At 48.8% G+C, this 72,089-nt stretch overlaps 1 protein-coding gene across 1 annotated transcript; it reads left to right on the top strand.

The window, feature by feature from the left end:
- Positions 1-19,949: 19,949 nt before the first annotated feature.
- Positions 19,950-47,090, top strand: LOC132388075 (ribonuclease inhibitor-like). The gene is made up of 5 exons (XM_059960433.1): positions 19,950-19,972; positions 45,457-45,627; positions 45,784-45,954; positions 46,110-46,277; positions 46,442-47,090. Exons 1-5 carry the CDS (start codon positions 19,950-19,952, stop codon positions 46,623-46,625), a joined length of 717 nt encoding a protein of 238 aa, XP_059816416.1. The 3' UTR covers positions 46,626-47,090.
- The last annotated feature ends 24,999 nt before the right edge of the window (positions 47,091-72,089 follow it).

Below are 72,089 nucleotides of genomic sequence, written 5' to 3'. Positions count from 1 at the left end.
CATTGGCTGAGGATGTCTGACACTCTGAGGGAAGATTTGAAAAGTTTGATGGCCACAGGCAGGAATGACTTCCTATGACGCTCAGTGTTGCTTCTCGGTGGAATGAGTCTCTGGCTGAATGTACTCCTGTCCCTAACCAGTACATTGTGGAGTGGATAGGAGTCATTGTCCAAGATGGCATGCAACTTGGACAGCAAGCTCTTTTCAAGACACCACCGTCAGACAGTCCATTTCCACCCCACAACATCACTGGCCTTACGAATGAGTTTGTTGATTCTGTTGGTGTCTGCTACCCTCAACCTGCTGCCCCAGCACACAACAGCAAACATGATAGCACTGGTCACCACAGACTCGTAGAACATCATCAGCATCGTCTGGCAGAGGTTAAAAGACCTCAGTCTCCTCAGGAAATAGAGACGGCTCTGACCCTTCTTGTAGACAGCCTCAGTGTTCTTTGACCAGTCCAGTTTATTGTCAATTCGTATCCTCAGGTACTTGTAATCCTCCACTATGTCCACACTGACCCTTTGGATGGAAACAGGGCTCACCGGTGTTTTGGCCATTCTCAGGTCCACCACCAGCTCCTTAAATTTTTTCACATTAAGCTGCAGATGATTCTGCTTACACCAGGTGACAAAGTTTCCCACCGTAGCCTTGTACTCAGCCTCATCTCCCTTGCTGATGCATCCAACTATGGCAGAGTGATCAGAATACTTCTGAAGATGGCCAGGCTCTGTACAGTAGTTGAATTCCGAGGTGTAGATGGTGAAACTAAGGGAGAAAGGACCTGTATAGCCCCAATGCTGCTTACCACTCTGTCTGACACACAGTGTTGCAAGCGCATGTACTGTGGTCTGCCAGTCAGGTAATCAATAATCCATGACACCAGGGAAGCATCCACCTGCATCATTGTCAGCTTCTCCCCCAGCAGAGCAGGGCGGATGGTGTTGAACTCAGAGATACCATTGATTGGGTCAGCAGAAATTCTGGTGAGTCTCTTTTAGTCAAACACTGGTCCTTTAGACATTACATATCTATACAAAGGAAGGTAGGAAACAGTTGGAATGAGACTGAATGTGCCAGGTATGCCTATGTCAGACCGAGCTGCAATCACTCCAAGTCTGGTAATGTGTTGTCCGCAGCCCGGCTCTTTAAAGCCACTCACATTCCCTCAGTGTTTGCTCATTTCAAGCTTTTGCGCGTTTGGAAGTAGATTTTGGTCAGTTCTGAGTGGGGAGCGGGAATGAGAGGGGTTAGTGTATACTTACTGTCTTTCAGAAATGTAACTGCTTGAATTTAATTTGTGCCGACTTACTAACCATATCCTGTACCTTCTCAAATAAATTATCGATATACACGACAAGTTGGAATGGGTGAAACCCCGGGAACATCACTAAGCACGGAACTCAAGTCCAAGTAACAGCTTCTCACCGTGAACTTCTCTTTCCTAACAATCATCTGTTTGGAGACTCTGGGGCCCTGTAACAAACTCATTGTTCACAGCAAGATTAGACAGTAACTAATACAAAGAGGAACTTGCTGCTTCCTGTAAGGGCGCGTATCCTGTCCGATCCAAAGAGAAAATCCTCCGTCATTTACAACTTGATTTGCCTCGGGATCCATCCTTCCCGGTACGCTGCATCCGATAATCTGTAAGCCACCAGCCTCCCCCCCACCCCGCCAATAACCCCACATCCTTCCCATTGTTCACCCCACAATCGAACCCGTGGACAGATTCCCTTCTCCCACATCCACACTCGCAACTTGGGTATCATAACTAACTGATCGTACATTCCCGGCTCGGGCGCAAAACTGAAACCAGGCCTGCAGCACTGGCGACCCCGGACACCCCAGATGACTGGTTCAGTTTCGGCCCTTACCCATTGCAACCGACCTTCGTTTACACAAACCCGAAATAAGCCCCTTCCTCACTGCCGCCCGATCAGGAAAACCGCTGGATTCAGCTGGGTTCGGCACTGTGCCCTGACCTGCAGGAGGTCCCCACATCGCCAGCTGTGGCAGGATGTCGGACGGACAACACAGAGCGTTCGGGTGTCGGTTCTTTTACTGTGACATCCTCCAAACTTTACATTAACTCCATCCAACCGACTCTGGGCGAACTTCAACGAGCAAGAAATAAATCCCTGTCAGCGATCAGCTGTCTGAATGATTCGCTCACTGTCGGAGTGGTTTAGATTACCGGGAGACAGCAGGGACGAGAGGTCTTCTGTTAACTGATATGAATCTGTGTTTCCCCTGCTGGCAATTCCTGTTTACAGTAGTAAAACTGTTGTTTATGAAAATACTAAACAAAGAGACACTGCACTGACCGAACCACCTCAAATCAGATCACCCTGGACAATCTTCCCCAGAAACATTCTGGCTTTTGTGTCCCAACTCGAGACAGGCACCACACCGCCCACTCTACGGACAACATGGCAGAGCAAGGCACCTGGCAAGGGACTTTACATCACGCAACATCGGATTCAGTGCTGGAACCCGTTAAGTTACCTTCGTTCTCCCCCTGAAATCATTAAAACCTCCACTAAACAACTTTTGAATGCAAGCTCTCACCCACATGAGACGTCACTCTGGCGCCTCCAGATAAAACCATCAAATACTGGATCAGTATTAGGCCATTTGGCCCATCTGACGTCACGTGCGTCTGCGGGTTTGTTTCGCATGGTTGTGCAGTTCAATCTTTCTTCCGTTCAGATCAAGGAGTGACATCCGTATATGTCACGTCTTCTCATTGTGGATGGGCATTTATTTGTTCCTTGACTCCATGTCACTGTTACAGATTGCCGAAGTGCAGAAAACGTTTCCAGGTATATAACCCTATTAATGCAAAAAGGAAGCCTTTCCATTCTTTCGGGCTTCTCAAACATTTGTACACTTCAGTGAATTCTCTCGCCAGAAGTTCCAGAGCAGAAGCTCAGTCTGTCTCATATTGCCACACAATAAGTGGGGACTCATTTATTATTCTCATGTACGGAGGGACAGTGAAAATCTTGTCATGCATACATTCCAGCTGGAGAGGGTGCAGAGCAGATTGCTGAAGATGCTGGCTGCATTAGGAACGAAAAGTCGACTGTACTCATTTCCGTACAAGCTGCCTGGCCTGCTGAGTTCCTCTAGCTTTTTGTGTGTGTTCTTTTATATTCCATGTCCGGTTTTGTAAACTGTGCGGGACCGTTACAGATTTCATCACTCAGATCGTTATATCTGCGTTCAAGGTATAAATTGCAATGAATTTTGTTTTCAAGAGTATTCAACAGTATGTTTTGTTCTTCCTTATATTGCAAATGTGCTTCATTATCTCTCCGTTAGAAGTTAGATCTGCGCTGAGAGATTTGTTGCTTCCCACGACTGGAAGCAAAGAAAAACTGAAGACCAGGGAGCAGCAACATTTGAACGAGACGAAAACTGAGGACACCAGCTGGAGAGAACCATTCTGACTCAGGGTTTCCTTTCATTCAGTCAGGAGAAAGTTTGGTGAGTCTCATTTACTCAAACACTGGTCCTTTAGACATTACATACCTGTACAAAGGAAGGTAGGAAATAGTTGGAGTGAGACTCAATGTGCCCACAGGTACCAGTTATGCCTCTATTAGACCCAGTTGCAATCACTCCAGGTCTGATCATCTGCTGTCTGTAATCCCTGTTTTTTAAAGCCACTCCCATTCCCTCAGTGTTTGATCATCTCAAGCTCTTGCATCTTCTGAAATAGATTTAGATCACTTCTGATGTTTCCTTACTTGGTTGTGTTAAGTCACAATCATCTCAAAATGCTTTGACAATTCCCTGTCTTTACGAGACGCCGCAATTGCTTCGTTCTGTAGTGATCTCAGAAATGTAGAACTGCCACGACCTACAGTGACATGTAATTAATTCTTCCAGCTGTTGCAAGCAATAATGATATACTTCCTTCGAATATATGGTTGTGCAAGCCTCTGCTGAGAACCAACCCATCTGATGCCAAAAGTCCCAGCAGCACATTTCCTTCAGTCACAAAAAGCAAAAGCCAATCGATAATTTACATTTACATACCCTTATTCCATCAAATATTTCTACTAATAAATTCTCAGAACCCATGACCCTGTGATAAAGCAGAAAAAGGTTTTGCAGCGAAGTTATGATCCAATTTGACCCTGTACCAAAGGGACGGGTTGTACTGTACATTTGACTCTGTCCCTCATTCGTGGTTAACAAAACTTCCTAAAATATACACCGAATACTTCTGAAACATCTACAGCATCTGACGAAGCATTGACGTACAATAATCACCGACTAACAACTGCAAAGGAACAAAACTGTTATCAAAATAAACGTACGCATTTTCTTGAGCGAAACGCTAAGCCTGCTATGGTTTTGCCTGGCTTTAAACCCGCTCTCTAATTTACCGTATCGGAGAAAAACAGGAAAACATGCATTATAGCTTGACGCAACTGCTATAGAGAATGATTTGAAAATATTCATTTTTGCATCTGTAAAGCAACTAATTCAAATAACGGAACTAATTTCCAAAGATATAAACATTAGCTTTAGACGAGAGAAGTATTGAACAGAAACATTACGAAAGGTGCAGTGGAGTTAGTAGTATATGACAGATCATCATGAATCAATATAGCAGATACATAAATATGAAATATGTAAGTGTATATAGGATATCAACAAGCAAAGGAGATAGTTCACCGCGTGATAAAGAGACATCATTCAACAGAATTTACGTCAGGGCTAAAGAAAGTCTGCCAAACAGAGCTGAATAGTAACAATATAACAAGAGCAATAAACACGTTCGCTCTGCCTATATTAACGTATTCCTTTGGCATAACACCTCGGTCTGAAACTGATCTGGAAAGCTTATACATATGCTCCACTCCAGGACAGTACGTTTGTTGTTTTTAACCTCCTTCAGTATAGGTTTGGCTTTACACTTGGGGTCATTGTCTTGCTGCAAATCAAATATTTTCCCAAGTCGCAGTTCTCCTGCAGACTAAATCAGGTTTTCTTCCAGGATTTCCCTGTATTTTGCTGCATACTTTTTACCCTCCACCTTCACATGACTTCCAGGACCTGCTGTAGTGCAACGTCCCCAAAGCATGATGCTTCACGGTAAGGACAGTCTGATTTTGATGATGTGTAGTGTTAGGATTACATCAAATATAGCATTTAGTCTGATGGGCAGCGCTCAGTTTTGGCTTCATCGACCTGAGAACATTCCGGGTCTCCCACATGTCTTCTGGCAAACTCTGGCCGAGATTTCATGTGTTTTTTTTCTGTTTTTTTTTTCAACAGTGTCCTTCGCTTTGCGACTCTCCCATAAATCTGTGACTAGTGAAGCACCCAGGTAACAATTGTTGTCTGCGCAGTCACTGATGCTTGCAACTCCACCACAGTTGTCATAGGTCCCTTGGTGGCCTCCTTCACCAGTCTTCTTCTTGTAAGTTCACTCAGTTTTTGAGGACAGCTCCTCCAGACAGATCTAGGGCTGTACCATTTTCTTTCCATTTATTGATGACTGACTTAATTGTACTCCAAGGGATATTCAGTGACATGAAAATTTCTTGTATCAATCTCCTGACATGTACTTTACAATAACCCTTTAACGGAGTTCCTTGTAGTGTTCTTCTGTCTTCAGGGTGTGGTTTGACTCGCCAACAGTTGAAACTTCCTGGTACATTTGTAGACTTACTGCAATAAATTCAGACATCTTGACTGCACACTGGTGTCCAAAAACAGATCTCAATTTAAATAATAATGTGACTTCTAGAACCGATAGGCTGCACCAGTGCTGACTTGTTGTGTCATATTAAAGGAGGAGGAATGCTTACGCAATCAGTCATTTAGTGTTTTATATTCAGAATTAATTTTGATCACTTTACAGAGATTCTTCCACTTTGACACAAGTCTTTTTTGTCACCCGGTTCGGATATCGCCCAAGTGCGGAGTGAAAGACACAGACGCACGTCGATAGTTTACAGAATTTAATGCGAACAATATTACAGGGAAAAGAAGACAATAAACACTAGGCCAAACAGGGCGGTTGACTAAGACTTTCAAATGGAAAACGAAGCCTGCCCTGCGGCTGAAAAAAACAACTAAATATAAAACTAATACCGCTAGTCTTCAGACTCATTTGACTCGACAGTTCAATTTCTCAGGTCAAATGCAAGCAGGCAGCGAAGAATTGCTGTGTTCAACTCTCGACAAACGCTACGATGACAAGTATTGAGTTAAATACTATCAAAATGAAATAATAATTAACTGTCATGCGCATATTCACAAGCGCATGCCGTATCTACTGCGCTGCTGAATCCGTGTTCTGACACTTTTATGTTCATCAGCGTCAAAAAAGCCACATTAATGCCACTGTGATTGAATGTTGTAAAACAATAAAACATGAAAACATAAAATATAGAAATCTACAGGGCATTACAGGTCCTTCGGCCCACAATGTTGTGTTGACAATGTAACCTTCTCAAGAAACTGCCTAGAGTTGCCCTACAGCATAGCCCACTATTCTTCTAAGCTCCATGTACCTATCTATGAGTTCCTCAAAGGACCCTATTGTGTCCGCCTCTACCACCGTTGCTGGCAGTGCAATCCATGGTCCCACCAGTATCTGTGACATCTCCCGTACCTCCTACTTCCAAGCACCTAAAACTATGACCCCTCGTGTTAGCCATTTCAGCACGATCAAAGCCTCTCATCATCTTATGCACCTTTATCAGGTCACCTCATCCTCCGTGGCTGCAAAGGGAAAAGACCCAAGTTCACTCAACCTATTCCCATAAGACATGCTCTCCAATGCAGTCAAAATCCTGGTAAATCTCCCCTGCACTCTCTCTACAGTATCCACATCCTTCCTCTAGTGAGGTGACCAGAAATGAACACAGTACTCCAAGTGCGATCTAACTAAGGTCATATATAGCTTGGACTTTGTTTCACAGGTCTTGAACTCAATCCCACAGGTGATCAAGGCTGTCACACCATACGCCTTCTTAACAACACTGTTAATCTGCACAGCAGCTTTGAGTGTCTTATGGACACAAACTCCAAGATCTCTCTGACCCTCCACACTGCCAAGGGTCTTACCATTAATATTATATTCTGTCTTCAAATTTGACCTTCCGAAATGAACTACTTCACACTTATCTGGGTTTGAACTCCAAATGCCACTTTTTAACCCAGTTCTGCATCCTATCGCTGTCCTGCTGTGACCTCTGACAACTCTCCAGACTATCCACAACATCCCGAAATTTTGTGTCATCAGCAAACGTACAAACCCACCTTTCCACTTCCTCATCCAGGTCATTTATAAAAATCAGGAGGAGGGGTCCCAGAACAGAACCTTGCATAACACCAAGTGTCGCCATCTTCCATGCAGTATTCCAACCATCTGCAACTTCTGTGGGAAAGCTAATTCTGTATCCACAAAGCAATGCCCCCTTTGATCCCATGCCTCTTTAATTTCTGAACGAGCCTTGCAATGGAAACCTTATCAAACGCCTTACTGAAATTCATATACACTGCATTCACAGCTCCACCTTCATCAACATGTTTAGTTACATCCCTAAAGAATTCAATCAGGTTCATAAGGCATGACTTGCCGTTGACAAAGCCGTGCTGATTATCCCTAATCAGTTTATGTCTCTCCAAATACTCATAAATCCTGTCTCTATGAATCTTCCACAACAACACACTCACTCAACTTGCTGACTGGTCTATAATTTAGTGGGCTATCTCTACTAGCTTTCTTGAACAAGGAAACGATATTTGCAACCTTCTAAACCTCTGGTCCTTCTCAACACACGATTGACAATGGAAAGATCATCGCCAGAGGCTCAGCAATCTTCCCACAGTAGCCGGGGAGCAGATCTCAACCGGTCCCGGCAGCTTATCTAATTAATGCCTTTCAAATACTCCAGCACATCCTCTTTCTTAATGTCTATTCACTCAAGCATTTCAGTCCGCTGTAAGTCATCCCCACAATTGTGAAGGCCTGTGAATACTGAAGCAAAGTATTCTTGAAGTACCTCAGAATATTTAAAATGATCGGCAGATTGAGAAATGTCTGTCAATAATGTAGCGGTGAATTCTAACCAAACCAAGTTGACATTGCTGGCGACCCCTCACGGATTTGTTCTACTTTCCTGGCGCCCCGTCAGCTCCAATGATGATTGTTATCAAAGTCGCTAATAAGTATTCGATACTTTATTAGCAATCAGCAAACATACAATCTTGAAGCGATGAAACTGAAGTGTCCCCAAGTGTCAGTTCAGCTTATTTGAATCGATTATAATAAAATATATGACATCGGTCAGTTCCCAGCTGTGTACCGCATGGAGCAAAGCAGAAATATGTACCTGATTCCCTTTGTGTTTACCACACCCCGACTGATGTGACCAGTTGCCATAAAAAGCATCATAAAAAACAACATAGAATACAATGCAGGTAGAGAACAGATGCATGGTTCCTACACACTGGTTCAGCTCAAATATAGCGTCTTCCACCTGAAATGTTAACATACTGTCTGTCTTGTTGAATAATTCCAGTTTTATTTATGGTTGAAAATATCCCAACTTGTTTTGGATGTACGGGAGTCGACATTGTGTTCAGCAAGGTGCCAATTAACTATCTGATAATAGCCAGGTGACATGAAAGCTTGACCAGAGTTTAAATGCTAATGATTTTCTTAAAGTCGTACAGCAGAAAATGTAGTGGCTCAGGAGAAGATGTCGCGATGCTGTGTGTGTGTGTGTTTGGTGCGGGGGGGGGGGAAGGGGAGGAGGCACAGTGTTTCTCCATAGAATCAAACCACATATTGCCTGAAGCATCATTACCAGGCGATGTTAAAATGAAAGGAGACGGTGAGAACAGGTGTGACAGGGAAATCTATGTAATCCATTGATGAGAGGAAAAGATGTCCGATTGGTCAGCAGAAAAGCTTCAACCCACCCTGGTGTAACAGTTGTCCATTATTCACCATAGCGCCACCAGTGGTAGGAGGACAAAACAGTGGGAGCTGTCTGCTCAACCTGCCTCGCATTCCATTGACACATCATTCCCAGTCCAAGACACCAGATTCGCTCCTAAAAGGGAATTGTCTGCAATATAGCAGGCAGAGTAGATACTGCAGAGAATCCTGGTCCAGTGTACAATCCATGGAGCGATCAGAAATGGACATTGTCTGCCTGTGGGGGATGGACACAGGTGGAGCAGGTCATGTCAAGGCTTCAGTGGACAGGCCCAAGATATTTGGAAGTGTTTTCCTCAGTATAAAAGAAAAACAATGTTCTCCTTTACAGCACAATTAATGTCTGAACCTCCTGTTAATTTTGTTTGAACAGAGCATCAAAATCGGATCACACCCGTCCTCAAAATGGCTCAAGGAGCGGGCATCGGAAGAGTTCCAGTGCAGTCAACATCGGGAAAGGTCACGGGTATGTCGGCGAATTATTTTAATTTATAAATATTGTCTTGACTCTGTGTCTGGGTTTAATTCAATATCATCAATTCCCAAATTATTGGTGAGGGGACTGAGCAGAGACTGTTAACATTTCTGGGGGAAGCACAGTCACACGTGGACAGGGTACAATTACTGTTTTCTTCCTGCTCCTCTCGCAGATTGTGATGCATATTAAAACAGTGAGTATTCCAGAACACAAGACATTCTATAGATGCTGAAAGTTTTGAGCAACACAAAGGCACACAAAATATTGTTGGAATTCACTAGGTCAGGTAGCATCCATAGAGAGAAATAAACAGCTGACGTTTCGGATTGAGACAACAAGGAGTAGAAATGTGGCAATATCTTGAATTTCTGTCCCCTTCATTTCCAGTCCCGCTTAAGGGCCTTGGCCTGAATCGTCGATTGTTTATTCTTCTCCATAGATGCTGCCTGATCTGCTGAGTACCTGCAGCATTTTGTGAGAAATCCAGAGATTTGCTGAGGAAGGGGTTGACCAGGCAGGCAGACAGTAACCCAGAGCAAAGCGGTGGTGATGGGCAGTACCAGGAGAGTGATGGTGATGGGTTACTGTATTCTCAGGAAGAAGCAGAGCCTTTTCAAATAGAGAGGTATATACCCAGGGACACAAAGGGCAGCCTTCAATGGATGGAATTATGCCTCTTCAGCCCCGGCCGGCAGAAATTTTCTTCTGCTCTTCCCAGGCCCGCGCCCATTTCACCTCCCCTAACTCCCCTCCCATATATACATATTTATATTTCGGGCTGTTTGGTCACTTGGTGCATTATCTTTAGGTTCCAGAGAGAAAGTTCCTGCCCAATAATGCTCCTCATTTTCCTTCACAGGTCCGAGCTCAGTGATCACCGAGCTCCTGGCAAGCTGGGACGATTCCCAGCTGCTGCAGTTGACGGACTTCTACCGGGACAGGCTGGAGCAGGCGATGGAAGGAGGGGTGCACGGAGTAAGCCTGGCGTTAACGGCCGAGAATCAGTTCAGTGGAGAGGAACATCGGGTGAGTGGGAGGGAGAATGGGTTTGAATTTTCACACATCACAGGACTGATGGGTGTCGGAATTCTCACTCATCAGATATTATATTAGATAAAAGAACAACTGGGAAATAAATACTGTACCTGCAATCACAGACATGTGAATCTGAACCAGTGATAGGAAGGGGTTAAAAAACGCGGCAGACTGGTGGGTAGCTGCTGAATGTTAAGAGTGAGCAGCAGCTGTATGGACCGAGAATAGAGGAGATTGTGGAAATATGCCAGGATGTTTAGCTTTCGGAAGTCCGTGTAGCGTGACAGCAGGACGTCACTGAGAAATAGGGTATTATCTGTGTTCGCCACAGGAGCTCGAGTGTGTTCTGTTCTGGGTGGAGATGATTGTTTCACAATCTGTAACTGCAAACAGTTGTCATGTTGGACACTGGCGGACTGAGGAGATGAATCACATCATCTTTTCTGCAACATCTCAGAGACTGTTCATGCTGATACAAAAACCTTCCTGATTTCTTTCATCTGTGATCAATATTTTCTGATTTCTGTTTTACACCGTCAAATCCGGTGAGGAATTATTTATGGATTTGGAGCCACGTCAATGAAGCGGTCACAGACCAGCCAGGATCTCATTGACTGGTGGACCAGGTTCACGGTGAATGTCCTTCCGTGTGCTCTGCACTCAGAATGTCCAGTCCATGTCCAGACAGGATCAGCACCCGTCCGGGTGACTGCTCAGTGTGATCCCGTTGCAGGGCACATCATTTACTTCTCATTCTCTGTGTGAATCTGTCAGTCTCCAATATGTTCACTGTTACTCTTCACAGAAAATCTCTGATCTCGCTGATAAGGGAGAGCGGGCGGACAGTTCTAAACTCCTCCTGAGCCTGGTGATGGAGAAAGGCTCCCGCGCCCGGAGGGTGATGTGGGAAACCTTTGTGAAAATGAGGATTGATGTCCCAAATTTGGACAAAATACTTAAGGAAATGCAGACATATGGTGAGATTATATTAGAGATTAATTTAAATTTGGATCGCAACACAGCACACTTTACAATTTTACAAAAACAATTTCCTCAATTTGTTTAAATTCAAACAGGTTGTGACCCTTCCCATCGACCAATTCCCGCTCAACTTTTACTAAAGATTCTCAATGAGCTGAAAGGTAAGTGAACATGCATTGAACACTGAAGAGTATAATACAGGAATAAGCCATTAGGCAAATAATATTGTGCCGAAACAGCTATGAAATAAATCAAACAATCCTGAAGTCTAATCTCTCCGTTCTTCACCATGTCCACATGCCTCCATCTTCCTTACATCCATGTGACTGTCCAAAAGTCCTTTAAAAGCTTCTAATAATTTGCCTCGACCACCTTACCAGGCAGTGCATTCCAGGCAGCCACGATTGTCTGATTTAAAAAATAAGCTGTCCTTCACATCCCCCTTCATTCTACACCCTCTCACCTTCAATGTATTTCCTCTGGTAATATACATCTCAAACGCGGGAAGCCGATTTCTCGGTCCACTCTATCTAAGCATCTCATAAACTTGTCATTCTGTGTCAGAGCTCCCCAGAGCCTGCGATGATCCAGAGAAAACAATCTAATTTTATCCAGCCTCTCATGATGGCACATACCCTCTGAACCGGCAGCATCCTGGTAAACCTCTTCTGCCCCCTCTCTAAAGCCTCAAAATCCCTCCGGTGGTGGGGTGATCGGAACGGTACGCAATGGCCCAGGTGAGACTGAGGCAGAGTTTATAAAGTTCAAACTTGTCCTCTGTTTCCACCAACATTTGTAATTTGCGTCGGGCGGTTCAGTTGTTGAGCCAACAGGATCTGACCAGGTAAATGTTGGCACTGTGACAGAGAACACAGTGAGACGCAGGGAAACGTGTTTGCTAGAGGGAGAGTTTTCAAAGGACATTTTGAGGAAAGAGGCAGAGAGCTGGCGAGTTTGAGGAAGGTGGTCACACCGCTCTGGGGCCTGCAACTACAGATCCCCACCGGAGTCTGAGTGGAGAAGGGGCGATCTGGAGAATGGAAAAATAATCTTATATTTCTTCACACCAATAAGTCAAAACCTTCTCTTGCCAACCACTGCCCCTTCCTGAACAGCCTCATCCTGAACCATTTTCCAAACTCCCCCAGTTCCCGCAGATGATCTTTTCTTAGAGTTGGGCGTCACTGAAGTTCTAGTCACAGAACAGTAATAATAGCATCACTTTAATTAGAAAAGCAGGGAACATCCCAACTGGTCTGTTCAACCACAGAGCAGCTCTTAGAGAAATACAAGGAATCTTGGCCAGAACCCTGGTTCAGTCTCTCTCATTTACAAGAACAAATCCCAAAGATGATAATTTAAATATGGGACCAGAGATAGACGAATCAGGTACTTTACAAACTACTCACGTTTCAGGGAGCTCTGTAAATATTGCTCCAGTCCACACCCGGTCAATGAAACCCCTCAGTGTCCTTGAACACGGGTTTAGTAAATCGCTACAAGCTTGTTCCTCATTGACCTTCATCCTGTTTGCAGAGGGAACAGACACAACAGTGAAATTCCCACACCCATTTCTGAATATGAAAAAGATACAGTCCCTGATTATTGAAGAACACAATTTCTGCCACTGTCACATTCTCTAAAGTGAATATGTCCAGGATCAATGTTTTCCTACGCTCCGTATCACAGCTGAACACATTGAATAGAGACCCCACACACCCCTGACAGGATCCTGACTCACTGTGAGACCCCACACACCACTGACAGGGTCCTGACACTCTGTGAGACCCCACACACCCCTGACAGGGCCCTGTCACACTGTGAGACCCTACACACCCCTGACAGGGTCCTGACCGACTGTGAGACCCCACACACCCCTGACAGGGTCCTGAAACACTGTGAGACACTACACAACTCTGCAGGGTCCTGACACACTGTGAGACTCCACACACCCCTGAGAGGAACACAACATATTGCAAAACACTAACCACCCCTAGTAGGGTCCTGAGCCACTGTGAGACCCAACACACCCCTGGCACATTCAACGACACACTGTAGAAATAGCACACATCCCTGACAGGGTCGTGACACACTGTGAGACCCCACACACCCCTGACACTGTCCTGACGCACTGTGAGACCCCACACACCCCTGAGAGGAACACGACATACTGCAAAACACTAACCACCCCCAGTAGGGTCCTGAGCCACTGTGAGACCCAACATACACCTGGCAGGTTCCCGACACGCTGTAGAAATAGCACACATCACTGACAGGGTCCTGACACAATGTGAGACCCCACACACCCCTGACAGGGTCCTGACACAATGTGAGACACCACACATCCCTGACAGGGTCCTGACACAATGTGAGACCCCACACCCATGACAGGGTCCTGACACAGTGTGAGACCCCACATACCCCTGGCAGGTTCCCGACATGATGTAGAAATCGCACACATCCCTGACAGGGTCCTGACACACTGTGAGAACCCACACACCCCTGGCAGGTACCCGACCGACAGGGTCCAAACACACCGAGAGACACCACACAAAGCTAAGAGGATCCGGACAAACAGTGAGACCACCCACACACCCCTAACAGGGTCCTGACACACGGTGAGACCCCACACACCCCCAACAGGCTCCTGTCACACTGTGAGACAACACACACCCCTGGCAGGGTCCTGACACACTGTGAGACAACACACACCCCTGGCAGGGTCCTGACACACTGTGAGACCCCAGACGCCACTCACAGGGTCAGATACACTGTGAGACCCACCACGCTCCTGACAGTGTACTGACACTATGAGACTCCACACAACATTGACAGGGTCCAGACGCACTGTGAGATCCCAGACACCCCTGACAGGATCCTGTCAAACTGTGAGACCCAACACATCTCAGACAGGGGCCTGACACACTGGGAGACCCCACACACCATTGACAGGTTTGTAACACACTGTGAGACCCCACACACCGGACAGGGATCTGACACACTGTGATACCCCACACAACCCTGACAGGGTCCTGACACACTGCGAGACCCCACACACCCCTGACAAGGTCCCGACAAATTGTGAGACCCCACACACCCATGACAGGGTCCTGACACTCTGTGACACCCCACACACCCCTGACAGGGTCTTCACGCACTGTACAACCCCACAAACACCTCATTGATCCGGACACACTGTGAGACACCACACACCAAACAGGGTCCTGACATACTGTGAGACCCCCCACACACCTGACAGGGTACCAACACATTGTGAGATCCCACACACCCCTGACAGGGTCCCGACGCACTGTGAGACCCCACACACGCCTCAAAGGATTCCGACACACTGTGAAACCCCATACACCCCTGGCAGGGTCCTGAAACAATGTCAGACCCCAGAAACCCCTGACATGGTGGCGAAACACTGTGAGACCCCACACACCCCTGACAGGGTACCCACACACTGTGAGACCCCACACACCCCTGGCAGGTTCCCGACATGATGTAGAAATCGCACACATCCCTGACAGGGTCCTGACACACTGTGAGAGCCCACACACCCCTGGCAGGTACCCGACCGACAGTGAGACCACACACCCCTTACAGGGTCCAAACACACCGGGAGACACCACACAAAGCTAAGAGGATCCGGACAAACAGTGGGACCACCCACACACCCCTAACAGGGTCCTGACAAACAGTGAGACCACCCACACACCCCTAACAGGGTCCTGACAAACAGTGAGACCACCCACACACCCCTGACAGGGTCCTGACACACGGTGAGAACCCACACACCTCTGGCAGGCTCCTGGCACACTGAAAAACCACAGACACCCCCAACAGGCTCCTGTCACACTGTGAGACAACACACACCCCTGGCAGGGTCCTGACATACTGTGAGACCCCACACGTCTCTGACAGGGTCCTGACACATTGTGCTACCCCACAAACTCATTTTAGGTTCCTGACCCACTGTCAGACGCCACACACCCCTAACAGGGTCCTGACACACGGTGAGACCCCACACACCTCTGGCAGGGTCCTGGCACACTGAAAAACCACAGACACCCCCAACAGGCTCCTGTCACACTGTGAGACAACACACACCCCTGGCAGGGTCCTGACACACTGTGAGACAACACACACCCCTGGCAGGGTCCTGACACACTGTGAGACCCCAGACGCCACTCACAGGGTCAGATACACTGTGAGACCCACCACGCTCCTGACAGTGTACTGACACTATGAGACTCCACACAACATTGACAGGGTCCAGACGCTCTGTGAGATCCCAGACACCCCTGACAGGATCCTGTCAAACTGTGAGGCCCCACACATCCCACACAGCGTCCTGACACACTTTGAGACCCCACACACACCTGACAGGATACCCACACACTGTGAGACCCCACATATCCCTGACAGGGTACCATCACACTGTGAGACCCCACACACCCCTGACGGGGTCCTGACACACTGTGAGACCCACCACGCTCCTGACAGTGTACTGACACTATGAGACTCCACACAACATTGACAGGGTCCAGACGCACTGTGAGATCCCAGACACCCCTGACAGGATCCTGTCAAACTGTGAGACCCAACACATCTCAGACAGGGGCCTGACACACTGGGAGACCCCACACACCATTGACAGGTTTGTAACACACTGTGAGACCCCACACACCGGACAGGGACCTGACACACTGCGAGACCCCACACACCCTTGACAAGGTCCCGACAAATTGTGAGACCCCACACACCCATGACAGGGTCCTGGCACACTGTGAGACCCCACACACCCCTGACAGGGTCTTCACGCACTGTACAACCCCACAAACACCTCATTGATCCGGACACACTGTGAGACACCACACACCAAACAGGGTCCTGACATACTGTGAGACCCCCCACACACCTGACAGGGTACCAACACATTGTGAGATCCCACACACCCCTGACAGGGTCCCGACGCACTGTGAGACCCCACACACGCCTCAAAGGATTCCGACACACTGTGAAACCCCATACACCCCTGGCAGGGTCCTGAAACAATGTCAGACCCCAGAAACTCCTGACATGGTGGCGAAACACTGTGAGACCCCACACACCCCTGACAGGATACCCACACACTGTGAGACCCCACATATCCCTGACAGGGTACCGACACACTGTGAGACCCCGCCATCCCCTGTTAGGGTCCCGTCACACTGTGAGACCCGACACAACTCTGGCAGGATCCTGACAAACTGTGAGACCCGACACACCCCTGACAGGATTTTGAAAAACTGAGACCCCACACATCCCACACAGCATCTTGACACACTGTGACACTCCACATACCCCTGTCAGGGAGCTGACACACTTAGAGACCCCACAAAAACCTGACAGTGTCCTGACACTCTGTGAGACCCCACACACCCCTGAGAGGGTCTTGAAAAACTGTGAGAACCCACACATCCCACACAGCATCATGACACACTGCCAGATCCCACACACACCTGACACAGTCCCGACACATTTTGAGACCCCACACACCCATGACAGGATCCTGACACTCTGTGAGGCCCCACACATCCCACACAGCGTCCTGACACACTTTGAGACCCCACACACACCTGACAGGGTCCTTACACATTGTGAGACCCCGCACTCCCCTGTTAGGGTCCCATCACACTGTGAGACCCCACACACCCCTGACGGGGTCCTGACACACTGTCACACCCCACATACACCTGACAGAGTCACGAAACACTGTGAGACCTCACAGCCCTTCCAGAGTCTTGACACACTGTGAGACACCACATACCCCTGGTGTTTTCTAACACACTGTGATTACACAAACACAACCCTGACAGGTTCGTGACATACTGTGAGACCTCACACAACCATGTTAGGATTCTTACACACTGTGAAACGCCGCACTCCCCTGTTAGGGTCCTGTCACGCTGTGAGACCCCACACAACTCTGGCAGGATCCTGACAAACTGTGAGACCCCACACACACAGCTGATGGGGTCCTGACACTCTGTGAGACCCCACACACCCCTGACATGGTCCCGAAACATTGAGAGACCCCACACACCCATGACAGGATCCTGACACTCTGTGAGGCCCCACACACCCCTGAGAGGGTCTTGAGAAACTGTGAGACCCCACACATCCCACACAGCATCTTACACACTGCCAGACCCCACACACACCTGACAGGGTCCTGACACACTGTGAGACCCCACACACCTCTGAGAGGGTCCCGACATACCTCTGGCAGGATCCTGACAAACAGTGATACACCATTTACCCCTGACAGTGTCCTGATCCACTGTGAGATCCCACAAACCCCTGACAGGGTCATTGCACATGGTGCAACACAGAACACCTCTGACATGGTCCCGAAACTTTGAGATGTCCCACACGCCCATGACACGGCCCCAGACACACTGTGAGACCCCACACAACCCTGGTAGGGTCTTCTCCCACTGTGAGACCCCACACATCCCTGACAGGGTCCTGACACACTGTGAGACCCCACGCCCCTGCCATAGTCTTGTCAGACTGTGAGACCACACACACCCCTGGCAGGGTCCTTACACATTGTGAGACCGCGCTCTCTGCTGTTAGTGTCCTGACACACTGCCAGACCCCACATACCCCTGACAGGGTCCTGACACACTGTGAGAACCCACACACACCTGACAGGTTCCTTACACACTGTGATACCATACAAACACCTCACAGTTCCTGACACACTGTGAGACACCACACACCACTGGTGTTTCCTAACACACTGTGATTACACAAACACAAACCTGACAGGTTCCGGACACACTGTGAGACCTCACACAACCCTGTTATGGTCCTTACACATTGTGAGAGCCCACACACACAGCTGACGGGGTCCTGACACATTGTGAAACGCCATAATACCCTGACATGGTCCAGAAAAAAATTGAGAGACCTAACACACCCCTAATAGGGTTTTGAAAAACTGTGAGACCCCACACATCCCACACAGCGTCCTGACACACTGTGACACTCCACATACCCCTGTCAGGGTGCTGACACACATTGAGACCCAACAAAATCTTGACAGGGTCCTGACACTCTGTGAGATCCCAGACACCCCTGAGAGAATCTTGAAAAACTGTGAGACTCCACACATCCGACACAGCATCCTGACACACTGTGGGACCCCACACACCCCTGTCAGGGCACTGACAGACATTGAGACCCCAAACAAACCTGACCATGCCCTGACACACTGTGAGACACCACACACCCCTGGTGTTTCCTGACACACTGTGATTACACAAACACAACCCTGACAGGTTCGTGACATACTGTGAGATCTCACACAACCCTGTTAGGGTTCTTACACATTGTGAGACCCCGCACTCCCCTGACAGGGTCCTGACACACTGTGAGAACCCATACACCACTGACAGGGTCTTTACACATTGTCAGACCCCACAATCCCCTGTTAGGGTCCCGTCATACTGTGAGACCCCCACACAACTCTGGCTGGGTCTTGAAAAACTGTGAGACCCCACACATCCCACACAGCGTCCTGACACACTGTGAGACCCCGCATACCCCTGACAGGGTCCTTACACATTGTGCGATCCCCATACATCTCTGGCAGAGGCCAAACACAGTGCAAAACCCCACACACCCATGACAGGATTTGAACCCACTTTGAGATCCCACTACCCAACCAGCAACCTACAAAGGACGTGCTGATCAGCAAAGCTGCTTCTTTGCATTTTGAATCAGTGACAGTGGGCGGGGAGGGGGAGCTGTGATTCTCCGACTTGTTCCTTAAACAGAATGCCCTCTACCCTCTTCTCCAACTCTGTTTGCCACATCAACACTGGGGATTAAAAGTTTCTTCCACAGAAAAAAATGACAGCTGTGACAGTAGTGGGAGATTGTCCGGTACGGGACAGTTAGGGGTCAGTAAACTACCAGGGAAATACTCACCTTCACAGCACAGTTAATGAGGAAATGTGATGATCTGGTGTTTATCTGGAACAGGCCTCTTTGACCAGTCAGCGGTCTGTTAATTGAATTTGCTGTACGAACATCCATTGATGAATGCATCAATGCAATAGCTTTGCGCTAATTCTCAAGTGCTTAAATAATAAGTTCTGAGTTGAGGCATCTAACAGTTTGTCCACTGTCTGTACCCATGGAAGATGTTCAACAGAAACACAAGGAGACCCTGCGGACACAAACTGAAACACTGAGAGTGAACACGATCCTGATGAGGGAGAAGGTGAAGGTTTCCCAGCTGGTTGATCGATACGCTGAGCTCACGGTCATTTCTACTGTTCGAGATCGGAGAGTGGTGGAACATGAGCTGCTGGCAAGAGGCAGAGACCACGAGGAGTGGAGGGAGAAACATCTGCGGAGAGAGCTGGAGAAAATCAGCACCAGACATCTGTTTCAGAGAAATTACTCACATAGCAGATGGGGCCAAAAGATTCCCGGATGTAAGGCAACAGTGGCCGGAGTCCCGGGGATCGGGAAAACAACAATGGTACAAAAAATTGTTTACGACTGGGCCACAGGGAAAATATACCAACAATTCCAGTTTGTCTTCAGTTTTAAGTTCCGGGATTTAAACTCCATTAACGGCAGAATAAACCTGAGGGAACTGATTCTGGATCAGTATCCTTACTTCGGGAATATCCTGAGAGAGGTCTGGAAGAACCCAGAGGGATTGCTGTTTATATTCGATGGTTTGGATGAATTCAAACACACCATCGATTTTGCTGACAGTCGGAGAGATACAGAACCCAAGCACCAGTGTCCAGATCCCGAGTGGTGGTGTGAAGTGTCTGACATTGTGTACAGTTTAATCCAGGGCAAGCTGCTCCCAGGGTGTTCAGTGCTGGTGACCACCCGTCCCACTGCGTTACGTTTATTGGAAAAGGCAGAGATCAGTGTCTGGGCTGAAATCCTGGGATTTTCAGGTGAGGAACGGAAGGAATATTTCATCAGACATTTTGAAGATCAGACGGTGGCGGAAGCTGTTTTCAAACACGTGATGGAGAACGAGATCCTGTACACCATGAGCTACAACCCCTCCTACTGCTGGATCCTCGCTCTGGCACTGGGCCCCTTCTTCACACAAAGAGTCAGGGACCCTCAGCGAGTTCCCAAGACCATCACCCAACTGTACTCCTACTACATTTACAACATCCTGAAAAACCACAGCCGTGAGATTGAGAACCCCCGTGATGTGTTACTCAGGGTTGGTCAAATGGCCTTCAGAGGAGTGTCCGAGAAGAAGATTGTGTTTATAGATGCAGATTTGATCAAGTACAATCTGCAGCCTTCCCAGTTCTTGTCCGGGTTCCTGATGGAGCTTTTGGAGAGAGAGGATTCTGCCCGGAGCGTGGTCTACACATTCCCACACCTCACCATCCAAGAGTTTGTAGCTGCAGTCGCACAATTCCTGAATCCACATCCCGGGGATATCCTGAAATTCCTTACTGAAGCCCACAACACGACAGATGGGAGATTTGAGGTATTTCTCCGTTTTGTTGCTGGGCTCTCCAACCGAATGACAGCTCGGGGCCTGGAGGAGTTTCTGGGTCCATTTCCTCATCAAACAACCTGCTGGGTGATTGACTGGGTGAATGAGGAGGTTAAACGCCAGAGTAGAAACCTGAGGAGTGAAGCTGGTAAAAGGAGCCGCCTGAACACATTGCACTACCTGTTTGAGTCTCAGAATCGTGGACTGGTTCAAGAAACATTGGAGAGACTTTCATTCTGTGGAATGACACTGACCCCGATTGACTGCGCGGTCCTGTCTCATGTCATCGGACTCTGTGATACAATAAAACACCTCGACCTGGAGAACTGCCACATTCAGTGTGAAGGAATCCAGCAGCTGGGACCCGGGCTGCACAAGTGCCAGGAGTTGGGGTAACTTGATTTATCTCTCACTCTGAACTGTGAAACTGTCTCATTGTGTTGTTTCAATGTAAAGGAATTTCGGTGAATTTGTAGTAAATCAGATTGTGAAGAATTGTGACAAATGCCCAGGGGATCAGTCAGTAATTCCCCAAGGACGGGAGGGTTCTGTGGTTCCTTGTGGAGGGATGTTGGAGACTTCATCAGATCAGTGAACAACGGCCATTGGTTTAATGGTAATACATCACAGTAATGGCCGCGTTTCTCGCTGCCTGTGACTCGTCCATTGACAATGTTCCTTCTCACTGTTACTGACACCCAGACCGACACTGACTGCAGCAGTTGGGTCAGAGATTCACACCCCTTTCCCGGTGAGAGACAAGAGACCGTTAGCAGACTGTCCCAGTGAGAAGGAAAGAAATACCACTGTGAGATTGTCCTCCCACTGCCTTTCCCCTAGCGTGACTTTGCACACTTCCAGATACGCAAAAAGCGAGGGCGCATCTCCTCTGGGGCTCTGTTCAGAACCAACACACACGTCCAAAAAAAATTCTGCATCCTCTCGTCTTGTAGGATTACCGTTTACCCTTGGAATCCTCCTGTGGGACCTCTCATCCCAATCCCCCTTCCATTCTTTGGAATCTCGCCCCCATCCCCGTTCCTCCTGTGGGCTCTCTATTACTCTTTCCTCATCCTCCTGTGGAATGTCTTTTCCACACACCCCCACTTCCTGTGAGATCTTTCCTCCCCATCCCCCTTCCTCCTCTGAGATCTCCCCACCCTCTTCCTCCGGTGAATCTCTCTTCCCCATTCCTCTTCCTCCGGTGAGATCTCTCCTCCCCATCCCTCTTCCTCCTGTGAGATCTCTCTTCCCCATCTATCTTCCTCGTGTGGGATTTATCTTCCCCATAACCTTTCCTCCTGTGGGATCTCTCTCCCCCATTGACTTCTTCCTGTTGGATCTCTCTTTGGCATGCTCCATTGTCCTGTGCAATTTCTCTTCCCCAACACCCTTCCTCCTGTGAGATTTCTCTTCTCAATCCCACATCCTCCGGTGAGATCTCTCTTCCATATCTCTCCTCCTCCTGGCTGATCTCTTAACCCCTTCCCCCCTCATCCTGTTTAATCCCTCTCTCTCCCCACTTCCTCCATTAGGACCACTATTCCCCATCCCCCTTCCTCCTGTGGGTTCTCTCTTCCTCATCCCCCTTCCTCCTGTGAGATCTCTCTTCCCCATCCCTCATCCTGCTGTGGGATCTCTCATCTCCATCCCCCTTGCTCCTGTGCTATCTCTCTTCCCCATCCCCCTTCCTCCTGTGGGATCTCCCTTCCCCATCCCCTTCTTCCTGTGGGATCCCTTCCTCCTGTGGGTTCTCTCTTCCCCATCTCCTTCCTCCTGTGGGTTCTCTCTTCCCCATCTCCTTCCTCCTGTGGGTTCTCTCTTCCTCACCCCCATCCCCCTTTCGCCTGTGGAAACTCTTCTCCCCAAAGAATCATAAAATCATTTAACACAACAGCACAGAAAACAAGCCATCCGGTCCTTCTAATCTGTACCAAAATCTTATTCTGCGTCCCATTGACCTACACCCAGTCCATAACCCTCCGGTCCTCTCCCATCCATGTATCTATCCAATTTATTCTATTTTTAAAGCTTAAGCGTGAGTCCACATTTTGCGCATCAGATGGCAGCTCGTTCCACACTCTCACCACCCTCTGAGTGAAGAAGTTCCTCCTAATGCTCCCCCGAATCCTTTCCCCTTTCAGGCTGAAGCCATTTCTTCTCTTATTTATCTCTCCTAATCTATGTGGAAAGAGCCTATTCACATTTACCCTGTCTATACCCTCATAATTTTGTAAACTTCTATCAAATCTCCCCTCTTTCCTCTACGCTCCAAGCAATAAAGTCCTAACCTGTTTAATCTTTCCTTGTAACTTAACTCCTGAAGAGCCGGCAACATCCTAGTAAATCTTCTCTGCACTTTTTCAAACTTACTGATATCCTTTCTATCGTTAGGTGATCAGAACTGCACACAATATTCCCTATTTGACCTCACCAATGTCTTATACAACCTAACCATAATATTCCAACTACTAAACTCAACTTTGATTTATTAATGCCAGGGTGCCAAAAGCCTTCTTTACAACCCTGTCTCCCTGTGATGCCACTTTCAGGGAATTATGTATCTGAACCCCCGGATCCCTTTGTTTCTCCGCACTCTTCAGTGCCCTACCATTTACTGTGTACGTCCTACCTTGATTTGTCCTTCCAAAATGCAACACCTCACCCTTGTCTGCATTAAATTTCATCTGCCATTTTCTGGTCAATTCTTCCAGTTGGTCCAGATCCCTCTGCAAGCATTGAAAGCTATCCTCGCTGTCCACAACGCCTCCATCTTAGTTTCATCCACAAACCTGTTGATCCAATTTATCACATTATCATCTAGATCATTGATATACAGACAACAAACAACAATGGTCCCAGCACAGATCCCTGAGACACACCACTAGTCACAGGCCTCCAGTCTGAGAAGCAATCATCCACTAACACTCTCTGTCTTCTCCCACACAGACAATTCGAATCCAGTTTACAACCTCTCCATGGATACCTAGTGTCTGGACCTTTAGAACTAACCTCTTATGTGGGACCTTGTCAAAGCCCTTACAAAAGTCAATGTAGACAACATCCACAGCCTTTCCTTCATATGCATTCTTGGTAACCTCCTCGAAAAACACTACAAGATTCCTTAAAAATAATCTACCACATACAAAGCCATGGTGACTATCTTTTATCAGCCCTCGGCTGTTCAAATCCTTGTATATCCGATCTCTCAGAACACCTTCAGATAATTTACCTACTACTGATGTCAGGCTCACTGGTCTGTAATGACCTGGTGTACTTTTGGAGCCTTTTTCAAACAACGGAACTACAGGAGCTGCCCTCCAATCCTCCGGCAACACAGCGGTGGTGAAGGAAATTTTAAATCTTTCTGCCAGGGTCTCTGCAATTTCTACATTAGTCTCTCTCAAGGTCTGAGGAAATCTCATGTCAGGCCCGGGGGATTTATCTATCTTTAATTACTGTAAGGGAGCAAGCAGCTCCTCCTCTTTAATCTCTACACGTTCCATGTCACTACCGTTTGTTGCCCTTAATTCCATATCCGCTATGCCAGTTTCCTGAGTAAACACTGACGCAAAAAAACTGTTTAAGATCTCCCGCATCTCGTGATGCTCCACACATAGATGACCACTCTGATCTTCTAGGGGACCAATTTTGTCCTTTACTATCCTTTTACTCTTAATTTACATTGAAGAAAACCTTCAGGTTTACCTTCACATTATCTGTCAAAGCAACCTCATGTCTTCTTTTTGCCTTCCTGGTTTCCTTCTTTAGCATTCCCTTACATTTTCTATACTCTTCAAGTACCTCACTTGTCCCTTGTAGCCTATACCTGCTAAACACCTACTTAATCAGATCACTAATATCCCTTGAAAACCAAGGTTCCCTATCCCTGTTAACTTTGCCTTTAATCCTGGCAGGAACATGCAAACTCTGCTTTCTCAAAATTTCACCCTTGAAGGCGTTCCACTTACTGAACACATCCTTGCCAGAAAACAAATTATCCCAATCCACTCTTCCCAGATCCTCTCTCGTTTCCACAAAATTGGCCCTTCTCCAATTCAGAACCTTAACTGGTGGACCAGTCCTATCCTTATCCATAATTATCTTGAAACTAATGACATTATGGTGACTGGACACAGAATGTTTGCTTACGCATACTTCTGTCACCTGACCTGTTTGATTCCCTAATAGGAGATCAGGTACTGCACCCTCTCTCGTTGGTACCTCAATACATTGATTTAGAAAACTTTCCTGAACACATTTGACAAACTCCACGCCATCTAACCCTTTCTTAGAGTGGGCGTCCTCGTCAATATGTGGAAAGTTAAAATCCCCTACGATTACAGCTTCCTGTTTCTTACATTGGTGTGCTACCTCTCCACAGATTTGCTCCTCCGATTCTCACTGACTATTGGGCGGTCTATAATACAACCCTATTAGTGTGCTCACACCTTTCCCGTTCCTCAGCTCCACCCATATGGCCTCTGTAGACGAGCCCTCCGGGCTGTCCCGTCTACACACAGCTGTGAGATTCTCCCTGACTGGTAATGCCACTCCACCCCCTTCTATCCCTATCCCCTACCACGTCTGAAGCAATCGAAACGCGGAACATGAGGCTGCCAGTCCTGCCCCTCCTGCAAACCAAGTCTTACTAATAGCAATAATGTCGATATCACCATGCCAATCCACGCGCAAAACTCATCTGCCTTACCTACAATACTCGTTGCATTGAAATAGATGCACCTGCGAACATTCCTCTCACATACAAACCTTTGATATCTGTCTATACAAGCAGTCCTCGCATGACCCTTATCCTCCTCCACCTCACTATCTGCTCTAACACTCTGGTTCCACTCCCTTGCAATCTAGTTTAAAACCCCCGGAGCAGAGCTTGCTAACCTACCGACAAGGATGTTAGTCCCCTCCAGTTCAGATGCAAACTGTCCAATTCAAACTGGTCGCAACTCCCCTGGAAGAAAGGCCAATTGTCCAGAAACTTGAACACCTCCCTCACGCACCATCCCCTCAGCCACATATTTTGCTGCATTATCTTCCTATTTCTAGCCTCACTAGCACGTGGCATGGGTAGCAATCCTCCTGTGAGATCTCACGTTCCCATCCCCCTTTCATTCTCTGGGCTCTCTGTTCCCATTCCCACTTCCTTCCAACTGTTGGATCTCTCCTCAGCATCCACCGTCCTCCTGTGGGATCCCCCTTCCCCATCCCCCTTACTCCTGTGTGATCTCCATTCCCCATCCCCCTTCATCCTGTGGGATCTCTCATCCCCGTCCCCCTTTCTCCTGTGGGATTTCCCCTCCCCATCCCCCTTCATCCTGTGGGATCTCTTATCCCCATCCACCTTCCTACTGTGGGATCTCCCTTCCCCATCCCCCTTCCTCCTGTGGGAACTCTCACTCCCATCCCCATTCCTCCTGTGTGATCTCTCAATTCCATCCCCGTTCCTTCTGTGGGATATCTCTTCCCCATCCCCCTTCCCCCTGTGGGATTTCACTCACACCCCCCTTACTCCTGTGGGATCTCTACCCCATTCCGCTTCCTCCTGTGGGAATTCTCTTCCCATCCCCCTTCCTCCTGTGTGATCTCTCAATTCCATCCCCGTTCCTTCTGTGGGATATCTCTTCCCCATCCCCCTTCCCCCTGTGGGATCTCACTCACACCCCCCTTACTCCTGTGGGATCTCTACCCAATACCGCATCCCCCTTCCTCCTGTGGGATCTCTCACTCCCATTCCCATTCCTACTGTGAGATCTCTCTTCAACATCCCCTTTCCTCCTGTGTGATCTCTCTTCCCCATCCCTCTTCCTTCTCTGGGACTTCTGTCCCCAATCCCCTTTCCTCCTGTGGGATCTCTCTTCCCCATCCCCCTTTCTTCTGTGGGTTCTCTCTTCCTCGTCCCCCTTAATCCTGTGGGATCTCTCTTCCCCATCCCCCTTGCTCCGGTGGGATCGCTCTTCCACATCCCCCTTCCTCCTGTGGGACCCCTCTTCCCCATCCCCCTTCCTCCTGTGGGATCTCCCTTCCCCGTCCCCCTTCCTCCTGTTGGATCTCTCTTCCCCATCCCCCTTCCTCCGGTGGGGTCGCTCTTCCACGTCCCCCATCCTCCAGTGGGATCTCTCTTCCACATCCTTCTGTGGGATCTCTCTTCCCCTTCACCGATCATCCTGTGGGACCCCTCTTCCCCATCCCCCTTCCTCCTGTGGGACCTCCCTTCCCCATCCCCCTTCCTTCTGTGGGATCTCCCTTCCCCTTCCCCATTCCTCCTGTGTGATCTCTCAATCCCATCCCCCTTTCCTTCTGTGGGATCTCTCTTCCCCATTCCCCTTCCCCCTGTGGGATTTTACTCACATCCACCTTACTCCTGTGGGATCTCTACCCCATACCGCTTCCTCCTGTGGGTTCTCTCTTCCCCATCTCCTTCCTCCTGTGGGTTCTCTCTTCCTCACCCCCTTCCCCCTTTCGCCTGTGGGAACTCTCCTCCCCAAAGAATCATAAAATCATTTAACACAACAGCACAGAAAACAAGCCATCCGGTCCTTCTAATCTGTACCAAAATCTTATTCTGCGTCCCATTGACCTACACCCGGTCCATAACCCTCCGGTCCTCGGTCCTCTCCCATCCATGTATCTATCCAATTTATTCTATTTTTAAAGCTTAAGCGTGAGTCCACATTTTGCGCATCAGATGGCAGCTCGTTCCACACTCTCACCACCCTCTGAGTGAAGAAGTTCCTCCTAATGCTCCCCCGAATCCTTTCCCCTTTCAGGCTGAAGCCATTTCTTCTCATATTTATCTCTCCTAATCTATGTGGAAAGAGTCTATTCACATTTACCCTGTCTATACCCTCATAATTTTGTAAACTTCTATCAAATCTCCCCTCTTTCCTCTACGCTCCAAGGAATAAAGTCCTAACCTGTTTAATCTTTCCTTGTAACTTAACTCCTGAAGAGCCGGCAACATCCTAGTAAATCTTCTCTGCACTTTTTCAAACTTACTGATATCCTTTCTATCGTTAGGTGATCAGAACTGCACACAATACTCCCTATTTGACCTCACCAATGTCTTATACAACCTCACCATAATATTCCAACTTCTATACTCAGTACTTTGATTTATGAATGCCAGGATGCCAAAAGCCTTCTTTACAACCCTGTCTACCTGTGACGCCACTTTCAGGGAATTATGTATCTGAACCCCCGGATCCCTTTGTTTCTCCGCACTCTTCAGTGCCCTACCATTTACTGTGTACGTCCTACCTTGATTTGTCCTTCCAAAATGCAACACCTCACCCTTGTCTGCATTAAATTTCATCTGCCATTTTCTGGTCAATTCTTCCAGTTGGTCCAGATCCCTCTGCAAGCATTGAAAGCTATCCTCGCTGTCCACAACGCCTCCATCTTAGTGTCATCCACAAACCTGTTGATCCAATTTATCACATTATCATCTAGATCATTGATATACAGACAACAAACAACAATGGTCCCAGCACAGATCCCTGAGACACACCACTAGTCACAGGCCTCCAGTCTGAGAAGCGATCATCCTCTACCACTCTCTGTCTTCTCCCACACAGCCAATTCGAATCCAGTTTACAACCTCTCCATGGATACCTAGTGTCTGGACCTTTAGAACTAACCTCTTATGTGGGACCTTGTCAAAGCCCTTACAAAAGTCAATGTAGACAACATCCACAGCCTTTCCTTCATATGCATTCTTGGTAACCTCCTCGAAAAACACTACAAGATTCCTTAAAAATAATCTACCACATACAAAGCCATGGTGACTATCTTTTATCAGCCCTCGGCTGTTCAAATCCTTGTATATCCGATCTCTCAAAACACCTTCAGATAATTTACCTACTACTGATGTCAGGCTCACTGGTCTGTAATGACCTGGTGTACTTTTGGAGCTTTTTTCAAACAACGGAACTACAGGAGCTGCCCTCCAATCCTCCGGCAACACAGCGGTGGTGAAGGAAATTTTAAATCTTTCTGCCAGGGTCTCTGCAATTTCTACATTAGTCTCTCTCAAGGTCTGAGGAAATCTCATGTCAGGCCCGGGGGATTTATCTATCTTTAATTACTGTAAGGGAGCAAGCAGCTCCTCCTCTTTAATCTCTATACGTTCCATGACACTACCGTTTGTTGCCCTTAATTCCATATCCGCTATGCCAGTTTCCTGAGTAAACACTGACGCAAAAAAACTGTTTAAGATCTCCCGCATCTCGTGAGGCTCCACACATAGATGACCACTCTGATCTTCTAGGGGACCAATTTTGTCCTTTACTATCCTTTTACTCTTAATTTACATTGAAGAAAACCTTCAGGTTTACCTTCACATTATCTGTCAAAGCAACCTCATGTCTTCTTTTTGCCTTCCTGGTTTCCTTCTTTAGCATTCCCTTACATTTTCTATACTCTTCAAGTACCTCACTTGTCCCTTGTAGCCTATACCTGCTAAACACCTACTTAATCAGATCACTAATATCCCTTGAAAACCAAGGTTCCCTATCCCTGTTAACTTTGCCTTTAATCCTGGCAGGAACATGCAAACTCTGCTCTCTCAAAATTTCACCCTTGAAGGCGTTCCACTTACTGAACACATCCTTGCCAGAAAACAAATTATCCCAATCCACTCTTCCCAGATCCTCTCTCGTTTCCACAAAATTGGCCCTTCTCCAATTCAGAACCTTAACTGGTGGACCAGTCCTATCCTTATCCATAATTATCTTGAAACTAATGACATTATGGTGACTGGACACAGAATGTTTGCTTACGCATACTTCTGTCACCTGACCTGTTTGATTCCCTAATAGGAGATCAGGTACTGCACCCTCTCTCGTTGGTACCTCAATACATTGATTTAGAAAACTTTCCTGAACACATTTGACAAACTCCACGCCATCTAACCCTTTCTTAGAGTGGGCGTCCTCGTCAATATGTGGAAAGTTAAAATCCCCTACGATTACAGCTTCCTGTTTCTTACATTGGTGTGCTACCTCTCCACAGATTTGCTCCTCCGATTCTCACTGACTATTGGGCGGTCTATAATACAACCCTATTAGTGTGCTCACACCTTTCCCGTTCCTCAGCTCCACCCATATGGCCTCTGTAGACGAGCCCTCCGGGCTGTCCCGTCTACACACAGCTGTGAGATTCTCCCTGACTGGTAATGCCACTCCACCCCCTTCTATCCCTATCCCCTACCACGTCTGAAGCAATCGAAACGCGGAACATGAGGCTGCCAGTCCTGCCCCTCCTGCAAACCAAGTCTTACTAATAGCAATAATGTCGATATCACCGTGCCAATCCACGCGCAAAACTCATCTGCCTTACCTACAATACTCGTTGCATTGAAATAGATGCACCTGCGAACATTCCTCTCACATACAAACCTTTGATATCTGTCTATACAAGCAGTCCTCGCATGACCCTTATCCTCCTCCACCTCACTATCTGCTCTAACACTCTGGTTCCACTCCCTTGCAACCTAGTTTAAAACCCCCGGAGCAGAGCTTGCTAACCTACCGACAAGGATGTTAGTCCCCTCCAGTTCAGATGCAAACTGTCCAATTCAAACTGGTCGCAACTCCCCTGGAAGAAAGGCCAATTGTCCAGAAACTTGAACACCTCCCTCACGCACCATCCCCTCAGCCACATATTTTGCTGCATTATCTTCCTATTTCTAGCCTCACTAGCACGTGGCATGGGTAGCAATCCTCCTGTGAGATCTCACGTTCCCATCCCCCTTTCATTCTCTGGGCTCTCTGTTCCCATTCCCACTTCCTTCCAACTGTTGGATCTCTCCTCAGCATCCACCTTCCCCCTGTGGGATCCCCCTTCCCCATCCCCCTTACTCCTGTGGGATCTCCATTCCCCATCCCCCTTCCTCCTGTGGGATCTCTCAATTCCATCCCCGTTCCTTCTGTGGGATATCTCTTCCCCATCCCCCTTCCCCCTGTGGGATCTCACTCACACCCCGCTTACTCCTGTGGGATCTCTACCCCATACCGCATCCCCCTTCCTCCTGTGGGATCTCTCACTCCCATTCCCATTCCTACTGTGAGATCTCTCTTCAAAATCCCCCTTCCTCCTGTGTGATCTCTCTTCCCCATCCCTCTTCCTTCTCTGGGACTTCTGTCCCCAATCCCCTTTCCTCCTGTGGGATCTCTCTTCCCCATCCCCCTTTCTGCTGTGGGTTCTCTCTTCCTCGTCCCCCTTAATCCTGTGGGATCTCTCTTCCCCATCCCCCTTGCTCCGGTGGGATCGCTCTTCCACATCCCCCTTCCTCCAGTGGGATCACTCTTCCCCATCACCGATCATCCGGTGGGACCCCTCTTCCCCATCCCCCTTCCTCCTGTGGGATCTCTCTTCCCCGTCCCCCTTCCTCCTGTGGGATCTCTCTTCCCCATCCCCCTTCCTCCGGTGGGGTCGCTCTTCCACGTCCCCCATCCTCCAGTGGGATCTCTCTTCCACATCCTTCTGTGGGATCTCTCTTCCCCTTCACCGATCATCCTGTGGGACCCCTCTTCCCCATCCCTTCTGTGGGATCTCCCTTCCCCGTCCCCATTCCTCCTGTGGGATCTCGCACACCCATCCCCATTCCTCCTGCGTGATCTCTCAATCCCATCCCCCTTTCCTTCTGTGTGATCTCTCTTCCCCATTCCCCTTCCCCCTGTGGGATTTTACTCACATCCACCTTACTCCTGTGGGATCTCTACCCCATACCGCTTCCTCCTGAGGGATTTCTCTTCCCATCCCCCTTCCTCCTGTGCGATCTCTCTTCTCCATTCCCCATCCTCCTGTGCGATCTCTCTTCCCCAACCCCCTTCCTCCGGTGGAGTCGCTCTTCCCCGTCCCCCTCCTTCCTGTGGGATCATTCTTCCCCGTCCGCCATCCTCATGTGGGATCTCTCTTCCACATCCTCTTCTGGGATATCTCTTGCCCACCCCACCCCCTCCTCCTCTGGGTTATCTCTTCCGCACGCCCTTCCTCCTGTGCGATTTCTTCCCCATCTCCCTTCCTCCCCTGGGATCTCTCTTCTGCACCCACTTCCTCCTGAGGGATCCCTACCCCAGCCCACTTCCTCCTCTGGGATCTCTCTTCATAATCCCCCTTCCCACTGTGAGATCAATCTGCCGAAACCCAATTCCTCCTGTGGGATATCTCTTCCCAATCCCGCTTATTACTGTGGGATCTCTCTTCCCCATCCCGCATTCTCCTCTGGGATCACTCGTGCCCGCCCATCTTCTCCTGTGTGATCTCTTCCCAAATCCCCTTCCTCCTGTGGGGTTTCTCTTCCACATCCCCCTTCCTCCTGTGGGATCCCTCTTCCACGTCCCCCCTGCCTCCTGTGGGAACTCTCTTCCCCATCCCCCCTCCTCCTGTGGGATCCCTCTTCCCCATCACCCTTTCTCCTGTGGGAGATCTCTTCCTCATCAGTCTTAACGCAGCGGCACCCCTCTTCCCCGTCCCCCTGCCTCCTGTGGGATATCTCTTCCCTATCACCCTTCCTTCGGTGGGATCGCTCTTCCCCGTCCCCTTTCCTCCAGTGGGATCTCTCTACCACATCGTCCTGTGGGATCTCTCTTCCCCAGCCGCCTTCATCTGGGATCTCTCTTCACCATCCCCCTTCACACTGTGGGATCATATTCCACGTCCCCCTGCCTCCTGTGGGATCCATCTGCCCTGTACCCCTGCCTCCCGTGGAATCTCACTCCCCCATGCCCCTTCCTCCTTTGGGACCTCTCTTCCCCATCCCCCTTCCTCCTGTGGGATCTCTCTTCCCCATCTCCCTTCCTCCGGTGGGATCTCTCTTCCCATCCCCCTTCCAACTGTGGGATCTCTATTACCATCTCCCTTCCTTTGCTGGGATCTGTCCCCATCCGCCACTCGTCTCTGTGATCTCTCTTCCCCCTCCCTCCAACCTCCTGTGGGATATCTCTTCCCCATCCCCCTTCCGCCAGTGTGATAGCTCTTCACCGACCCCCTTCCTCCTGTGGGGTCACTCTTCCACGTCCCCCTGCCTCCTGTGGGTTCTCTCTTCCCCATCCCCCTTTCTCCTGTTGAATCTCACTTCCACATCCCCCTGCCTCCTGTGGGTTCTCTCTTCCCCATCCCCCTTTCTCCTGTGGGATCTCTCTTCACCATCCCTCCTCCTTCTCTGGGATCTCCCTTTCCCATCCCCCTTCCTCCTGTGGGACCTCCCTTCCCCATCCCCCTTCCTTCTGTGGGATCTCCCTTCCCCATCCCCATTCCTCCTGTGTGATCTCTCAATCCAATCCCCCTTTCCTTCTGTGGGATCTCTCTTACCCATCCCCCTTCCCCCTGTGGGATTTCACTCACATCCACCTTCCTCCTGTGGGATCTCTACCCCATTCCGCTTCCTCCTGTGGGAATTCTCTTCCCATCCCCCTTCCTCCTGTGGGATCTCTCAATTCCATCCCCGTTCCTTCTGTGGGATATCTCTTCCCCATCCCCCTTCCCCCTGTGGGATCTCACTCACACCCCGCTTACTCCTGTGGGATCTCTACCCCATACCGCATCCCCCTTCCTCCTGTGGGATCTCTCACTCCCATTCCCATTCCTACTGTGAGATCTCTCTTCAAAATCCCCCTTCCTCCTGTGTGATCTCTCTTCCCCATCCCTCTTCCTTCTCTGGGACTTCTGTCCCCAATCCCCTTTCCTCCTGTGGGATCTCTCTTCCCCATCCCCCTTTCTGCTGTGGGTTCTCTCTTCCTCGTCCCCCTTAATCCTGTGGGATCTCTCTTCCCCATCCCCCTTGCTCCGGTGGGATCGCTCTTCCACATCCCCCTTCCTCCAGTGGGATCACTCTTCCCCATCACCGATCATCCGGTGGGACCCCTCTTCCCCATCCCCCTTCCTCCTGTGGGATCTCTCTTCCCCGTCCCCCTTCCTCCTGTGGGATCTCTCTTCCCCATCCCCCTTCCTCCGGTGGGGTCGCTCTTCCACGTCCCCCATCCTCCAGTGGGATCTCTCTTCCACATCCTTCTGTGGGATCTCTCTTCCCCTTCACCGATCATCCTGTGGGACCCCTCTTCCCCATCCCTTCTGTGGGATCTCCCTTCCCCGTCCCCATTCCTCCTGTGGGATCTCGCACACCCATCCCCATTCCTCCTGCGTGATCTCTCAATCCCATCCCCCTTTCCTTCTGTGTGATCTCTCTTCCCCATTCCCCTTCCCCCTGTGGGATTTTACTCACATCCACCTTACTCCTGTGGGATCTCTACCCCATACCGCTTCCTCCTGAGGGATTTCTCTTCCCATCCCCCTTCCTCCTGTGCGATCTCTCTTCTCCATTCCCCATCCTCCTGTGCGATCTCTCTTCCCCAACCCCCTTCCTCCGGTGGAGTCGCTCTTCCCCGTCCCCCTCCTTCCTGTGGGATCATTCTTCCCCGTCCGCCATCCTCATGTGGGATCTCTCTTCCACATCCTCTTCTGGGATCTCTCTTGCCCACCCCACCCTCTCCTCCTCTGGGATATCTCTTCCGCACGCCCTTCCTCCTGTGCGATTTCTTCCCCATCTCCCTTCCTCCCCTGGGATCTCTCTTCTGCACCCACTTCCTCCTGAGGGATCCCTACCCCAGCCCACTTCCTCCTCTGGGATCTCTCTTCATAATCCCCCTTCCCACTGTGAGATCAATCTGCCGAAACCCAATTCCTCCTGTGGGATATCTCTTCCCAATCCCGCTTATTCCTGTGGGATCTCTCTTCCCCATCCCGCATTCTCCTCTGGGATCACTCGTGCCCGCCCATCTTCTCCTGTGTGATCTCTTCCCAAATCCCCTTCCTCCTGTGGGGTTTCTCTTCCACATCCCCCTTCCTCCTGTGGGATCCCTCTTCCACGTCCCCCCTGCCTCCTGTGGGAACTCTCTTCCCCATCCCCCCTCCTCCTGTGGGATCCCTCTTCCCCATCACCCTTTCTCCTGTGGGAGATCTCTTCCTCATCAGTCTTAACGCAGCGGCATCCCTCTTCCCCGTCCCCCTGCCTCCTGTGGGATATCTCTTCCCTATCACCCTTCCTTCGGTGGGATCGCTCTTCCCCGTCCCCTTTCCTCCAGTGGGATCTCTCTACCACATCGTCCTGTGGGATCTCTCTTCCCCAGCCGCCTTCATCTGGGATCTCTCTTCACCATCCCCCTTCACACTGTGGGATCATATTCCACGTCCCCCTGCCTCCTGTGGGATCCATCTGCCCTGTACCCCTGCCTCCCGTGGAATCTCACTCCCCCATGCCCCTTCCTCCTTTGGGACCTCTCTTCCCCATCCCCCTTCCTCCTGTGGGATCTCTCTTCCCCATCTCCCTTCCTCCGGTGGGATCTCTCTTCCCATCCCCCTTCCAACTGTGGGATCTCTATTACCATCTCCCTTCCTTTGCTGGGATCTGTCCCCATCCGCCACTCGTCTCTGTGATCTCTCTTCCCCCTCCCTCCAACCTCCTGTGGGATATCTCTTCCCCATCCCCCTTCCGCCAGTGTGATAGCTCTTCACCGACCCCCTTCCTCCTGTGGGGTCACTCTTCCACGTCCCCCTGCCTCCTGTGGGTTCTCTCATCCCCTTCCCCTTTCTCCTGTTGAATCTCACTTCCACATCCCCCTGCCTCCTGTGGGTTCTCTCTTCCCCATCCCCCTTTCTCCTGTTGAATCTCACTTCCACATCCCCCTGCCTCCTGTGGGTTCTCTCTTCCCCATCCCCCTTTCTCCTGTGGGATCTCTCTTCACCATCCCTCCTCCTTCTCTGGGATCTCCCTTTCCCATCCCCCTTCCTCCTGTGGGACCTCCCTTCCCCATCCCCCTTCCTTCTGTGGGATCTCCCTTCCCCATCCCCATTCCTCCTGTGTGATCTCTCAATCCAATCCCCCTTTCCTTCTGTGGGATCTCTCTTACCCATCCCCCTTCCCCCTGTGGGATTTCACTCACATCCACCTTCCTCCTGTGGGATCTCTACCCCATTCCGCTTCCTCCTGTGGGAATTCTCTTCCCATCCCCCATCCTCCTGTGAGATGTCTCTTCTCCATCCGCCATCCTCATGTGGGATCTCTCTTCCCCATCCGCCAGCCTCCTGTGGGATATCTCTTCCCCATCCCCCAGCCTCCTGTGGGATATCTCTTCCCCATCCCCCAACCTCCTGTGGGATATCTCTTCCCTATCACCCTTCCTGCGGTGGGATCACTCATTCCCGTCCCCTTTCCTCCAGTGGGATCTCTCTACCACATCCTCCTGTGGGATCTCCCTTCCCCATCCCCCTTCACACTGTGGGATCTATCTTCCCAAACCAACTTCCTACTGTGGGATCTCTCTTCCCCATCCCGCTTCCTCCTGTGGGATCCCTCTACCACATCCCCCTTCCTCCTTTGGCATCTCTCTTCCCCATCCCCCTTCCTCCTGTGCGATCTCTCTTCTCCATCCCCCATCCTCCTGTGGGATCTCTCTTCGCGATCCCCCTTCCTACGGTGGGATCGCTCTTCCACATCACCCTCCTTCCTGTAGGATCCCTCTTCCCTGTCCGCCATCCTCATGTGGGATCTCTCTTCCACATCCTCTTCTGGGATCTTTCTTCCCACCACCCCCCCTCCTCCTCTGGGATCTCTCTTCCGCACACCCTTCCTCCTGTGCGATTTCTTCCCCCTCTCCCTTACTCCTCTGGGATCTGTCTTCTGCACCCACTTCCTCCTGTGGGATCCCTACCACAGCCCCCTTCCTCCTCTGGGATCTCTCTTCTTAATCCCCCTTCCCACTGTGGGATCAATCTTCCCAAACCCACTTCCTCCTGTGGGATATCTCTTCCCAATCCCGCTTATTCCTGTGGGGTCTTTCTTCCCCATCCCGCATTCTCCTCTGGGAGCACCCTTGCCCGTCCCCCTTCTCCTCTGTGATCTCTTCCCAAATCCCCTTCCACCTGTGGGTTTTCTATTCCACATCCCCCTTCCTCCTGTGGGATCCCTCTTCTACGTCCCCCCTGCTCCTGTGGGAACTCTCTTCCCCATCCCCCCTCCTCCTGTGGGATCCCTCTTCCCCATCACCCTTTCTCCTGTGGGATATCTCTTCCTCATCGCCCTTAATCCTGCGGGATCCATCTTCCCCAGCCTCCTGCCTCCTGTGGGATCTCACTTCACCATCCCCCAACCTCCTGTGGGATATCTCTTCCCCATCACCCTTCCTGCGGTGGGATTGCTCTTCCCCGTCCACTTTCCTCCAGTGGGATCTCTCTACCACATTCTCCTGTGGGATCTCCCTTCCCCATCCCCCTTCACACTGTGTGATCTATCTTCCCAAACCAACTTCCTACTGTGGGATCTCTCTTCCCAATCGCCCTTCCTCCTGTGGGATCCCTCTTCCCCGTCCCCCTGCCTCCCGTGGAATCTCACTCCCCCATCCCCTTCCTCCTTTGGGACCTCTCTTCCCCATCCCCCTTCCTCCTGTGGGATCTCTCTTCCCCATCTCCCTTCCTCCGGTGGGATCTCTCTCCCCATCCCCCTTCCAACTGTGGGATCTCTATTACCATCTCCCTTCCTTTGCTGGGATCTGTCCCCATCCCCCACACGTCTCTGTGATTTCTCTTCCCCCTCCCCCCAACCTCCTGTGGGATCTCTCTTCCCCATCCCCCTTCACACTGTGGAATCTATCTTCCCAAACCAACATCCTACTGTGGGATCTCTCTTCCCAATCCCCCTTCCTCCTGTAGGATCCCTCTTCCACGTCCCCCCGCCTCCTGTGGGATCTCTCTTCCCCATCATCCTTCCTCCGGTGGGATCGCAATTCCCCATCCCCCTCCTTCCTGTGGGATCCCTCTTACCCGTCCGCCATCCTCATGTGGGATCTCTCTTCCACATCCTCTTCTGGGATCTCTCTTCCCACCACCCCCCTCCTCCTCTGGGATCTCTCTTCCGCACACCCTTCCTCCTGTGCGATTTCTTCCCCATCTCCCTTACTCCTCTGGGATCTGTCTTCTGCACCCACTTCCTCCTGTGGGATCCCTACCCCAGCCCCCTTCCTCCTCTGGGATCTCTCTTCTTAATCCCCCTTCCCACTGTGGGATCAATCTTCCCAAACCCACTTCCTCCTGTGGGATATCTCTTCCCAATCCCTCTTATTCCTGAGGGATCTCTCTTCCCCATCCCGCATTCTCCTCTGGGATCACTCTTGCCCGTCCCCCTTCGCCTGTGTGATCTCTTCCCAATCCCCTTCCTCCTGTGGGTTTTCTCTTCCACATCCCCCTTCCTCCTGTGGGATCACTACCCAAGCCACCTTCATCTGGGGATCTCTCTTCACAATCCCCCTTCCCCCTGTGGGATCCCTCTTCCCCATTACCCTTTCTCCTGTGGGATATCTCTTCCTCATCACCCTTAATCCTGCGGGATCCCTCTTTCCCGTCCCCCTGCCTCCTGTGGGATCTCTCTTCCCCGTCCCCCAACCTCCTGTGGGCTATATCTTCCCCATCCCCCAACCTCCTGTGGGATATCACTTCCCTATCACCCTTCCTGCGTTGGGATCGCTCTTCCCCGTCCCCCTTCACACTGTGGGATCTATCTTCCCAAACCAAATTCCTACTGTGGGATCTCTCTTCCCAATCCCCCTTCCTCCTGTGGGATCCCTCTTCCACGTCCCCCTGCCTCCTGTGGGATCTCTCTTCCCCGTCCCCCTGCCTCCCGTGGAATCTCACTCCCCCATCCCCCTTTCTCCTGTGGGATCTATCTTCCTCATCCCCCTTAATCCTGTGGGATTCCTCTTCCTCGTCCGCCTGCCTCCTCTGGGATCTCTTCCCCATGCCATTTCCTCCTGTGGGATCTCTCATCACCATCCCCCTTCCTTCTGTGGCATCTCCCTTCCCCATCCCCCTTCCTCCTGTGGGATCTCTCACTCCCATCCCCATTCCTCCTGTGTGATCTCTCACTCCCATCCCCATTCCTCCTGTGTGATCTCTCAATCCCATTCCCCTTTCCTTCTGTGGGATCTCTCTTCCCCTTCCCCCTTCCCCCTGTGTGATTTCACTCACATCCACCTTCCTCTTGTGGGATCTCTACCCCATACCGCTTCCTCCTGTGGGATCTCTCTTCCCATCCCCCTTCCTCCTGTGGGATCTCTCTTCCCCATCCCCCTCCCTCCTGTGGGATCCCTCTTCCCCGTCCGCCAAACTCCTGTGGGATATTTCTTCCCCATCAACCTTCCTGCTGTGGGATTGCTCTTTCCTGTCCACTTTCCTCCAATGGGATCTCTCTACCACATCCTCCTGTGGGATCTCTCTTCCCCATCCCCCTTCACACTGTGGGCTCTATCTTCCCAAAGCAACTTCCTACTGTGGGATCTCTCTTCCCAATCGCCGTTCCTCCTGTGGGATTCCTCTTCCATGTCCCCCTGCCTCCTGTGGGATCTCTCTTCCCCGTCCCCCTGCCTCCCGTGGAATCTCCCTCCCCCATCCCCCTTCCTCCTTTGGGACCTCTCTTCCCCATCCCCCTTCCTCCTGTGGGATCTCTCTTCCCCATCTCCCTTCCTCCGGTGGGATCTCTCTTCCCATCCCCCTTCCAACTGTGGGATCTCTATTACCATCTCCCTTCCTTTGCTGGGATCTGTCCCCATCCCCCACTCGTCTCTGTGATCTCTCTTCCCCCTCCCTCCAACCTCCTGTGGGATATCTCTTCCCCATCCCCCTTCCTCCAGTGGGATCGTTCTTCCCCGTCCCCCTTCCTCCTGTGGGGTCCCTCTTCCACGTCCCCCTGCGTCCTGTGGGACCTCTCTTCCCCATCCCCCTTCCTCCTGTGGGATCTCTCTTCCCCATCTCCCTTCCTCCGGTGGGATCTCTCTTCCCATCCCCCTTCCAACTGTGGGATCTCTATTACCATCTCCCTTCCTTTGCTGGGATCTGTCCCCATCCGCCACTCGTCTCTGTGATCTCTCTTCCCCCTCCCTCCAACCTCCTGTGGGATATCTCTTCCCCATCCCCCTTTCTCCAGTGGGATCGTTCTTCCCCGTCCCCCTTCCTCCTGTGGGGTCCCTCTTCCACGTCCCCCTGCGTCCTGTGGGATCTCTCTTCCCCATCCCCCTTTCTCCTGTGGGCTCTTTTCTCCATCCCCCTTCCTCCTGTGGGATCTCTCTTCCCCATCCCCCATCCTCCTGTGTGATCTCTGTTCGCCATCTCCCTTCCTCCTGTGGGATCTATCTTCCCTGTCCCCCTTTCTCCTGTGGGATCTCTCTTCCCCATCCCCCTTCCTTCTCTGGGATCTCCTTTTCCCATCTCCCTTCCTCCTGTGGAATCTCTTCCCCATTACCCTTCCTCCAGTGGGATCGCTGATCCCCATCTCCCTTCCTCCTTTGGGATATCTCTTCCCCATCCCACAATCTCCTCTGGGATCTCTTCCCCATGTCATTTCCTCCTGTGGGATCTCTCATCACCATCCCCCTTCCTCCCGTGGGACCTCCCTTCCCCATCCCACTTCCTTCTGTGGGATCTGTCTTCCCCATCTCCTTTACTCCTATGGGATCTCTCTTCCCCATCCCCCTACCTCCTGTGTGATCTCACTTCCCCGTCCCCCTTTCTCCTGGGGGATCTCTATTCCCCATCTCCTTTACTCCTATGGTATCTCTCTTCCCCATCCCCCTACCTCCTGTGGGATCTCACTTCCCCGTCCCCCTTTCTCCTGTGGGATCTCTCTTCCCCATCTCCTTTCCTCCTGTGGGTTTGCTCTTCCCCATCACCCTTCCTCCTGTGGGAATTCTCTTCCCCATCCCTTTAGCACGGGTGGGTCGATTTCACTGTGTCCCATTGACATTTCTGCATTTCGGTCAGGAACACTTTTCTCTCCATCTGGAAATGAGAGAGAATATGTGGAGTTTACAGGGTCACACCGACAGACTAGATTACTGACAGTTGCTGAATACCCTGGAGCTGGGCAGTGAAGGACATTGACAGTGATGGGAATTCCGATCAGTGATTTACTGAAGGGTTTAATGTTTCCTGAAATATCCGAGTGAGAGAAATTCCCCCAGACCCACGGTTTGAATCACTTTGTTCATCAATATGTCTGATTGTGTTTAGACTTGGGCGGAACGACCTGGGAGATTCAGGGGTGAAACTGGTGTCTGCGGCTCTGAGGAACCCGGAGTGTAAAATACAGAAACTGTGGTAAGTACCAGACTGTTGGAGATTGTGTTTACAGTCACTGGGTGTCTGACACTGAACATTAATGTGATCAGTAGAAACCAAGAAACAAAGAAAACGTACAGGACAATACAGGCCCTTCGGCCCACAACGCTGTGATGAACATGTTTCTATCTTAGAATTATCTCCGTTTTACCCAGAGCCCTCTATATTTCTAAACTCAATGTCGCCATCCTGGAGTTAAAAGATCCGATCGTTTCCGCCTCCACCACCGCCACCAGCAGCCCATTCCACACACTCACCACTCTCTGTGTAAAAAAACTTACCCCTGACCGCTCCTCTGTACCTACTTCCAAACATCTTAAAAATATGCCCTCTCGTGCTAGCCATTTCAGGCCTGGGGAAAAGCCTCTGACTATCCACATGATCAATGCCTCTCATTATCTTGTCCAGCTCTATCAAATCACCTCCCATCCTCTGCCTCTCCAAGAGAATAGGCCGAGTTCACTCACCCTTTTCTCATAAGGTATACACCCCAATGCAGGCAACATCCATGTAAATCTCCTCTACACCCTTTCTATGGTTTCCATGTCCTTCCGATAGTGAAAAGACCAGCATTGAGCACTGTACTCCAAGTGGGGTCTGATCAGGATCCTATATAGCTGCGACATATAACTATGTAACCATAACAGCATGGAAACAGGCCATCTTGGCCCTTCTAGTCCGTGCCGAGCAGTTACTCTCACCTAGTCCCACCGAACTGCACTCAGCCCATAACCCCCCATTCCTTTCCTGTCCATATTCCTATGCAATTTTACTTTAAATGACAATACCGAACCTGCCTCTACCACTTCTGCTGGTAACTCATTCCACATAGCCACCACTCTGTGAGTAAAGAAATTCCCCCTCGTGTTACCCTTAAACTTTTGCCCCCTAATTCTCAAATCATGTCCTCTTGTTTGAATCTCCCCTACTCTCAACGGAAAAAAGCCTATTCATGTCAACTCGATGTATTCCCCTCATAACCTGTCAACTCTTAAACATTACCTCTCGACTCTTAAACTCAATCCCACGACTGATGAAGGCCAATAAACCGTATGCCTTCTTAATTACAGAGTCAACCTAGATAGCAGCTTTGAGTGTCCTATGTATTCGGACCCCAAGATCCCTCTGATCCTCCACATTATCAAGACTCTTGCCATTAACACTGTATTCTACCAGCATATTTGACCTACCAAAATGAACCACTTCACACTTATCTGGGTTGAACTCCATTTGCAACTTCTCAGCCCAGTTTTCATCCTTTTGGTGTCCCACTGTGACCTCTGACATCCCTCCACACTATCCAAAACACCCCCAACCTTTGTGTCATCAGCAAACTTGGCTTGGGTATTTTCCACTTCCTCATCCAGGTCACTTATAAAAATCACAAGACTAGGGGTCCCAGAACAGATCCCTGAGGCACTCCACTGGTCACCAACCTCCATGCAGAATATGACCCATCTACAACCACTAATGGTCTTCTGTAGGCAAGCCGATTCTGGATCCACAAAGCAATGTCCCCTTGGATACCATGCCTCCTTACTTTCTCAATAAGCCTTGCATGTGGTACCTTATCAAATGACTTGCTGAAATCCATATACACTACATCCACTGCTCTACCTTCCGGTCCCGGTGACTTATCCAACTTGATGCTTTCCAAACGCTCCACCACATCCTCTTTCTTAATATCTACATTCTCAAGCTTTTCAGTCCACTGCATGTCATCCCTACAATTGCCAAGATCCATTTCCGTCATGAATACCGAAGCAAATGGTTTATTAAATACCTCCGCTATTTCCTCCGGTTCCATACACACTTTTCCATTGTCACACTTGCTTGGTCCTATTCTCTCACATCTTACCCTCTTGCTCTTCACATACTTGCAGAATGCTTTGGGGTTTTCCTTAATCCTGTCCACCAAGGCCTTCTCATGACCCCTTCTAGCTCTCCTGATTTCATTCTTAAGCTCCTTCCTGCTAGCCTTATAATCTTCCAGATTCATATCATTACCTCATTTTTTGAACCTTTCGTAAGCTGTTCTTTTCTTCTTGACTAGACTTACAACAGCCTTTGTGCACCACGGATCTTGTTCCCTACCATACTTTCCATGTCTCACTGGAACGTACCTACTCAGAACCCCACGCAAATATCCCTTGAACTTTTTCTACATTTCTTCGGTATGTTTCCCTGAGAACATCAGTTTCCAATTTATGCTTACAAGTTCCAGCCTGATAGCCTCATAGTTCCCCTTACTCTAATTAAGGGTTTCCCTAGCTTGCCTGTTCCTATCCCTCTCTAAGGATATGGTAAAAGAGATAGAATTGTGATCACTATCTCCAAAATGCTCTCCCACTGAGAGACCTGACACCAGGCCAGGTACATTTCCCAATAGCAGATTAAGTAAAGCCTCTCCTCTTGTAGGCTTATCTACAAATTGCGTAAAGAAACCTTCCTGAACACGCCTACCAAATTCCACCCCATCTAAACTCCTCACTCGAAATCTGTCAATCAATATTTGGGAAGTTAAAATCTCACACCTCAACAACCCTGTTATTGTTACTCCTTTCCAGAATCTGTCTCCCTATCTGCTCCTTGATGTCCCTGTTACTGTTGGGTACCCTATACAAAACACCGAGGAGAATAACTGACCCATTCCTGTTCCTAACTTCCACCCACAGAGATGCTGTAGACAACCCCTCCATGATGTCCTCCTTTTCTGTGGCCGTGACACTATCTCTGATCAACAGTGCCAGGTGCCCACCTCTTTTGCCTCCCTCCCTGCCCTTTCTGAAACAATTAAATCCTGACACTTAAAGTAGCCATTCCTGCCCCTGCACCATCCAAGTCTCTGTAATGGCCACCTCATTATAGCTCCAAGAGCTGATCCACGCTCTCAGCTCATCCGTTTTATTCATCATACTCTTTGCATTAAAATAGACACATCTCAAACCATCGGACTGAGTGCCTCCCTTCTCTATCTCCTGCGTATCCTCCCTTTCACACTGTCTCCAAATTCTCTCTATTTGTGAGTCAACCTTCCTCTCCTCCATCACATCAATTTGGTTCCCTCCCCACAGCAATTCTAGTTTAAACTCTCTCCAGTCGCCTTAGCAAACCTTCCTGTCCGGATATTGGTCCCCCTGGGATTCAAGTACAACCCGTCATTTTTGCACAGATCACACCTGCTCCAAAAGAGGTCCCAATGATCCAGAAACTTGAATCCCTGCCTCCTGCTCCAATCCCTCAGCCACGCGTTTATCCTCACCTCATCCTAATCTTATTCTCACAGTCAGTAATTCCGAGATCACTACCTTTGAGGTTCTGCTTCTCAATTTCCTTCCTAACTCCCTGTACTCTGTTTTCAGGACCTCTTCCCATTTCCTACCTATGTCACTGGTACCAATTTGTACCATGACCTCTGGCTGTTCTCCTTCCCACTGCACGATATCGCGGACGTGATCAGAAACATCCTGGACCCTGGCACCTGCGAGGCAAATTACCATCTGAGTTTCTTTCCTGCCTCCACAGAATCGTCTGTCAGACCCCCTAACTATAGTCCCATATCTCTGCTGCCTTCCTCTTCCTTTCCGCACCGTTCTGAGCCACAGGGCCAGACTCTGTGCCAGAGGTGTAGCTGATGTTGCACCCCCTCCAACAGTACTTGATCAGGAGTACTTATTGTTAAGGGGTATAGCCACTGGGGTATTCACTAGTACCTGCTTCTTGCCCTTCCCTCTCCTGACTGTGACCCACTTCTTCAGTCTCCCGTGGCCCCGGTGTGACCACCTGCCGGTAACTCCTCTCTATCACCTCCTTGCTCTCCCTGACCAGACGAAGGTCATCGAGCTGCATCTCCAGTTCCCTAACTCAGTCCCTAAGGAGCTGCAGCTCGACCCACCGGGTGCAGATGTTGCCGTCCGGGAGGCTGGGAGTCTCCAGGATCTCCCACATCTGACACCGAGCACAGAAACCCAGTCTCACACACATACTGTCTGTATTGTAAACAGATAACCTACCTCGCCTCGACCCTTTATCGCCGAAGCCCCGTTGAGCCACAGCCTTCCTACTCTGTCTCCCGCTCCTCTGACGCTCGCTCTGTAAATCTGTCTTCCTTTTAAACTCTTCTCGCTGTTCCCACTGGTCGACTTGCGCAGTCATTCTAAAGAAAAAAATCAGTAACTGTGTTACTGATAAACACCGGGGCTTTGTACCGTCTCCTGTCTCTCTGTGTCCTTCACCCTCACTCTCTCTCGTCTTCAGGTTGAATTATGTCGGTGTAACAGCTTCTGGTGCCGAGGATCTCGCCTCCGCTCTCAGTACAAACCCATCACTGACGGAGCTGAACCTGAGTGATAATAAACTGGAAGATTCAGGAGTGAAACTGGTGTCTGCGGCTCTGAGGAACCCGGAGTGTAAAATACAGAAACTGGTGTAAGTACCAGACTGTGGGAGATTGTGTTTACAGTCACTGGGTGTCTGACACTGAACATTAATGTGATCAGTAATTGTGTTACTGATAAACACATGGGGATTTGTACCATCTCCTGTCTCTCTGTGTCCTTCACCCTCACTCTCTCTCATCTCCAGGCTGTGGCGTGTCGGTCTCACAGACTCTGGTGCCGAGGATCTCGCCTCCGCTCTCAGTACAAACCCATCACTCTCGGAGCTGAACCTGAGTGATAATAAACTGGGAGATTCAGGAGTGAAACAGGTGTCTGCGGCGCTGAGGAACCCGGAGTGTAAAATACAAAAACTGCGGTAAGTACCAGACTGTGGGAGATTGTGTTTACAGTCACTGGGTGTCTGACACTGAACATTAATGTGATCAGTAATTGTGTTACTGATAAACACTGGGGATTTGTACCGTCTCCTGTCTCTCTGTGTCCTTCACCCTCACTCTCTCTCATCTCCAGGCTGTGGGATGTCGGTCTCACAGATTCTGGTGCCGAGGATCTCGCCTCCGCTCTCAGTACAAACCCATCACTGACGGAGCTGAACCTGTTATCAAACCCGCTGACAGACCGATCTGTCCCCGCTCTCCGCCGCCTCATACTGACCCTCCCGAGTCTGGAGCGGATCTGGTGAGTGTTTGTGTTAATGTTCAATGTGATAAAATATCAGCGGATCGGCGGGTTTTCTGGTGATATTTGTCTGTGAGTGTTGTTGAAACATTAACCCCGGCCCCCTGTTACTGACACTGTTGTGTAATCTGTTTATTTCATCTTTATTCTTCCATCTGTTTCAGGCTGGCGGGGAATCGGTTCAGTGAGACAGGGAGGAAGGAACTGAGATCTCTGCAGGAACCCAGACCCGGACTGAGAGTGATCCTGTCAACATCTGAATGTGTGAACATCCCCGCCCGCGGGATGGGGTTGTGGACATTTGGCCGATTCCCCGTCCTCCCCTTTAACTCCCGCCCTTACCTTTAATGGCCGCGCGCCGGGGGTGACTCCGAACGGTTTTAACGGAACCAGCTCAAGTCTCGCGCTGTGCGTCGCTCGGACGTGTTTCCACCTGTTGTCCGGCGGCGCAACTTCCGCCGGATGTGCGTGTACGAGACTCCCACCTGACACCCCGGGGACTTACTCAGACAGAAAGAGTCCGGGGTCTGGGGCTCAGTCTGGGTCACCGATGTCCCGGGGTGGGATTATCCCGGGAGAGAATCTTTTTGCTCCCTTTGCCGAGGACGGTGCATTCGGCAGCCTGGCCCATATAATGATGTTAAATGGACAAATATCTCGGCAGTGACCCTGGATCTGCAGCGATCTCGGACACGGCCCTGAAGTGTGATTTTATAATCATCGGTTCCCCGATGCAGAGTGACGGTGAGAAACGGGACTGAATATTCAAACCCGTTGTCGCCGGTCAGTTAATTGTGTGTGACCGTGAATGAGTAGGGAGCGATCATTTATTCCCGCACGTCAGCAGCTCACACATTCTTTAATTTACATTTGTCATGATGAAATCAATAAACCGCTGTAACTTCCTGTCCTGGTGCCGGACTCAAGTTTTATTTGAGGCTTCTGTTGCCCCCGCACCCTGTGCACTGCAACAGTGGGTCGGAGCTCCTCACACTGACACAGTAGCGTCTCAGCTCCAGGCTGAGGGAGGTCGGACTGGCAGAGTCTGGGTGCCAAGGATCTCACCTCAACCGAACTCCCATTCGGGCTATCTGTCCCCCTCCTGCCCCCCCCCCCCCGATTGAAAATGGTGACCAGGCAGGGAAGGACAGAAGGATTTAGAATGGTCACTAGGGAGGGAGTGAAAGGTTGACTGAAAATGGTCTCCGGGGAGAAAGTGATGGGCTGAGTGACAATGGGCGCCAGGGAGGGTGCGATGGGCGGAATTAAGATGGCCGTGGTCACCAAGTTTGTCAGGGCCGTCAGGGAGGGAGTGATACACTGACAAGAGAGTGGGAGTGACAGGCAGAGTTAAAATGAACAACAGGGTGAGGATTGTGCACTGACTGAAAATTATCACGGGGTGGGGGAGTTACCTGCTGATTAAAATAGGATTCTGGATTAAAGCCTGAATATAATATTATTACCGGGGCAGAGTGTCGCGCCGAGATAACATTGTCACCAGGGACGGGGAGACGCACGCATTGAAAATGATCACCAGGGAGGGAGGGATGCATTGACAAATCCGAGGGAGTGGCGGCCCGACCTGATTCCTTTGTCACAATGGCCGGCAGGGAGATGGTGATGGACAAACTTCAAATGGCCAACAGGGAGGGAGAGACGCAGCGGGTAAAATGGCCGAAATGGAGACAGTGGCACATTGGGAAGAGAGAGGGGGTAATGGGTCGATGTAAAATTATCTAATGGAAGAGAGTGACGCTCTGATATGAAATAGCCGTTGTTTCGCTTAAAATGCCGGACGGGGCAGTTTAGGATTCGTGATACTTTGATTAAAGTGGGAGGGAGGGGGTGAGATTCCGATTGAAAACGGCCGATACCACCGTTAATGTTACTGAGGAAAAGGGAGAGATGTGGTGACGGAAGGAGACCCCGTTCGGCCGGGTTGAAACGGGACCAAGGAGGGAGCGACGTCTTGGTTAAAGTGAGCGGCAGAGAGGAATGTTCCGGGAGTCTCCCGCATATTGATAGCGGCACCCTGAAGCCCGCGAATTATATACAATATCCCGGATATCGATTTTTGAGAGGGAGAGGGAGAGGGAGGGAAGGGGTTTGCGAGTGATGTTATGGGAAGGACGGTGACAAGATGGTGAGTATGAGGAAGTGGGAAGGAGGGTCTCACACTGTCACAAAATGACTGTCAGCAGAAGGTTAAATAGAGAGTCGGGAGATCGGGAGCCGAGTGAAAGGAGAGGAGGGATGAGGAGTTGAGTTTGAATAAACAGGGAGGAAAGTGAGTGAACGGTGAGGAAAAGGGGGTGCCCCATTCTCTGATGCTGGGAGAGTGGTTGTCAATGGTAACCATCAAAAAATGGCCGCCAGCCAGGGTGAAATGGGCGGTGATAGCAAGGGGACAGAGACCGGAGTGTTTCAGGAGTGACGGGACCCGAGGGTGGGAGAGGGCGGCTCGTAACAAGGGAAATGAACTGGGGGGTTCTCACGGGGGAGGAATGTGACACCGGGAAGAGGCCAGCACCGTTACCCTCCTCTCCCCTCCTCAGTCTCGAAAGTCCTGCTTTGACTTTTCTTTCGGGCTGAGCCTCAGATCGCTCGGCCCGAATCCTTCAGGTTGTCCGGTGGAGTAGGGGGACGTGTCGTCACTGAGGCCCATCAAAGGCAGGAGCGAGCGCCGGCTTGCCGGAGAAGATGGAGACGAGGTCTGGCGGTGCGGGCTGGTTGGCGTGGATCACCACCATTTTCTGCAGGGTGGGGGAGAGGGACGGGTTAGATTGCGGAGGGGAGGGGAGACAGAGGTGAGGAGAGGAGATAAGACCCACTACCCACTTCCTCAGCCTCTCTCTCCCACAGTCCCCTCTCTCCATCTCTTCCCCCACCTCTCTCTCTACACCCTCTCCCCACCCTATCCTCCTCTCTCCATGCCTCTCCCCACACTATCCTACTCTCTCCACGTCTCTCCCCACCCGATCCTCCTCTCTCCACCCTATCCTGCTCTCCACCCCTCTCCGCATCCTATCCCCCTCTCCATACCTCTCCCCAACCTATTCTCCTCTCCCCACCCTATGATCCTCCCTCCACCCCTCTCCCAACCCGATCCTCCTCTCCCCATCCCTTCCCACTCTATCCTCCTCTCCACTCCTCTCCCACCCTATTCTCCTCTCCCCATCACTCTCCCCACCCTATCCTCCTCTCCCTATCCCTCTCCGCACCCTATCCTCCTGTCTCTACCCCTCTCCCCACCCTTTTATTTCTTTTACTGTCTAGTCCATCAGCAATAACAGGAACGATTTTCTAATTCCCTATATAGTATGAAATTATAAGTATTATCGCGGATAAATTCCCCCGTGAAAAAGACAGTGATGTGCGAGTATGAACAATCATTGTCAGACAAAAAATACAGATATTGGCAACAAATAATTCTGTTTTAGGGTAGCAGGCAATCATATGTGCGGTACCGCACAGGATGAAACCCATCTGTTACGATATAGACTGTATCGATTAGGTCGGGACCGGGCGTTTTATTCTTTTCTGGCGTTCCCGGCAATGTGAAATTAGGCGATGTGGGGAATTATGAGGACAGAATATATTTTTTCTCCTGGCTTTCCCGGCGATGTGTTATTTGCAGAATTATGAGGATGCCAGGATGACTTACTGCCATTTAGTGAATCTCGATGTGTGCGGAAAGCCATGGCAATTACAAATAAATAATGTGGATAAATGTAACGTATGAGGAAAATTAAAAGCGAAGTGCTACCAAAATAGGAATTTGCATTATATATTGGAAATGTTTCGTGTGCTGATTCTCGGGTCACCTGGAACACTGTTCACGTGTAAATAGTGCAACCAGTCAGATTCAGAGATGGTCAGTTGATATTCTCAGCAAGTAACTTCTATCCCCCTGTCAGAGTCATGTTTCCCTACTCCAACTTCGTCTCGACATTATGAGACAAACATTGTTGTATCGCGTGCAACCTGTGCTCCTTGCTTAAGAAATACCGACTCGCAATAGAGGAATGTTCACCATCTTGGCTTCTGACGTGGCTGTACCGTGACGGGGATTGGATCACGTGGACTGGACGCTCCGTCACGAAGCTGCTTCCTTCAAGCAATGACCTGTGCATTCATTCACACCGAGCAAGATGAATGATTTGCAAATATTGCAGATAATCTCTATCTGAGTTGACATGGTCGGCACAACATTGCGGGCCGAAGGGCCTGTAATGCGCTGTAGATTTCTATGATTGACAGTCTGGGTGCAGAGAATATGTATCCTGTACCGTGCCGTCGAGGCCTAGGAGGTAAAATTTCAGAAGAATGAATACACTGTTCACGACGGATATCAGATGAAATTCTTTACCGCTCGTGAATCATTGCAATCCGAAAGCAGTGAATCTGAGGTTAACAGTAACTCAACCTTACCCTTGATGTTTAGTGGAGGGCGATTAAGTTGGGGGTGCCTGATTACGGATCATATTGTTTATGTCATTCCGTTCTCTTTCTCCAGTGAATTTAGTGGCGATTGTGATCCTGTCCCGGGGAAAGTGCGGTCTCTCCACCTGCACCACGCGGTACATGGTGGCCATGGTAGCGGCGGATCTACTGGTCATTATCACTGAGGTCGTTTTGTATCAACTCCAATATCATTATTTTCCTGTTTGTTTCTCTGTGTGCACTGTTCTCCGTGTCCTGTCCCGCATTGCCGTGAACTGTTCCGTCTGCTTCACCGTCACTTTCACCTTCGATCGGTTTGTTGCCATTTGCTGTCAGAAACTGAAAACAAAGTACTGCACGGGGAGAACGACGGCCGTGGTTCTAACGCCATCTAGCGGTCCGTTCTGTCTGAAAAACGGCCCACTCTACTTCACTTACAGAGAGATCATTAACAATGTACCACGGTTCTGTTATCCGAAGCCAAGTTACTTCACTGAACCGGCGTGGGTGGCGTATGACTGGTTTGACATCGTGTTGACTCCATTTCTCCCATTCGGTGTAATTCTGCTGCTCAACGCTCTGACAGTCAGGCACATTTTAGTGGCCAGTCGGGTCCGTAGGGGTCTGAGGGGTCAGGGCAAGGGGGGAAACAGCAGTGACCCGGAGATGGAGTGCCGGAAGAGGTCTGTGGTTTTGCTCTTCACCCTCTCCGGCAGCTTCATCCTCCTGTGGCTGACGAATGTTGCAGAATTTATCTACTATCACATCACCGGGATAGGGACACAGGGGAATGACTGGGGAATTATTTCCGCCGGTGCCGGATATTTGTTAAGCGTCCATCCGAAGTACCCGGTGGGGATGACCCGATGTCATTGATCCGTGTGGAGTGGGTGGGGTGACCGGACATCTATTGCTGCCGATGGAATTTACCCCTCCATCCATTGATCCCGGTGTGGTTACTAACCATCCTTGTCTCCCGGTTGTGTGTCCCTACATCCATTGATCCCGGTGTGGTTACTAACCATCCTTGTCTCCCGGTTGTGTGTCCCTACATCCATTGATCCCGGTGTGGTTACTAACCATCCTTGTCTCCCGGCTGTGTGTCCCTACATCCATTGATCCCAGTGTGGTTACTAACCATCCTTGTCTCCCGGTTGTGTGTCCCTACATCCATTGATCCCGGTGTGGTTACTAACCATCCTTGTCTCCCGGTTGTGTGTCCCTACATCCATTGATCCCGGTGTGGTTACTAACCATCCTTGTCTCCCGGTTGTGTGTCCCTACATCCATTGATCCCGGTGTGGTTACTAACCATCCTTGTCTCCCGGTTGTGTGTCCCTACATCCATTGATCCCGGTGTGGTTACTAACCATCCTTGTCTCCCGGTTGTGTGTCCCTACATCCATTGCTCTTGGAGGATTTGACCTTTCATCAGTTGTTCCCGGTGGCCGTGACGCTCCATCCACTCCTCCCTGTGGATGTGACGCTTCATATACTGTTCCTGACAGAGGCTTGTCCTTGTTCATTTCATCTGATGTCAACTCGTAATGTCTGTCACCATGGAGACGATGCCTGCAGTATCGGCCGTCACTAACACTGAGCCCAATATACATCACTTTCCCTGCCATCTGACTCTGCTCGAGGCTTCCACAGCTCAGCCATTGCCTCCAGTATCTGCGGACTCCAGCACCGACTGCTCAGACAACGCCTCCAGTATCTGCAGACTCCAGCACCGACTGCTCAGACAACGCCTCCAGTATCTGCAGACTCCAGCATCGACTGCTCAGACAACGCCTCCAGTATCTGCAGACTCCAGCACCGACTGCTCAGACAATGCTTCCCATGAGAGTGGCGGACCGTAGTTATTGACTTTCTGCTGCTTCTGGAGGGTGTGTTCATGCCGGCGGACGATCTCCTTTCTTCAAACATACTCTTAGGTCAATCGACGTTTCAGTCATCGATTCAGGAAAGGTTGAGGAGTTTGATCTGAAAGGAGAACAGCGGAGAAGATTTAGCGGTGATCGATAAGATTAATCAGAAACCGCAACGAGCCACAAAGCAAGAGAGATCAGAAACTAAGTACAACGTGCAACAGCGTCGACTTCAGGCGGGAGGGGGGGGGGAGCTCAGAGCAACTGGTTCGATGAGTGAACAGGGGCTGTGGACGAGAATTGGGGTCAAAAGGACACTGATATCTGAACTGTTCCATTCTCCTGATGACACATCACTGCCTCAGCTCCACTGTAATCGCATCTTTGACCGATAGGGGGCAGAAAATTACCAGATGCTAATCGGGCCAATATTACATATTTCTGTACTATGACATTTCCCGTCAGTGAAGTCAGGTATTAAACACTACATTATCAATCCGCATCACTACCGTCACAGATATTTGGAATTCCATTACCATGTCCTTCTCAGCAAGGCAGCGTCCATTATTCAGGGCCTCCAGCACCCAGAGCACACCCTTTTCTCACTGTTACCATCAGGGAGGAGGTACAGAAGCCTGAAGGAACACACTCAGTGATTCAGGAACAGTTTCTTTCCCTCTACCATCCGATTCCTAAATGACCAATCTTTGGACAATACCTCAGCATTTTTTAGTGTACAGTATTTCTGATTTTGCACCTTTTTCAAAATCTATTCCATAAACGTAACTGTTTTACTTGTTTATTTACTATTATTGTTTTATTTGTTATTATTATTATTATTATTATTATTATTATTATTATTATTATTATTATTATTATTATTATTATTATTATTATTATTATTATTATTATTATTATTATTATTATTATTATTATTATTATTATTATTATTATTTCCTCTGCTAGATTATGTATTGCATTGAACTGCTGCTGCTAAGTTAACAAATTTCACGTCCCCTGCCGCTGATAATAACCCTGATTCTGATTCTGATCGGCACTCACGAGAACCCCGTCAGTCTCTGTGAATATCCCAGCACTTCTCACCCATGGACGATCATCACCACGTACCTCAAATTTGATCCCGACCTGCCGTTCAGTACCCATCTAGTGAAATTAATCCCGTAACCCACGACCCATTGATATATTACTGCAACGAGTATGTAGTCACAGTGGAAGTCTTTCCTTGTGTGCCACTCAGTTCAGATCACTCAACACATAAGCACTTCGTCACGAGCAAACTACAGAATATGGAATACTGTGCAGTATTCCCAATGGAAATGCTGGTCAGTAAGTCAAATATGTAAACCCGACCACCTACCTCACTATCAACAACGCTACCAATTAGCTGTCATTGTTGGTACTAATGTAATAAATGCAGACTCTCTGTCGGTTTAAGCATTTTCACCAGTTCGAGGGTCGTGTGTACGGAGATTGAATTACTCTGCTTCACGTGACGGGCTGCACCAGTGCTGGAGGGACACAGCCGGTCAGACAGCATCTCTGGAAATGAAAAAGCGGTTGACGTTGCGGGTGCGAACCTAGGAAAGAGCTGGAGAACAAATGGAGGAAGATGTCGGAATAAGAATGTTTGGGCAGCGGGAGGAGGACAAGCCGGAAGGTGATAGTTGAAATCACGTGATTGGAGTAGGGTGAACAAGTAAGAGGCTGGGAGGGAATTAGCGGAATAGACACAGTGCTTGAGATGAAGGAATATGATGGGAGAGGAGAGTTGACCACGGGTGAAAGGGAAGGAGGAGCGGTACCGGAGGATGGGAAAGACAGAAGGGGAGAAGAGTAAGAGTCCAGAGTGGAGAAATGAAGAAGAGGGAAGGGAAAAAAGGAAATATCGAAGATGGAGATAGCCATGTCCATGCCATAATAATGGAGGTTACTTCGACGGAATAAAAGGTGTTACCCCTCCAATCTGAGAATGTCCTATCGTGGCAGAAGATGAGGCCATGGATACGTCGCACGTGGAAAGGGGATAGAAATGGAAACTGCTGGTTGCTGGAAATAAATTGTCGATGCAGCTAAGGTGTTCGACGATGCGTTCATGAATCAGGAAAAGGGTCCCGGCCAGAGCGTCGACATATTTCCAGAGATGCTGCCTGACCTGTTGAGTTCCTCCAGCATCTTGTGTGTGTTGCGATTCATTGGATCAACGGTTTGGTACGTTGGCTGTCTTCGTAAGCTTGGAAGCGACATTAGTTTAAGGACCCTTCACAATGCTACAGAGCGACATACAAACAAAAACTTATCCTGTTTTACATAATTCTATTGTTAGATCTGTCACCGGAACAATTCACAGAGTTAAACAGAGCAGCCGATGACAATACAGCATTGGTCTATGATGCCCACGCCCATGGTGCCAAGGAATGGACAGGATCTACGATAACAACCACTAAAGCGAGAGGCGAGCCTGGGAGTGTTTCACAACATTCACTGACTTCTCCAATCGTCATTTCTTTGTCTGAGATTTTGTAATTTCGTGTCATGCAATCCATATCTCATCGCAATTGGGATTTTAATTGAATGACATCATGTTTATTTCTACCCCAGCTTTTGGAAATCACGTCAGCCTTGTGTAGTACTGAATATTCAGTGTGCTGGCGCGAGTATAAATGAATGGCCGTGGAAATTTATCAGCTCAGAGTTTATTCAGCGAGATCGCGAGCAGCTGGAAGACAGGCTGGATATCAAACAGCATGCTTGAAACATTTTACCGTGTGAGAAAAATATACTTCTTGATCATGGCCGTTATTGGTGTTCCTGGTAAGAACAGAGGCGGAGTGAAGTTTACAGTTTAGTGTCCGCGGTCTTTGGACGCGTTCGCTTACCGACAGCGTTGTGATGCCGGTGAGTGCGGTGCAGAGATTGCGACAAATCCCTGTGTTCGTTCAGAGACTCCCTCGCAGTTTGACCCGTGGGCTCGACGGAATGTAAAGCGGCAGTTGAAACAGATGTAGAGGGGAAGATCGAACAGTTAGATTCATTTTGTGGATTCAGAGCAGGCAGTTCTGATTTATCAACGCAAAGCCGCTGTCAAAGTAAACTCCGATAATCCAGCGCGCTCGGCACCTTTACGGGCTGGTTGGTATTATTCCGTGTCAATAGCGTAAGATGTTTACATTCAGATTTATCATACTGCGCTGCGTTTGAAGAAATCGCTTCAAGTCTGAAGGGAAGGTGGGGAGCGGATCGCCGCTGATATTCAGGGGAGAACGCTAGACATCACTTGTGAGTAAGTCACCAAACCATCGTGAGATTCCAAAATTCAAGTGAGGGTCTGTTAGAGGTTCAGTACACCAGGGCTCGTTTCCGTGTCCTGCGATACGTGTAGTGAAGAGGGAATGAAGAGCCAATCCAGCAGTGTCTGTTGGAGGTCGGACGGGGTAAAATACATGTGATACTCCGCTCTGGAACAATGAGCTTGGCAGCATTTGGAATAATACGGCAGAAATTTTGGACCATCCACTAAATGATGCAAATATTTTGAAGAAAAAAAACACATACATTGGCTTTCTTTTGGAAATTGGATGGTTTAAGCACTAATGTTTAAAATACATGCTAAATCTTTAAAATCGGGAAAGAGAACTTTCTGATTGCAATCGACCACGGTCAAGCTAGTTGCAGAACTTTAAAGAAGCGAACTGAGAGAGGTCTCTGTTCGCGGATGGCATAAAGGAGCTGAGGTGAGGTCATGCGAACGGGAGACAGAAGCGGCGGGAGCGGGGCTCGGATCTGAGGGGCGATTCCAGGACGTATCTGATAGAAACGCAGCAAACATCGTCGCCGAGAAATTGCCGAGCTTTCCAAGCTTTGTATATGTCAAAAACCTGATCGTGGACGTTTGGAATTATTTCTCTAAACCAAAGCATATACGCCAATTCGTTGACAATGCATCCTTCCCAAACCCTGCTCCTTCTCCTGGACCGAGTACTGTTACCATTCAGCCGGCAGGCATGCAGTTGTAAGAGGAATCTGCGATTCCCGCTTTACACTTTTTAAACTCCGGAAATGCATTGCCAGCAAACTTTGATTGCTCTGAATTTTCTGCACATCTCTGTTCTGAGAGCCGTGGTGCGGCGTGACAGTAATTCACTCATTATTTTTTCTGCTGTTCCCCCAGTTAATTTAGTGGCGATTGCGATCCTGTCCCGGGGAAAGTGCGGCCTCTCCACCTGCACCACTCGCTACCTGGTGGCCATGGCAACGGCGGATCTACTAACCATTATCTTTCAGGTCATATTGTGGCGGATCAGTTATTATTACTTCCCCGGTTCTTTTCTGGAGATGACCCCCGTATGCAGTTCCATCTTTGTCCCAGCAAGGGCAGCCACAGACTGTTCTGTCTGGTTCACCGTCACCTTTACGTTTGATCGGTTTGTCGCCATCTGTTGCCAGAATCAGAAAGCAAAATTTTGCACCGGGAAAACTGCGGCAGTAGTTCTGACAACAACCGGCGTTTTTTTCTGTTTTAAAAATGTGCCCTACTTCTTTATGTATCGACCTCTGAAAGTAATTGACAATATACCCTGGGACTGCATTCGTAAATCGAGCTACTATACCGATCCCGGCTGGGTGGGATACAGCTGGCTTTCTACCGTTCTAGCGCCATTATTCCCGTTTGTTTTAATACTACTGCTCAACGCTCTGACAGTCAGACACATTTTGGTGACTAGTCGCGTCCGTAAAGGGCTGAGGGGTCAGAACAAGGCGGAGAACCGCAGTGACCCGGAGATGGAGAGCAGAAGGAGGTCTGTGATCTTACTTCTCTCCATCTCCGGAAGCTTCATCATCCTGTGGTCGGTAAAAGTTGCCGAATTCCTTTATTACACCATCGCCGGATTGGATCAGAATAATTACAGTGATTCGGAATACATATTTCAACACACTGGATACATGCTGATGATATTAAGTTGCTGCACAAACACGTTTATTTATGGGGTAACTCAGTCCAAGTTCAGAGAGCAGTTCATCAGCGCAGTGAAATATCCGCTAACGTCAATTATTGAAATAATTAACAAACAAACCTAACTAAGTTCTTCTCAGAGGGAGTCGCAGTTTCTGTTTTCCATCTCGACACGACAGAACTGACGGGCATCGGAGAACGAGGCAGCTGTGAGAGTGGTTGAGAGCCCGAGCGAGACCCAGATCCGGAACAGGCTCCTCGGCAACTGCAGCCGGCGGCTTCCACCTCCCACCGGTCATTAAACTCAAACCACCGTCTGTTTGTATTTCCACCTCCCACCGGTCAATAAACTGAAACTAGCTTCTGTTTGTATGTTTCACCATATTCCCGCTGGCGTTACCGCCACACGTCTATTGGTAACAAATCCCGCCCTACAGTGTAAATACTCAGCAGTGAAGTGATCGACTTCCTGGTTGCTTCCCGGTGACGGTGAGGAAATAGAGCGGAAATAATGCCGTCACAACGAGGATGGGCGGAATTCACACTGAGCGCACCGGAGATCAGATCGGGACTGCTCCGTGATCGCAGTAAGTAGCCAAGACCACAGTGAGATTTTACTGATTGCATTCAGCATCGGATCGGCTCGTCAGTCAACAGCTTTGAGCAGACAACGCCTACGTCTACAGACATCCTAACTTCAACGGCCGATTTTGCCTGTATCCAGTGAGATTTTATCAATTTCATGAAGTGTTCACCTGCACAGGGAGTGTCTGCAGAAGCTCCGATTATCATCTGCAGAAAGTCTATTTCTAAAGGAGACATAGAACACAAAATAGTACGGCACATTACAAGCCCTTCGGCCCACAAGGTCGTGCCGTCTCTCTAACCCGTTTTCCCACATAAACCCCCACCTTAAAATTCCTCTATATACATGTCTTGTAGTCTCTTAAAGTTCTCTAGTGTGTCTGCCTCCATCACTGACTCAGGCAGTACATTCCGCGCACTAAACACTCTCTGAGTGAAAAACCTTCCTGTAATATTCCCCTTGAACTTCCCTCCCCTTACCTTAAAGCCATGTCCTCTTGTACTGAGCAGTGGTGCCCTGGGGAGAGCCGCTGGCTCTCCACTCTACCTATTCCTCTTCATATCGTGTACACCTCTATCATGTCTCCTCTCATCCTCCTTCTCTCCAAAGAGTAAAGCCCTAGCTCCCTTAATCTCTGATCATGATCCATACTCTCTAAACCAGGGAGCATCCTGGTAAATCTCCTCTGTACCCTTTCCAAAGCTTTAACATCCTTCCTATAGTGAGGCGACCAGAACTGGACACAGTACTCCAAGTGTGGCCGAACTAGAGTTTTATAGATCTGCATCATTACCTCGCGACACTTAAACTCTATTCCTCCAGTTATGAAGGCTAACAGCCCATAAGCTTTCTTAACCACCCTATCTAACTGTGAGGCAACTTTCTGGGATCTGTAGACATGTACCCCTAGATCCCTCTGCTCCTCCACACTACCAAGTATCCTGCCGTTTATTTGTACTCTGCCTTGGGGTTTGTCCTTCCATTGTGTACCACCTCACACTTCTCCGGGTTGAACTCCATCTGCCACTTCTCAGCACACTTCTGCGTCCTATCAATCTCTGTCTGCTATCTTCGACAATCCTCTACACTATCTACAACACCACCAACCTTTGTGTCGTCTTTGAACTTGTCAACTCACCCTTCTACCCCCACATCCAGGTCGTTAATAAATATCACGAAAAGTAAAGGTCCCAGAACAGATCCTTGTTGGACAACACTAGTTACAACCCTCCAATATGGATGTACACCGTCCACCACGTCAATCTGCCTTCTGCAGGCAAGCCAATTCTGAACCCACCTAGCCAAACTTCCCTGGTTCCCATGCCTTCTGACTTTCTGAATAAGCCTACCGTGTGGAACCTTGTCAAATGCCTTACTAAAATCCATGTAGATCACATCCACTGCACTACCCTCATCTATATGCCCAGTCACCTCCTCAAAGAACTCTATCCGGCTTGTTAGGTACGATCTGCCCTTCACAAAGCTATGCTGACTGTCCCTGATCGGACCATGATTCTCTAAATGCCCATAGATCCTATCTCTAAGAATCTTTTCCAACAGCTTTCCCACCACAGACATAAGGCTCACTGGTCTATAATTACCCGGACTAACCCTACTATTTTTTTTGAAAAGGGGGACAACATTCGCCTCCCTCCAATCCTCTGGGACTATTCCCGTGTACAGCGAGGACGTAAAGATCTTAGCCAGAGGCTCAGCAATCTCTTCCCTCCCCTCGTGGGCAGCCTGCGGAATATCCCTTCAGGCCCCAAGGACTTATCCGTCCTAATGTATTTTAACAACTCCAGCACCTCCTCTCTCTTAATATCAACATGCTCCAGAACATCGACCTCACTCTTCTTGTACTCATTGCCATCAAGTTCCCTCTCATTGGACAATACCGAATAGAAGTATTCATTGAGGACCTCGCTCACTTCCACAGCCTCCAGGCACATCTTCCCACTTTTGTCTCTAATCGGTACCACCCTCACTCCTGTCATCCTTTTGTTCTTCACATAACTGAAGAATGCCTTGGGGTTTTCATTTACCCTGCTCGCCAAGACCTTCTCTTGCACTCTTTTTGCTCTTCTCAGCCCCTTCATAAGTCCTTTCCTGTTACCATATATTCCTCAATAGGCCCTTCTGATCCTTGCTTCCTAAAGCTCGTGTATACTGCCTTCTTCCACCTGACTAGATTTTCCACCTGACTTATCACCCATGGTTCCTTCACCCTACCACTCTTTATCTTCCTCAGCGGGACAAATTTATCCCTAACATCCTGCAAGAGATCCTTAAACATTGACCACATGACAATAGTACATTTCCCTGCAAAAACATCATCCCAATTCACACCCGCAATTTCTGGCCTTATGGCCTCATAATTTGCCCTTCCCTAATTAAATATTTTCCTGTCCTCTCTGATTCTATCCTTTTCCATGATAATACTAAAGGTCAGGGAACGGTGATCACTGTTCCCCAGATGCTCACCCACTGACAGATCTGTGACCTGACCTGGTTCGTTACCTAATACTAGATCTAGTATGGCATTCCTCCTAGTCGGCCGGTCAACATACTGTGACAGGAATCAATCATGGACACAATTAACAAACTCTGCCCCGTCTAAACCCTTGGAACTACTCAGGTGCCAATCAATATTAGGGAAGTTAAAGTCACCCATGATAACAACCCTGTTATTCTTGCACCTTTCCAAACTCTGCCTCCCAATCTGCTCCTCGGTATCTCTGCTGCTACCAGGGGGTCTATAGAATACCGCAGTAAATAATTGCTCCCTTCCTGTTGCTGACTTCTACCCTTACTGGCTCGAAAGAGGATCTGCTACATTACCCACCCTTTCTGTAGCTGTAATGGTATCCCTGACCAGTAGTTCCACCCATCCTCCCCTCCACCCTCTATAACTTTTAAAGCATTGAAATCCAGGAATATTGAGAATCCATTCCTGCCCTGGTGCCAGCCAAGTCTCCTTAATGGCCATTACATCATAATTCCGTTTATGTATCCAAACTCTCACTTCATCTCCTTTGTTCCTGATGCTTCTTGCATTGAAGTACACAAAGTTTAGCCCTTCTACTTTAAGACCTTTCCACCCTTTATTCTGCTTCTCTTTTCTCAAAGACTCTCTGTATGTTAGTTCTGGCTTTGCTCCATGCACTTCTTTCACTGCTCTGTCACTCCGGGTCCCATCCACCTTGCAAATTAGTTTAAACTCTACTGAACTTGCGATACTTTGTGACAAAAGCGCGTTTCTTCCTCATTTCCCTCGGTGTCTGGCTGGGAGGTGAGGGTAACAAAGCCTTTTTAATGACTTTTAATGATTTCTCAATTGATAAGAACTTTCTGGCTATTCTAGTAGAGCTTAGGCTACGTCCGCGCTACACCGGATAAATCCGTAAACGAAGCTTCTTCTCTTCGTTTTTACCCTCTGTCCACACTAAAACGGCATTTTCGTCCGCCGAAACCGGAGATTTTTAGAAACGTTCTCCATGGTGTGTAACTTTGAAAACGCCGATTGGCCGGAGCAGTGTGGACGGGGTAATCGGAGAAATCTAAAAACGCTGTCATTACATGCCGGAACAGATTGTGACGGCAGCGCGCCATTTCATTGTTTTCTTGAATGCACCCGAACAATTTCAGAACAGACGGCAATGAGACTGAAGCCAGAAGAGTTCGAAATGTACTGACCAAATACTTCCACCCACAACTTACTGAATAAATATGTATACTCACTTTGTCCTGTTTCCGTCCTTGTAGCTATGAAGGTTTGTCACGTACCCCGTGACCGGGTTACCGAACCAGCAGAAATGGAATACACGTTGGAGTCTGGTATTACTGTAACTACTAGTGTTTACTAGTAAACTAACTAATACAGTACTATGAAATGCAAATATATGAAACAGGTTAGCAATGATATATACAGAAGTGTGGAAATAGGAATCAAAATCAAGCCGTATCAAAGTCTATGAGTAAATGGATAATCTTACGATGGTGACGAGTTCAATTCAGTTTAGTTCAGTTTAGATCGACATAGTTGCTGGTTTATCGTCGGAGAGAGAAGGAGAGAGCTGATTCCCCGAATATATGCTCCAACCCCCCCCCCCCCCACCATCACGTGTGTGCACAACGCTCTTTCAGTGTCCCGTGGTGTGTCTGCTTGTGTCTGAGCAGAGCTTTATTTTCTCTCCCCATTCAGGGCACCGGCTGTCCATCAACCCGGTCCCGCCTTGCTGTCTCTTCAAGCATCTCTCAGCCAGGCAAAAGTGTCCTTGGAGCAAAGGTAAACAATCAGCCAAGGAGCCATAATATTAAATCATGCCTCTCTCGCTCTCATCTGCGCGGGATTTTCTCCCCCCTTCTCTCTCCCTCTCATTAGCAGCATAATTCATATGGGGGGTCAACTCTGGACCCTATCTCAGCTTGGTTTGCTCATCACAGGTTGTTTACCTATTTATGCAAGCATTTCTCTGACAATAGATATGTTTACAGCCTAATGTAACATTGTATGGAAATACAAGATACCACTGATGCAGACATGTTTTGAACATTTAACAAGGTGCTTTATTAATGCAACAGAGTTCATCAGTTTTTTCAATGTTCGTCGTCAGCCGGGTCATACAGTCCGTGAACTCCCGGTCGGTTGCCTCCAAACGCTCCAGTATTTGGTTTTTATTTATTTTTAAGTTCTTCTGCGCGACAGCCAACAACTGTCCGTCGTTAAAGTTTTTCTAGTCTGTAACAGAACAAACGCGCACCGTCTTTCACGGCGAGATTCGACAGCAAACATGTCACTTGTTTTTGGCAGATGTGCCCTGCGCATGCGCAGTAGGAGATGATTCGCCGAAATATCCGTCTTAGTGTGGACAGAGATATGTTTAAAAACGCATAGTGTGGACGCCTATCGTTTTTAGGCGAAACAAACTTCATCAAAATTATCCGGTCTTGTGTGGACGTACCCTTAGCATTGTGGCGAGTTGTACATTTCCATAAATATTGCCGTGTCGGACTAATTGTGTACTGACCGTGTGATGGGATCAGTTGTAGATATTGCTGTTGGTACAATGTTCATTCCACAGTCCATCAGGTTTCTCCTTTAGGTCAGCATATTTCAGTTGGCCTCACTTCTGGATTTCTTAATGTTGCGTACGTTTGGAATGTATCTATTAAGTGAGTTAGAAGCCAAGAAACATAGAATGCCTACAGCACAATAAAGCCTCTTCGGCCTACAATGTTGCTCATAAAATGTACTTGCCTTAGTATTTACCTGGGGATACCCATAACCCTCTTATTTTTCTAAGTTCCATGTACCTATCCAGGGGTGTATACGCCTCCACCGCTATTGCCGGTAGCCTATTCCACACACTCACCACTCTCCGCCTGAAAAAAGAACTTAGCCCAGACATCTCCTCTATATCTACGTTAAAACTGTGTTAGTCATTTCAGCCCTGGGGGAAAAAAGCCTCTGACTGTACACACGATCAATGCCTCTCATCATCTTATATATCTCTATCAAGTCACCTCTCATCCTTCAATACTCCAAAGAGAAAAGCGCGAGTTCACTCAACCTATTCTCAACACAATCCAGACAGAATCCTTGTAAATCTCTGCACACATTCTATGGTTTCCATATCCCTCTTGTAGTGAGGCGACCAGAACTGAGCACAGTACTCCAAATGGGATCTCACCAGGGTCTGAAACAGCTGCAACATTACCTCTCGGCTCCTAAACTCAATCCCCCGAGTAATGAAAGTCAATGCACTGTATGCATTCTTAACCAAAGTCTCAACCTGTGCAACAGGTTTGTGTGTCCTATGGACTCGGACACCAAGATCCCTTTGATCTTCCACATTACCAAAAGTATTACCATTAATATTATATTCGGCCATCATATTTTAACTACCAAAATTAACCACCTCACACTTATCTGGGTTGAACTCCATCTGCCACTTCTCAGCCCAGTCCTGGAACCTATAAATGTCCCGCTATAACCTCTGACAGCCCTCGACACTATCTACAACACCAGCAACCTGTCTGGCATTAGCAAATTTACTATCTCATCCTTCAACATTCTCACCCAGGTCATTTAAAAAAATCACGTCCAGAAGGTGGCCCAGAACAGATCCCTGACGGACCCCACTGGTCACGGACCACTATGTAGAATATGACCCATATACAACCACACTTTGCCTTCTGTGGACAAGCCAATTCTGGATCCACAAAGCTATGTCCTCTTGGATCCCATACCAGCTTACTTTCTCAATAAGACTTGCATGGGGTGCCTTGTCAAATGCTTTTTTCTGAAATCCATATAGCCTACATCTATTGCTCTAATTTCATCAATGTGTCTGGTCAATAATATCAGGCTGATAAGGCACGACCTGCCTTTGACAAAGCAATGCTGACTATTTCTAATCATATTATGCTTCATAAATGTTCATAAATCGTGCCTTTGTAGATCTTTTTCATTAGCTTGTCAACGACGGAAGTAAGACTCACTGGTCTATAATTTCCAAACAAGGAGGTTGTTCTTGTTTGTTTATCCTGTAATATTCTATTGGGACTGTTATTATGGATATGTAATATCGGATCTGTCATCATATCAATGTATACTCTGGCGCTCAATCTGAATGAGGATTGTATTTATAGTAATGTATAGTATCCTTTATGACTTTGTGTTTTAAGTTAAGACATTGGTGAATGACACGTGCTACTTGATTCTGCCGGTGCAATTAATCGTATTGAATTAAACTGTTGCAACATCCTGTAATGTGTTGAATAGTTTCTGGATTCTCTTGACACTTTCTCCTTTTGTCGTCTTGCTGGTCTTTAATTGTGTATTTTAATATTTTTGTGTTAATCGCCTGATCCTATATTGCTGCAGACGGAATAGAAGTCCCACCAACACTTTCTTTTTGAAAGTGTGCAGGCCCCCTCACATTCCTCTTCCCACCCCTCTCCACAGTGTACTCGGCAATTTATTTTCTCCCTTCCACCCTATCCCACACCATTCTCCCAGACCAATCCACTTAGTGTACCCTCCTATCTCTCAGTCTCCTAGCTCCATCCTCTCTTACTCTCCTCTCCCTGCTCTCCTTCTCCTTTTCCCTGTCTCACTACTCTCACGCCCACTTTCCTTCGCTCAGTTCTTTTTCCCCTTTTCAGCCTACAACCCTCCTCAATTCAATAATATTTAAGTTTAATCGTCATTGATCCATTTATGAATGCTCTTAAATACAGCCAAATGAGACAGTGTAACTCCGAGCTCATGGTGCGAAGACATATTACCAACACGCACACACAGTAAACATACACAAGATCATGATCAGGTCATAAGTGTCCCGAGGCCCATCTTCCCACTCCACCATCACCCAACCCACTTCCCGTGACGCTGCGTCTGCATGCATACGTGAACAAACCACATAAAATATTAGTAAAAACACAACGACGGAGGATAGACATAGGTTAACATTGGACACCGTAGCACACAGATGTCATCTCTCGACTGTCCCTCGACGTCTGTTCGACGACACCATGGCTTTGTGGTGCAAATCTCGTCCTGAAAACCAACTGCGACAGTGTCCAAAGAGCGAAATAGTGGGGGGGGGGGGGAATGGGTGGTCATTCCCAGAAGTTGAGAAATCGATAATTGTGCCATCAGGTTGGATTAACGGAAATTATATTCCGTTTGGGTAGCACAGCAGTGGTGGTGGCCATGGATGGGCATAGCGGAATGGGAACGTGCAGTGGAATTAACAGGGTGGCCAATGGGTGCGCTCTCTCTCTATCTCTCTCTCTCTCTCTCTCTCTCTCTCTCTCTCTCTCTCTCTCTCTCTCTCTCTCTCTCTCTCTCTCTCTCTCTCTCTCTCTCCTCTCTCTCTCTCTCTCTCTTCTCTCCTCTCTCTCTCTCTCTCTCCTCTCTCTCTCTCTCTCTCTCTCTCTCTCCCCCTCTATCTCCAATAGTTGTTCCAGTGGCCTGTTGATTTCGTGTTATGTTAGGTGAACCACTTCTCAAATGTTTGAGGGATTAAAATTCCCAGAGTCGAATGAGGCCTTGAAATGTAAGTAGAGTAAGTCCCTATATTTAAACCTGCTAGATTTACCATCGTGTCAAGTTATCCATACCTCATCACAATTAGGATTTTACTTGAATGACACTTGAATGACGTCATGATTACTATTTGCCCAGCTACTGGAGCGCGTATAATGAATGACCATGGAGTTTCTTCAGCGGGATCACGCGCAGCTGGAAGACAGGCTGAATCATTTTACTTGATGCATTTTACTGAGTGAGAAAGACATGATACATGATCATTGCCGTGATCGGTGTAAGCAAACTAACTTTTGATTGCGCGGGCCTGTGGACTCGTTCAGTTACAACAGCATGGTGATTCCGGTGGATCAGTGGGTGCTGCGCAGACATTGTGACAAAACTCTGTGTTCGTTCAAAAGTTGCCTCATAGTTTAAACTGTGGCGTCGGCTGAAAATAAACCGCCAGTTAAAACAGCTGTCGAGTGGAAGATCGGGGAGATGGATTCAACTGGTGGATCTATGCCACAATTCCTATTTTGATTTATCAAAAGACAAAGCATTGTCAAAATGAATGCCAATAATCCAAGAGTTTCTGTACATTACACACTACTTGGTGTTATTCGATATCATTTGCTTATCGTGCTTTAAATACAAATTTAAAGGTATGACACTGTATTTCAAGAAATTGCTGCAAGTGTGAAGGCGACGGTGAATGCGACACCTCGGTGACATTCAGGGACGAGCTGTACACTCGTGTGTTGAACACAGAGTTTCGCAATTTAAAATAAGGGTCTATGCGCTTTTTAGTGTACCAAGGTTTGTTTCCACACCCGATTATCCGTGAAATGTCGCGGGCATTAAGAGTCAAACCCTACGGTGTCTAATAGAAGTCAGTCGGGGTAAGGTTTATGCACACCCAGCTCTGGAACAATGAGAATCGAAGCATTTCGAATAATACTGCAGCAGCACAAAAGAGCGAAATGCTTTGAGGTGTTACGAACTGGACCGTTTCAGAAACAAACCAGCAGCAAGAGATTTCACACTGAGTCCGGTTTTAATGTTCAAAATCCACTATCTTTATTAGTATCTACTTATAATATAGTAACTTAACGAGATAAACGACAGTTAACAGTGTTATGTGTGAATATGTACAACTGTCAGGCTTAGAAATAGTAAGTAAAGTTTTAAAATGGCAAATTAGTAAGTTTCAGTAATCTACGGAATGATTGAATAATGGGAGAGGGACTTATAATCCAGAGTGGAATGAAGAGTGAGGGTGATTCACGTCAAAACCCACAGGTTCTGCGATGGTAAAACGAAATGTCAGTTGTCAAAAATCTTGTCAGTCGAGTCGTTCCAAATCCACATAAGAATTATCACCAAAAGTGATCTGTCACTAGAATATCTTCTTCAGGTGGTTACCACACAACATACCCAGTCTTCACCCATTCTGAAGCAAACTTGCCCCAGCAGTTCGTAAGACTCTCTCTCTCTCTCTCTCTCTCTCTCTCTCTCTCTCTCTCTCTCTCTCTCTCTCTCTCTCTCTCTCTCTCTCTCTCTCTGTCTTTAGACTGGCCGACTGCCTGTCTGCAGATCGCTCTCTCTCTCTCTCTCTCTCTCTCTCTCTCTCTCTCTCTCTTTCTCTCTCTGGCTCTCCCTCCCCCCACCCCTCCCTGTTTTAGCAGCACAGCCTGTGATTAAAGTCACAGGCCTTCCTCACTTAAAGAAGCAGGCCAGTTCATCCGCAGGGGCTTGGAACAGAGGTTCATAGTTTGCCGCTCCTTTGGAAATTGGACGGTTTGAGCACTACCACCCAAAATACCCGAAGTATTCAGCGGGTCAGGCAAAATCTTTAACAGCTTTAAAATCTTTATAATTGAAATTTTCTGATCGGATCCGAGGCAGAGTGTGAGGGAACCGCGGGCAAGCGGAGTTGCAGACTTTAATCGAAGCGAGCTGAGCGAGGCTGCGGTACGGGGATGGCAGACTGGAGTTCGGGAGGAGACGAAGACACGCGAAAATGAGAAATACATTTGTTTTGAACTTTGTGAACGGACTGAAGGCTTTTCTCTGTATGGGAAGATTCCAGAACAAAGTGGCAGGAACCCACCAGTCACCATCGCCGAGGAAGGTGCCGAGGTATCCAGGTTTACACATCAGTCGAAATCCTGATGTTGGGAGATTTATATTATCTCCATAACGACCTCGGCGATCAGTTGACAATGCCTCCTTTCCGCATATTGATTTCTTCTGGTACGGAGTACCATAACCTTTCACCCAGGGTGCACGTGGGTGAGACGTCTGCGACTGAAGCTTTACACCTTTTAACTTCCTGAAATGAGTTGTCTACAAAGATTGACTGTTCGCAATTTCCAGCGTATCTCGACCCTGAGAGCCACGGTGCATCGAGACAGTATTTAAATCATCTTTTTTGCTGTTCCCGTAGTGTATTTAATGGTGACTGTGATCCTGTCCCGGGGAAACTGTGGCTACTCCAACTGCACCACGCGCTACCTGGTGGCCATGGCAACGGCGGATCTACTCACCATCCATCATCTTTGACGTAACACTGTGGCAGATCAGATACTATTACTTCCCTGGGACTTTGCCGGACATCACTCCTGTGTGCAGTGTGATCTCTGCCCTGGCAGAGGCAGCTGTTGACTGTTCTGTCTGGTTCACCGTCACTTTTACATTTGATCGGTTTGTCGCCATCTGTTGCCAGAAGCGGAAAGCAAAGTATTGCACTGGGAAAACTGCGGTTGTGATTCTGACAAAAACCGGCGTTCTACTCTGTTTTAAAATATGCCTAAAGTCTTTGTGTATGGTTCTGTGAAAGTGACTGACAATATACCCTGGGACTGTGTTCCAAAGCCGGGTTCCTTTACCGATCCCGGGTGGGTGTGGTATGACTGGCTTTCTACAGTTCTAACGCCATTACTCCCGTTCGTGTTAATACTACTGTTCAACGCTCTGATAGTCAGACATATTTTAGTGACGAGTCGCGTCCGTAAGGGGCTGAGGGGTCAAGCAAGGCGGAGAACCGCAGTGACCCGGGGATGGAGAGCAGGAGGAGGTCTGTGATCTTACTTCTCACCATCTCCGGAAGCTTCATCATCCTGTGGTCGGTGCATGTCGCCGAATTTCTTTATTACATCATTGCCGTACTGGATCAGAATAATTACAGAGATTCTTAATTAAGATTTTAACATTCGGGAAACGTGCTTTTGATATTAAGTTGCTGCACAAAAACGTTTATTTATGGGGTAACTCTGTCCAAGTTCAGAGAGCAGTTCATCAGCGCAGCGAAGTATCCGCTCAAGTCAATTATTCAACTAATCAATAATCAAAATATCTAAGCTCTTCTCAGAGGCTGTCGCGGTGTTTTCCATCTTGACAATACAGACTTGTTGATCGAAGAACGTGGCAGAGGGAAAGAGATCAGATAGAGACTGGCCCGTACTCACAGTGAATAGGCAGCGCTGCAGAGATTTAGCTGATTTCATCTAACATCGGCACGTCCTTCTAAACGCTATAAGCAGTCAGTGTCCATGTACACTTAAAATCAACTAAACTTAATGTAAACGTAACTTAACGTTAGCTGTGAGTGTACCTGTGTCCAGTGAGTTGGTTTCAACTTCGTGATGTCTTCTCCTGCACAGGCACAGTCTCAACAAGTTCTAATTATCATCTGCAGAAACTCTATTTCTGAATTGTCTTGCATGAATGTATGACGAAGGCGCTTTCATTCCTCATTTCCCTGGGTAACAAAGAATTTCAATAAATTCAGCAACATATAATCGGCCAATAGGCGATTGCAAAGGCTTTGAGCGAAGGGCAGATGGTTAATTCAGACGATAAAACTACATGGGATAAGACCAGTAACCACAGGACATAGGAGCAGAATTGGGCCACCCGTTCCATCCAGCACGCCGCCTTTCTTTCTTGGGGGTGTCTGTTCGATAACTTCAATCTCTTTCCATTTTCCAGATACCGTTAGCCCCCTCACGAATCGAGAACCTTTAAACCTTTTCCCTGACCACACCCAATGGGTCAGCCTCCACACATTCGAGCCCTGTTCACACGTGTGCCGGCATTGCATTTGTCTTCGTTGCCACCGAATTAACTGCAAGATAAACAACAGGACATCCAGAGCAAAGACCCAGAACTCCATATGCATCTCTTCTTACTGACCATTAACAACGTCTGTGAAACATCCAACTGTTCCCGTCCTGATGACCCCTTCCTCGACGTCTCCATGCTTTCACTCCTTCCCACGCCGTATCCGCCGTATCTCTCTTTCTTCAAACCCTCTTTGTGACCACATCCGCCGTCTCCTGTTACGGAGTAGTCTGATGAAACGCTTCTACTGAGTCATGTTGGAAACGGGAATACACTGGCCAATTTACAATGTGGGAGCTACGACCCGGACCCGCACGAGACGAAACTGATGGGCACTGAATCCTGCTCGCCCCGAGAACGCCTCATATCGGGCCCTGGTCAGATCCCATTTGGAGCACGGTGCCCAGTTCTGGTCGCCTCACTACAGGAAAGATGTGGAAGCCATAGGAAGCGTGCAGAGGAGATTTACAAGGATGTTGCATGGATTGGGGAGAATGTTTTAAGAGAATAGTTTGAGTGTACTTGATCTCTTCTCCTTGGAGCAACGGAGGATGAGAGGTAACCTGATAGAGGTGTATAAGACGATGAGAAGCATTGGTCATGGCTTTTTCCCGGGCTGAAATGGTTGCCACAGGAGGACACGGGTTTAAGGTGCTGGGGAGTAGGTATAGAGGAGATGTCAGGGGTAAGTGTTTTACTCAGTGAGTGGTGAGTGCGTGGAATGGGCTGCCGGCGAAAGGTGGTGGAGGCGGATACGATAGGGTCTTTTAAAAGAATTTTGGACAGGCACATGGAGCTGGGAGAAATAGAGGGCTGTGTGAAAGCCTAGTAATTTCTAAGGTAGGGACATGTTCGGCACAACATTGTTGTCCGAAGGGCCTGTATTGTGCCGTAGGGTTTCAATGTTTCGGTGTTTCTCCGCGCAAGAGGCCCAATCTGTACGCTGCACACTATCAAACAGCGCATGCGCATCTGCCGCATTGTCGCAATCGATCTGATAGATATGTTCACATCATTTCACTGCATTTCTTCCCATCTCCACGACACACTTCCTTCGCTCTTCCAACGTGGCCCTCACTCCCTCTACCACGGCGATCACTTTCCCTGCGGCCGAATCCTACTCTTCTCTGAATGCATGATCTCCCTGGCTGCCGGCGGGAGGCGGAGGGTCCCAGGGCAGACGCAGCCAGAGACATAGCCAACCTCCTGTCCATTCTGGAAACGCGGCCAGTGCTCAGAGCACCCTGGACCCGGATCGAATTCAGCTCAAGGAGAGTCGGGGATGGAGAGTTTCCACCCTCCCCAAGGATATGTCCTGGGCCGTGATACCCTATACGCTGGATTTACCAGTTTTCCCCTCCGGAAAATATTTCTTCTTCAACAGGGAAACCGACCGAAGCCTAGACTCCATTCCAGGGACCCAAAGAACCCCAACCTCCTGGGTGGCCTGTCGGACCTTCCGCAGACTTTTTTTCCAGAAGCTCGTCGATGAAGGGTGAGGTAGATTGCTGTATGTTTTTAATTTAGCTCGACAGATATCTGTGACGATTTGTGGGATGACACAAATCCAAGACATATGTAAAGTATAATTAAATACTGCGATTCATCCTGTTCCAGCAGTCTCCGTTCGTAAGCAAGGAACACACACTAATCCTATTGCCCTATGCCAGTACACAAAGTAGTCCTATGCCCCACCAAGCCCACAAAGTCCGTCAGTTCGCAAACTAATTTCGTTGTTTCGCTATCTTCCCACAGCTCCACGTCAGTCCCCAAACTA

The sequence above is a fragment of the Hypanus sabinus genome, unplaced genomic scaffold, assembly GCF_030144855.1.
Source record: "Hypanus sabinus isolate sHypSab1 unplaced genomic scaffold, sHypSab1.hap1 scaffold_262, whole genome shotgun sequence".
Taxonomy (NCBI): Eukaryota; Metazoa; Chordata; class Chondrichthyes; order Myliobatiformes; family Dasyatidae; genus Hypanus; species Hypanus sabinus.
This window is presented reverse-complemented; position numbering and strand designations above follow the sequence as displayed.

Bases quoted from the DNA above. Each gene is read 5' to 3' on its own strand.
- LOC132388075 (XM_059960433.1), top strand. From the start codon at position 19,950: ATGGGGCCAAAAGATTCCCGGAT. The intron at 45,628-45,783 runs GTAAGTACCAGA...TCTCATCTCCAG, and splicing joins TGTAAAATACAGAAACTGGT to GCTGTGGCGTGTCGGTCTCA. The intron at 45,955-46,109 runs GTAAGTACCAGA...TCTCATCTCCAG, and splicing joins TGTAAAATACAAAAACTGCG to GCTGTGGGATGTCGGTCTCA.